The following is a 72089-nucleotide window of genomic DNA, read 5'->3' on the forward strand; positions in this document are numbered from 1 at the left end:
CGCGGCGGTTGGGAAAGGCGCAAGGCGCCCTGTTCAAAACACCAGCCTCCGCTCCGCCCCGCCCCCCAGGTTAAACACCGCCCCCTTTCCAGCCCGAAGCCCCGCCCAGCCTCGCCATTCCCCCCCCACTACCCCTTCACACAAAGAGCTGGAGTGGCAGAGGGGCACTGTGGGTGAGTCCGACCGGGGTGGAGTTAGGGCGGAATGGGCTGAGTGACATCGAGAGGATCAGAGTGTAGGAGGGGAAAGATTGGGCCACAGGAAGGGGGTGAGGGGCAGCGTCGCTCAAACTGGAGAGAGCCGGAGGCTCTCAAGCCCGCGCGCCGGGCCCAGCTGGGAAGGAGGCGGGGGGGGGGGCAGCCGGCTTTGCGCTTACGCAGTAAGCCTAACTGGAAGGGCGCGGAGTGCGCGTGCGCAATACATCCCATGTAGAGGGCGTGATCAGGGTAGCGCCTGCGCACTGCAGCCCATGCCGCGAGGTTGGCACTTCCGGCGAGGAAGAGGCGGAGGAGCGCCGCCGTGCTGCCAACTGGTGGAACTGCAGCCAGAGTGACTGATTTATTTATTACAAAGGAAAATGTTTACATTTTACTCACATTGAAATTTAAAGACATTGCAAAACATTTCAGATTCATCGTAACACGTGAGTGCAGTGTTATTCACAAATTCTTCAGTGATAGAGATGGACTCTGAGGTCCTTAAGTACAGTAATGAGAACTTTGCAACCATAGCTGGAGTACTGTGTGCAGTTTTGGTCGCCGCACTTACACAAGGATATTTTGGCCTTGGAGGGAGTGCAGAGGAGGTTTACTAGGCTGATACCGGAGTTGAGGGGGTTGAGCTATGAGGAGAGGCTGAATAAACTAGGCTTGTACTCGTTAGAGTTTAGAAGAATGAGGGGAGATCTCATTGAGACGTATAAGATGATGAATGGGATGGATAGGATAGAGGTGGAGAGACTCTTCCTGCTCAGAAAGGACAGTAGGACTAGGGGGCACAGCCTCAAGATAAAGGGGGGGCGGTTTAGAACGGAGTTGAGGAGGAACTTCTTCACTCAAAGGGTGGTGAATCTCTGGAATTCTCTGCCCGTTGAAGTGGTGGAGGCTGCCTCGCTAAATATTTTGAAGACGTGGGTTGATGGGTTTTTGATAAGAGAGGGGATTAAGGGTTATGGGGAGAGGGCGGGAAAGTGGAACTGAGCCACGACAGATCAGCCATGATCTTATTGAATGGCGGGGCAGGCTCGAAGGGCTAGATGGCCTACTCCTGCTCCTATTTCTTATGTTCTTATGTTCTTATTTCCAAAGATGTGTTGGTTCGGCCTCTTTTAGGGCAAACCAAATAAACCAACTCAAATTAACTCAGGGATAAAGTAAAAGGGGCAGCTCCCCAAATGGAGGGGGAACAGCCCGAACAAAACAGAAGTACAAAGGAAACTTAAAACATCAAATCAAAATGTGATTGTCGGAATCTATAATACACCCCAGCCCCTGTGGTGCCCAATGGGCACGGAAAGCATCAACTGTGCCTGTGGACTCCGCATGTTCCCTCTCCAGGGACTCCTGGCCACAAACATAGACGCGGTAGAAGGGCAGACAGTCAGATTGGACAACCCCCTCGATCGCCCGCTGCCTGGACCTGTTAATGGCGTGTTTCGCCAGGTCCAGGAGCAGGTTCACGAGGAGGTCGCCATTCTGACCCTCCCCTCTCTGCACTGGGTGTCCGTAGATCAGGAGCGTGGGGCTGAAGTGCAATCAAAACATCAAAAAAAGGTTTGTCAGGAAAACAAAAAGGAAGTGTAGTCTAAAGCACAGAACGTATACATGGTCCACGGACTCCACAAGGCCACAGAAGGGGAATCTTGGGAGCCCTTGAGACCACAAAACCTATGGTTGTACAGAACTGCTGCGTGCAGCACCCTCTACCCCAGGTCCCCAAGATAATTGTGGGAGATCCCTTTGTAGAGGGACCCCAACTGGGGACCTCCACTGCCCGGCAGCAACAAGGCCCGCCAAGGTGTATCTGGGCATCGAGGAACTCCAGTACCCCACGCTGCTCTTTTTCTGCCAGGCCCTACGCGGCCTGTGAGCAGGCCCGGACTGGACGAGAAGCACCAGGTCCGGCCAACAGTCAAGAGCTAGCCGGACGCTGAGACAGCGACCAGAGTGGTCTTGCAGAAAGGCCCTGAGTTCCCCAGAGGGGATGAGGGGTGATTCGGTGGGGGACATGAGAGAGTCCCCCGCTTTGCTGCGGGCAGATTCCAAAAAACATTCCCATACCCAGCTTACCTCCTCAGGGCAGTCGCCCTCTGACTCTGAATCCCCCGCTACAGGGCATACAGCGGGCGGCATGGAGCCGCCAACTAGCCCCAACTCCCCCCGCGATCCCACCCCCAGGATCGGCAGAGGAGGGGTCCCCCGCCTGGGCTCTTTTTCCCCTGGGCTGTGGGTCCGAGGGCGACGGTAGCTCAGTCTCCCACTCCGCCCCAGACACCTGGGCACCCCACAATTCTGGAGAATCTTCTGGCTCATAGTCGGGGATGCCCCACATCAAAAGTCGGGACAAAGAGGCCCTCCTTGCCACCGTCACCCAAGGACCCAAACATCGGGGTGCCGCCGCAGTCCTCCTGCAGGCAGAAGAGGAACTACTCCGGGGTGCTGAATTGCACTGGGTGGAACGGAGCTACGGGGGCCCCGCTCTGACTTGGCCCCAGGTACCCCACCTGGAGACCGCGGGCAGCACATGTTTTTGCTTGTCTGATTTTTTTCTTGCCCACATTTTGGGGGTAAGGCATAAAGACAGGTGGGGGTGGGGCAGCGGATGGTATCAACAAGGAGAGGGGCATAGGCGACATCACCGCTAATGAAGGAGATTGTCATCGACTTCAGGAAACATAGTGGAGAACATGCCCCTGTCTACATCAACAGCAAGAAAAGAGAAATGATCACGAGCTACAAGTTTTTAGGTGTATGGATCACAACAGCCTGTCCTGGTTCCTCCATGCTGACACTATAGTTAAGAAATCCCACCAAAACCTCTCTCAGAAGACTAAGGAAATTTGGCATGTCCGCTACAACTTTCAGCAACTTTTACAGATGCCCCATAGAAAGCATTCTTTCTGGTTGTATCACAGCTTGGTATGGGCTCCTGCTCTGCCCAAGACCACAAGGAACTACAAAGGGTTGTGAATGTAGCCCAATCCCATCACACAAACCAGCCTCCCATCCATTGACTCTGTCTACACTTCCCGCTGCCTCGGGGAAAAGCAGCCGGTATAATCAAGGACCCCCCGCACCCCGGACATTCTCTCTTCCACCTTCTTCCATCGGGTAAAAGATGCAAAAGTCTGAGGTCACATACCGACCGACTCAAGAACAGCTTCTTCCCTGCTTTTGAATGGACCTACCTCGCATTAAGCTGATCTTTTACTACACCTTAGCTATGACTGTAACACTACATTCTGCACTCTCTAGTTCTCTATGAATGGTATTCTTTGTATAGCAGGCAAGAAACAAGACTTTTCATGATATGCTAATACATGTGACAATAATAAATCAAATCAAAACAATTGTATCTCAATAGCAATGGAGAACACCGGCTGCAGACAAAACTGGACCTTCAGTTTCCACTCTCTGTTTACTTTGGAAGGGAAACTGTTTATCAAGAATGGAAAATGCTGGAAAAATACAACAGGTCTGACAACATCTGTGAATCATAGAATCCCTACAGTGCAGAAGGAGGTCATTCAGCCCATCGAGCCTGCACCGACAGCAATCCCACCCAGGCCCTATTCCAGTAACCCAACATATTTACCCTGCTAGTCCCCCTGATATGACGTGGTGATTTATCATGGTCGATCCACCAAACCCACAGATAGGTTGAGGGAGCTGGGACTCTTTTCCCTGGAGAGACAAATGTTGAGAGGCGACCTGACAGAGGTTTATAAGATGTTGAGAGGAATAGATAGGGTGGATTCTCAGAGGCTATTTCCCAGGGCTGGAATGGTCGCTACGAGAGGACACAGGTTTAAGGTGCTGGGGAGCAGGTACAGAGGAGATGTTAGGGGTAAGTTTTTCACTCAGAGGGTGGTGAGTGAGTGGAATCGGCTGCTGTAGGTGGTGGTGGAGGCGAACTCGCTGGGGTCTTTTAAAAGACTTCTGGATGAGTATATGGGATCGAATGGGATTGGGGGTTATGGATAGGTCTGTGGCTTAGTAGATATACAAGTGATCGGCGCAACTAGTGGGCCAAAGGGCCTGTTTGTGCTGTAGTGTTCTATGTTCTATGTTCTATCTTTGGACTGTGGGACGAAATCAGAGCATCCGGAGAAAACCCACGCAGACATGGGGAGAACATGCAAGCTCCACTCAAACAGAAGAGAGAATCAAAGCAACATTTTGACTCTGACAAAGGGTTATCCAAACTCAAACAGTCAGCCTTTTTCTCTCTCCACAGATGCTGTCAGACCTGCTGAGATTTTCCAGCATTTCCTGTTTTGGTTTCAGATTCCAGCATCCGCAGTATTTTGCTTTTATCTTACTGTTTATCAAAGATGACAACTTTTAAAGCTTAAAGTTTATTTATTAGTCACAAGTAGGTTTACATTAACACTGCAGTGAAGTTACCTTTGTTTAAAAAGTCACTTATTACAAACGAGTCGCCAGAGGCAGAAGTAGAAAGGGATATAATTTTGTCTTTTAAAAGCATTTAGACAATAACATGGATACAATGGGTATAGAGGGATATGGGCCAAATGTGAGCTCATTGGTAAAAACTGAGAGGTGTGGACACGTTGCATCAAACAGCCTGTTTCCATGCTGTGAATATCTATAAATCTACTTTTGGCTGCACCGTAACCCCACACAACCACGGCTTTGTGGCTTTGTATGACACTGGGAGTCACTGTGCACAGTTCCGGTCTCAGTATCACACTGGGAGTCACTGTGCACAGTTCCGGTCTCCGTATCGCACTGGGAGTTACTGTGCACAGTTCCGGTCTCCGTATCACACTGGGAGTCACTGTGCACAGTTCCGGTCTCTCTATCACACTGGGAGTCACTGTGCACAGTTCCGGTCTCCGTATCACACTGGGAGTCACTGTGCACAGTTCCGGTCTCTGTATCGCACTGGGAGTCACTGTGCACAGTTCCGGTCTCAGTATCACACTGGGAGTCACTGTGCACAGTTCCGGTCTCAGTATCACACTGGGAGTCACTGTGCACAGTTCCGGTCTCCGTATCGCACTGGGAGTCACCGTGCACAGTTCCGGTCTCCGTATCACACTGGGAGTCACTGTGCACAGTTCCGGTCTCAGTATCACACTGGGAGTCACCGTGCACAGTTCCGGTCTCCGGATCGCACTGGGAGTCACTGTGCACAGTTCCGGTCTCCGTATCACACTGGGAGTCTCTGTGCACAGTTCCGGTCTCCGTATCACACTGGGAGTCACTGTGCACAGTTCCGGTCTCTGTATCACACTGGGAGTCACTGTGCACAGTTCCGGTCTCTGTATCACACTGGGAGTCACTGTGCACAGTTCCGGTCTCTGTATCACACTGGGAGTCACTGTGCACAGTTCCGGTCTCCGTATCACACTGGGAGTCACTGTGCACAGTTCCGGTCTCCGTATCACACTGGGAGTCACTGTGCACAGTTCCGGTCTCCGTATCGCACTGGGAGTCACTGTGCACAGTTCCGGTCTCAGTATCACACTGGGAGTCACTGTGCACAGTTCCGGTCTCCGTATCACACTGGGAGTCACTGTGCACAGTTCCGGTCTCCGTATCACACTGGGAGTCACTGTGCACAGTTCCGGTCTCCGTATCACACTGGGAGTCACTGTGCACAGTTCCGGTCTCTGTATCACACTGGGAGTCACCGTGCACAGTTCCAGTCTCCGTATCACACTGGGAGTCACTGTGCATGGTTCCGGTCTCCGTATCACACTGGGAATCACTGTGCACAGTTCCTGTCTCCGTATCACACTGGGAGTCACTGTGCACAGTTCCGGTCTCCGTATCACACTGGGAGTCACCGTGCACAGTTCCGGTCTCCGTATCGCACTGGGAGTCACTGTGCACAGTTCCGGTCTCTGTATCACACTGGGAGTCACCGTGCACAGTTCCGGTCTCTGTATCACACTGGGAGTCACTGTGCACAGTTCCGGTCTCCGTATCACACTGGGAGTCACTGTGCACAGTTCCGGTCTCTGTATCACACTGGGAGTCACTGTGCACAGTTCCGGTCTCCGTATCACACTGGGAGTCACTGTGCACAGTTCCGGTCTCTGTATCACACTGGGAGTCACTGTGCACAGTTCCGGTCTCCGTATCGCACTGGGAGTCACTGTGCACAGTTCCGGTCTCCGTATCGCACTGGGAGTCACTGTGCACAGTTCCGGTCTCAGTATCACACTGGGAGTCACTGTGCACAGTTCCGGTCTCCGTATCACACTGGGAGTCACTGTGCACAGTTCCGGTCTCTGTATCGCACTGGGAGTCACTGTGCACAGTTCCGGTCTCTGTATCACACTGGGAGTCACTGTGCACAGTTCCAGTCTCCGTATCACACTGGGAGTCACTGTGCATGGTTCCGGTCTCCGTATCACACTGGGAATCACTGTGCACAGTTCCTGTCTCCGTATCACACTGGGAGTCACTGTGCACAGTTCCGGTCTCCGTATCACACTGGGAGTCACCGTGCACAGTTCCGGTCTCCGTATCGCACTGGGAGTCACCGTGCACAGTTCCGGTCTCCGTATCACACTGGGAGTCACCGTGCACAGTTCCAGTCCCCGTATCACACTGGGAGTCACCGTGCACAGTTCCAGTCCCCGTATCACACTGGGAGTCACTGTGCACAGTTCCGGTCTCCGTATCACACTGGGAGTCACTGTGCACAGTTCCGGTCTCCGTATCACACTGGGAGTCACCGTGCACAGTTCCGGTCTCCGTATCGCACTGGGAGTCACCGTGCACAGTTCCGGTCTCCGTATCACACTGGGAGTCACCGTGCACAGTTCCAGTCCCCGTATCACACTGGGAGTCACCGTGCACAGTTCCAGTCCCCGTATCACACTGGGAGTCACTGTGCACAGTTCCGGTCTCCGTATCACACTGGGAGTCACTGTGCACAGTTCCGGTCTCCGTATCGCACTGGGAGTCACTGTGCACAGTTCCGGTCTCCGTATCGCACTGGGAGTCACTGTACACAGTTCCGGTCTCCGTATCACACTGGGAGTCACTGTGCACAGTTCCGGTCTCCGTATCGCACTGGGAGTCACTGTGCACAGTTCCGGTCTCCGTATCGCACTGGGAGTCACTGTGCACAGTTCCGGTCTCCGTATCACACTGGGAGTCACCGTGCACAGTTCCGGTCTCCGTATCGCACTGGGAGTCACCGTGCACAGTTCCGGTCTCCGTATCACACTGGGAGTCACCGTGCACAGTTCCAGTCCCCGTATCACACTGGGAGTCACCGTGCACAGTTCCAGTCCCCGTATCACACTGGGAGTCACTGTGCACAGTTCCGGTCTCCGTATCACACTGGGAGTCACTGTGCACAGTTCCGGTCTCCGTATCGCACTGGGAGTCACTGTGCACAGTTCCGGTCTCCGTATCGCACTGGGAGTCACTGTACACAGTTCCGGTCTCCGTATCACACTGGGAGTCACTGTGCACAGTTCCGGTCTCCGTATCGCACTGGGAGTCACTGTGCACAGTTCCGGTCTCCGTATCGCACTGGGAGTCACTGTGCACAGTTCCGGTCTCCGTATCGCACTGGGAGTTACTGTGCACAGTTCCGGTCTCCGTATCACACTGGGAATCACTGTGCACAGTTCCAGTCTCCGTATCACACTGGGAGTCACCGTGCACAGTTCCGGTCTCTGTATCACACTGGGAGTCACTGTGCACAGTTCCGGTCTCCGTATCACACTGGGAGTCACAGTGCACAGTTCCGGTCTCTGTATCACACTGGGAGTCACTGTGCACAGTTCCGGTCTCCGTATCACACTGGGAGTCACTGTGCACAGTTCCGGTCTCTGTATCACACTGGGTATCACTGTGCACAGTTCCAGTCTCCGTATCGCACTGGGAGTCACTGTGCACAGTTCCAGTCTCCGTATCACACTGGGAGTCACTGTGCACAGTTCCGGTCTCCGTATCACACTGGGAGTCACTGTGCACAGTTCCGGTCTCCGTATCACACTGGGAGTCACTGTGCACAGTTCCAGTCTCTCTATCACACTGGGAGTCACTGTGCACAGTTCCGGAGGAGGATGTGGAGGGGAAGTGGAGGGCAGGGTGAAGGGGGATGTGGATCAGGGTGTGGGGGTGGAGCGGAGTGTGGGGGTGGAGGGGGATGTGGAGCGGAGTGTGGGGGTGGGGGTGGAGGGGGACGTGGAGCTGGGTGCGGGGGGTGGAGGGGGACGTGGAGCAGGGTGCGGGGGGTGGAGGGGGACGTGGAGCAGGGTGCGGGGGTGGAGGGGGACGTGGAGCAGGGTGCGGGGGTGGAGGGGGACGTGGAGCAGGGTGCGGGGGTGGAGGGGGACGTGGAGCTGGGTGCGGGGGGTGGAGGGGGACGTGGAGCTGGGTGCGGGGGGTGGAGGGGGACGTGGAGCAGGGTGCGGGGGTGGAGGGGGACGTGGATCAGGGTGCGGGGGTGGAGGGGGACGTGGAGCAGGGTGCGGGGGTGGAGGGGGACGTGGATCAGGGTGCGGGGGGTGGAGGGGGACGTGGAGCTGGGTGCGGGGGTGGAGGGGGACGTGGAGCAGGGTGCGGGGGGTGGAGGGGGACGTGGATCAGGGTGCGGGGGGTGGAGGGGGACGTGGAGCTGGGTGCGGGGGGTGGAGGGGGACGTGGAGCAGGGTGCGGGGGGTGGAGGGGGACGTGGAACGGTGGGAGGGTGTGAGGAGGCCATTCTAGCATTAGCACTGGCAGAGAGCTGGCCTGTTGGTCTGCTATAAGGTGCACTGCTGAGGTCTCACCAGTTGTACATCTGTTAGGGTTAATCCCCAGGCTGGTTACTGAGTAGGAGTGAAGGTAGGAATTGAAATGGGTCTGCTGTTTTCTGTGTGTTTCCTGTATCGCCGTCACGTTGACACACTTGCTATTTTGACCATTTGTTTCCTTTTGCCTGTTGCAGTCGGTGTGAAGTTGGAGAGTGAGAGAGCCCAGTATGTCGTCCAAGGGTCTGAGTCAGGAACTGAGTTCCTTCGGAGTAAGAGCCTTTTGTTTTCTCTTCAGTTTCTTCAGATACACCCGCTACGTCTCGGTATGTTTCACCTCCCACCCCCTGCAGTTTAAACCCTTCAAAGATCTCCTCATCCCAACTTCCTCACAAGACACAAACCACAAATGGATCAGAATCACATGGCCTCAATCCTGCTCTCCCATCACTCACCGTCCTTCACTGATAACTCTCTGCACGCTGGGTTAAAAACACATTGCTTGTTTAGAGATTATCTTCTCCCCGCCTGACATCTGGGGGCAGCCATACGTTACATCTCGAGTTACGTACCCTCTGCCATAGCTCAGTCCATCACGTAAACCAGCCTTTCATCCATGCTAAATTGCCCCCTTAGTGCCCAGGAGACCAGAGAGGGTAAATTCATGGGGTCATGGGGATAGGACCTGGCTGGGATTGTGGTTGGTGCAGACTCGATGGGCTGAATGTCCTCCTTTTGCACTGTCAGGATTCTATGATCCATTGACTCTGTCTACACTTCCCGCCGCCTCGGGAAAAGCAGCAGCATAATTAAGGACCCCCCACGCACCCCAGACATTCTCTCTTCCACCTTCTTCCATCGGGAAAAAGATGCAAAAGTCTGAGGTCCCGTACCAACCGACTCAAAAACGGCTTCTTCCCTGCTGCTGTCAGACTTTTAATGGACCTACCTCGCATTAAGTTGATCTTTCTCTACACCCTCGCTGTGACTGTAACACTACATTCTGCACTCTCTCCTTTCCTTCTCCCCTCTGTACTCTATGAACAGTATGCTTTGTCTGTATAGTGCACAAGAAACAATACTTTTCACTGTATCCCAAAGCATGTGACAATAATAAATCAAATCAAATAGACACTTTCTCCACTTAGTCCCACACCATCACCTCTGATACCCCTGAAGCGGGAAGTGTAAACAGAGTTAATGGACTATAGAATCTTTACAGTGCAGAAGGAGGCCATTTGGCCCATCGAGTCTGCACTGACCACAATCCCACCCAGGCCCTATCCCCATAACTCCATGTATTTACCCTGCTAATCCCTCTGACACTAAGGGGCAATTTAGCATGGATGGGAGGCTGGTTTGTGTGATGGACTGGGCTGTGGCGGAGCGGAGACTACTTCCTACTGACCTGTTACTCCTCAGTGACATTCTCCCAAACACAATGTCAGCTCTGATTGCATCCAGTTCCCTCTCGGCGTCCCCACTCCTGACAGCAGCCACAGTCTCTAGATTGTCAAACATGCGTGTCTAATATCCAGCATGTGACGAGGAGAAATTTCATCCAGTTATGCATTGGGAAGAGCAGAGTCCCATCACAAATGCCCTCCCTCTTCACTACAGTCTTATGCTGACAATTACTTGTGGTTGAGCCAGGCTGTTTACAACCTTGGTGTCAAACCTGAGTCTAAGAAGCTATTCCGACTGCATACTCATATCTTCATTAAGACCATTGATGTCCAGCTCCAGAACATCACCAAACTCCACTCCAATTCTGATGTAGTCTTCCCACCTCCCACTTCCTACCCTCTGTAAATCAGAGCCCATCTCTTTCATGACCTTGTCTTACCTTTCATCCATTCAGCAGCATGGTGGCACAGTGGTTAGCATATTCCTCATGGTGCAAGGGACCTGGGTTTGATCCTTGGGTGGAGTTCTGTGTCTGCATGCGTTTCCTCCCACACTGCAAAGATGTGCAGCTTAGGTGGATTGACCATGCCAAACTTTCCATTAATGTCCAAAGATGTGCAGGTTAGGTGGATTGGCCATGCTAAATTGTCCCTTAGTGTCCAAAGATGTGTAGGTTAGGGGGATTGGCCATGCTAAATTGTCCCTTAGTGTCCAAAGATGTGTAGGTTAGATGGATTGGCCATGCTAAATTGCCTCTTAGTGTCCAAAGATGTGTAGGTTAGGGTGGATTGGCCATGCTAAATTGTCCCTTAGTGTCCCAAAGATGTGTAGGTTAGGGGGATTGGCCATGCTAAATTGTCCCTTAGTGTCCAAAGATGTGTAGGTTAGGGGGATTGGCCATGCTAAATTGTCCCTTAGTGTCCAAAGATGTGTAGGTTAGGGGGATTGGCCATGCTAAATTGTCCCTTAGTGTCCAAAGATGTGTAGGTTAGGGGGATTGGCCATGCTAAATTGTCCCTTAGTGTCCAAAGATGTGTAGGTTAGGGGGATTGGCCATGCTAAATTGTCCCTTAGTTCCAAAGATGTGTAGATTAGGGGGATAAATATGTGGTGTTATGGGTATGGGAGCTGGGCAAGATGCTCCATCAGAGGATTGGCGCAGACTCGATGGGTCAGTGACACCCACATCCCACAAGTGAATTAGAGTAATCTCTGTCTCGCAAAATGTACCCTTCACTAGGAAAATAATGTCTTTCCACAGGAAAATATGTCTCTATCTTCCAAAATATTGAGCATCTATTGATATAATTCTGAAAGCTTCATGGCCATGAGTTCCTTATTTCACTGTAATGCTTGATGGTATATTTGTTCAAATCAACTCAGTTGTCAGTGTAGAAGTGAAAGCGATGTTTTTCACTGTGGCTAGTTTGAGTGGTAACTGTTTATACTTCCTTCCATCGCAGGTCACACAGATAATGCTGGGAATTATCCAGGTGACATTTGGCATTCCCTTCTATTTTGCTGCAAGGAATTCCTTTGGATCGAATATCGCCATGCCCTTTTGGACAGGAATAACGGTTTGTTCATAGTTTTGCACTCAGTGACACTCTGAAGGGAGAATTCTCAAATCCTATCTCCTTGGCCATCAGTATGCATCAGATTCTCCAGTGTACTGTCCCTCAGAGTGGGGGCGCCTGTGTGGGGGGGGTGGGGTAGAATTAATAATGCCCAACAAAGGCATGGCGGAGTCTTTGGACAAATATTTTGTAGCTGTGCTCACAGCTGGAAGACTAAACGCAACAAGACCCATGAGATCGGCCTTTTGGAGTTTAAGCTGCCTGATTGACTGACCACCCAAAGGGTCTCACTGGCACATAAATATATGTCAGGTCCACTGGTACTCCTGATGTGACTGTGTCCCTGAAGCAGTCTTAAGACTGGAATAGAGTTTGTAAATAAAAGGAATCTGGTGCAGGGACAGTGGCCTCAGAGCAGTTACTCCACTGGCGACAAGGATGGGATCCCGGAGGTACTGGTCTCTGGCAATGGGACATCTTTTGCCAACCAGGAGTTCAGCTTCGTGAAGTCGAATGGGATTCAATGTATTAGGACGGCGCCATACCACCCATCACTGAACGGCAAAGAGAGAGAGGCCCAGACTTTGAAAGCTGGTTTAAAGAAAGAGCCGGCAGCCTCAGTGGACACCGAGCTCTCTCAGGACACCCTTCCCGTGCCACTAGGGGAATAGCACCCCTCATGGGCAGCCAACACTGCACTCGATTGAGATTGACCTTCCCGTCCCTGGGGCAGGGAGGGGGTTGGAGGAGGGCGGAGGAGGAGAAAGGTGGAAAGGCAGCAAGAAGCCCAATGTAGAGGCCACGACAACAGCAGCTGCGAGGGCCAATTGGAGGCTGGTGTAAGAGTATTGGTAAAGAATGTCGCCAAGGGTCCTTCTTGGCTACCAGCAACAGTTGTCTCTAGGACGGGGTTGATATCCTACAAAATGTACATGACATCCAAAAAAACATCTGGACCAGACTCAGGCCCTGAAATCATGGGGCCCAACTATGCCCAGCAGCTGAGAACCAAGGAGTATCCTACCTCTCCCGCTCTATCACACATAGTTAGTATTTCATAGCCTGAGACGGACACTGCGAATGAAGACATGGCTATTCCTCTGCCACGTGAGGATTGGAGCAAACCAGAACTCTGACACTCACAGCGTGACAGACAGGTGCCTGTTCAATGCTTGTTAGGCTAACTGGCCTAAAGCTTTCTGATTCCACTCCTGTTTCAGGGAGACAGTCAGATCCGGAGTGCCCTGATAGTCCTCAGTCGAGACAGGTTAGACTCCTGATTGAGCAGGCAATCATTACCTCTTAGAGTATGAGCTCCCTGATTGAGATAATGATTGCTTGCTCAGGAGGTCTCACCTCTCTCTCTCTGTCTCTCTCTTAGCGTGTCAGGGCAACTGGCACTCTGTATCTCACGGTGTTTCTGAAGCATTCTTAGTAGCGGAATCACATTTGTAAATAAAGGAAATTTGGTGAAGGGACACCAGCCTCTGAGGAGCTAATTCACATCCCAAGAATTGATGAAAAGCGAGGGGCAAAAGCTGCCACAATCACTGGGGTGAAAATACTGCCACAAATACGGCACCTGTGTTCGAGTACGGAGGCAGACAGTTATAGGCCAGTTAGCCTGACATCTATCTTAGAGAAAATGCTGGAATCCATTGTTAAAGGGTATTTTGAAAGACATAATATAATCAGACAGAGTCAGCATGGTTTTGTGAAAGAGAAATCACCTTTGACAGATTTATTAGAGTTCTTTGACAGTGTGACAAGCAGGGTGGATAAAGGGAAACCAGTTGATATAATATATTGAGATTTCCAAGAGGTGCTACATAAAAGATTCTGGTGGTGTGGGTGATATATTAGGCTGGATAAAGATGTGGCTGGCTGAGAAACAACGGAGAGTGGGGATAAATGGGGCATTTTCGAGTTAGCAAACTATAACTGGGGAAGTGCCTCAACTAATGGCAGCCCCAGCTGAAAGAGCAGAATCCTTTCTGATAAAGGGCAGAATGTAAATGCTGTGGCGGGCAGCTTGTCCAGTGTGGGGAGAGAGTGCTGTAACTGTGAGAAGTCGATTAATCTCACACAAAGGTGTTTGGCTCAGAAAAGAAGCAAAACAAGGCTGTACAGATGGCCAGTGGAAAGATAGCGACAGAACATTGTGACAAATCCCCATACATGAAACAACACTGGGCCCCACAAGGCTGTGCCCTCAGATTCTTACTATACTCATTATACACCTATAACCATGCGGCCAAATCCCCCTCCAATTCAATTTTCCAGTTTGCTGACAACACCACAGTCATGGGTCAGATCTCAAACAATGATGAGACAGAGTACAGGAATGAGATAGAGAATCTGGTGAACTGGTGCAGCAACAGTAATCTCTCCCTCAATATCAATAAAACAAAGGAAGTGCAGAGGAGAACATGCGCCTGTCTACATCAATGGGACAAAGTAGAAATGATCGAGAGTTTCAAGTTTTTAGGTGTCCAGATCACCAGCAACCTGTCCTGGTCCCCCCGATGCCGACACTATCATTAAGAAAGCCCATCAACGTCTCTATTCTTTCAGGAGACTAAGGAAATTTAGTATCTCCACTATGACTCTCACCAATTTTTATAAATGCACTCAGGAAAGTATCCTTTCTGGATGTATCAGCTTGGTATGGGCTCCTGCTCTGCCCAAGACCGCAAGGAACTACAAAGAACATAAGAAATAGGAGCAGGAGTAGGCCATCTAGCCCTTCGAGCCTGCCTCGCCATTCAATAAGATCATGGCTGATCTGTCGTGGCTCAGTTCCACATTCCCACCCTCTCCCCATAACCCTTAATCCCCTCTCTTATCAAAAACCCATCAACCCGTGTCTTAAAAATATTTAGCGAGGCAGCCTCCACCACTTCAACAGGCAGAGAATTCCAGAGATTCACCACCCTTTGAGTGAAGAAGTTCCTCCTCAACTCCGTTCTAAACTGCCTCCCCTTTATCTTGAGGCTGTGCCCCCTAGTCCTACTGTCTTTTTTGAGCGGGAAGAGTCTTTCCACCTCTTCTATCCTATCCGTCCCATTCATCATCTTATACGTCTCAATGAGATCTCCCCTCATTCTTCTAAACTCTAACGAGTACAAGCCTAGTTTATTCAGCCTCTCCTCATAGCTCAACCCCCTCAACTCCGGTATCAGCCTAGTAAACCTCCTCTGCACTCCCTCCAAGGCCAAAATATCTTTGCGCAGGTGCGGCGCCCAAAACTGCACACAGTACTCCAGCTGCGGCCTCACCAATGCCCTATACAGCTGCAGCAAGACCTCCCTACTTTTATATTCAATCCCCCTCGCGATGAAGGCCAGCATCCCATTCGCCTTCCTGACCACCTGCTGCACCTGCAAGCTGGGTTTTTGCGACTCATGCACAAGGACCCCGAGGTCTGAAGCCCAATCCATCACACAAACCAGCCTCCCATCCATTGACTCTGTCTACACTTCCCACTGCCTCGGGGAAAAGCAGCCGGTATAATCAAGGACCCCCCCACACACCCCGGACATTCTCTCTTCCACCTTCTTCCATCGGGAAAAAGATACAAAAGTCTGAGGTCCCGTACCGACCGACTCAAGAACAGCTTCTTCCCTGCTGCTGTCAGACTTTTGAATGGACCTACCTTATATTAATTTGATCTTGCTTTACACCTCGCTGTGACTGTAACGCTACATTCTGCACCCTCTGCTTTCCTTCTATTCTATGAACGGTATGCTTTGTCTGTATAGTGCACAAAAACAATACTTTTCACTGTATCCCAATACATGTGACAATAATAAATCAAAGTGAAAAGAGAAGTTAAGTCATCATTCCTAAGGAGATGAGAGAGAGGTACTGAGGCACATCCATGCAAGCCATCAAGGAATTGAGTCGACTCTGAGGAAGGCAAGATAAGTATTTTACTGGCCAGACATAAGCAGTCAAACTAAAGGAGCACATTGGCCAGTGAATCACAAATGAAGCATGTCACAGGGCACTAATGATGCATGCCATCCCAGGTAGACCATGGATGCAGCTGGGAGTAGACCCATTTACTCCAGCTTGAACTGACTATCTTATCACACCCAACTACAGGGAGTTAGAGCAGCTAACTTCAAAGATAATAAGTTTGTAGAATGCCTGAAAGCACATTTCAGTTTTAAAAAAGTTTATTTATTAGTGTTACAAGTTGGCTGATGTAAACTCTGCAATGAAGTAACTGTGAAAAATCCCCTCAGCGCCACACTCCGGTGCCTGTTTGGGTACACTGAGGGAAAATTTAACACCTAACCAGCACATCTTTCGGACTCTTGGAGGAAACCGGAGCACCTGGAGGAAACCCACACAGACTCATGGAGAGCGTGCAGACTCCGCACAGACAGTGACCCAAGCTGGGAATCGAACCTGGGTCCCCAGTGCTGTGAGGCAGCAATGCTAACCACTGTGCTGCCAGGGACCTGGCTTGGGTCACTGTAACAATGCTGTATGATTTGTTACAGTATTCCAGACATTGCGACAAGTGACAATGGCCCTCAGTTCACAAGTGAGGAATCCAGCTGCATCACAGAAGATTGGAAAATCCAACACTACACGTCATCACCCCGCCATCCCCAATCGAATGGAGACAGTGGTGAAAATCACCAAAGGAATCATCAAACGATCCTGAAAATCTAACACGTGTATACATGGTAATCACCGAGTGGGGAAACACACCAGCTGAAGGAATGGAAAGTAATCCAGTACAAAGACTAGCGTCAGGAAGATAGGATCTCACCAGCTGCACAAGGACCAACATTCCCAGCGGTACATCAGTCCTCGCAACGGAAATGGAACAACAGTAGTTACTACATCAACAACAAGTGCCATGGGAGATGGAACATGACCCAAATTAACATGCATGCATACCGTTAGAAGACCGGCATGATTTATTGACTATGTACACGACACATGTGTATGCATAAACTAACTAAAATAGTTTGTTAATGCATGAGAACCATTGTATGGGGGATAACTTGGGTAACTCACAATTACACGTGATAGTGCTTGCAAATTTATTTGTCATGGAAAGGGGGGATATTGGATTGAACAAGAAGCACAGTTTCTCTTTGAGCTCAGAACGGTCTGTGAGAAATTGGTTTGATACAGAAAGTTGTTGTCAGCTAGGTGTAACCCCAGGTAACTGAGAATGCAACAATTTGAAGTATCATTGTGTGGCTAACAAATACTAACCTCTGCACTGGTCTCTTTTGCAGTACATCATTTCAGGAGCATTGTCAACTGAAATTAAAGATCTATCAAACTCATTCAAGGTTAGTTTTCAAGCCAGTGCTCCTATTGGTGTGTCAGTTAGGTAAGAAACAGAAATCACCAGGACAGGCTATGGCCTAGTGGTATTATCGCTAGACTATTAATCCAGAACCTTGACTAATCTTTTAGGGACCTGGGTTCGAATCCAGCCATGGCAGATGGTGGAACTTGAATTCAACAAAAAATATCTGAAATTAAGAATCTCCTGATGACCCAGTGTGGGAAAAACCCATCTGGTTCCCTTTAGGGAAGGAAATCTGCTGTCCTTACCCCAGTCTGGCCTACATGGGACTCCAGAGACACAGCAATGTGGGTGACTCTCAACTACCCTCCAAGGGGCAACTGGGGATGGGCAATAAATGCCCCCCAGCCAGCGACACACGTCCCAGGGATAAATAATAAAAAGTAACAGAGTAGGGGGCATAGAGGTGGATGAGAGGCCCAGATGAATGATCCAGAGACATGAGTTCGAATCCAACCAGGGCAGCTGGTGGAATTTAAATTCAATTAATTCCTAAACTCGGAATTAAGAGCTAGTTCCGGTAACAGTGATTGTGAAACTACCGTATTGCTGGAAATCCCACCAGATGTCCTTTAGGAATGGAAATCGGCCCTTATCTGGTCTGGCTACAATGCAACCCTGAAACCACCCAACAAAGCAGCAGCCGTACCAAATAAAACTGGATAGACTGCCTGGCATGGAGCCGGGCATTGGAAACCACAATGGCACACTCACAATCCCACACATTAGGAGCATTTCATCCCCTGAATCCAACTGCACCGTTTGATAAGTTCATGGCTGACCTGATTGTAGCCACAACTCTACTTTCCTGTCTGTCTCCCCAGCCCCCTAACCTTTAATTCTCTTGTCAGTCACAAATTCTCAATCACGGCACAGCAGCTAACACTGCTGCTTCACAGCACCAGGGACCGCGTTTCAATTCCAACCTCCGGTCATTGTCTGTGTAGAGTTTGCACATTCCGCACCCCCCCCCCCCCCCCCCCGCATGGGTTTCCTCCGGGTGCTCTGGTTTCCTCCCACAGTCCAAAGATGTGTAGGTTAGGTGGATTGGCCATGAGAAATAGCTCCTTTGGGCACTCTGAGAAATCTTATGATACGAGTATTACCGAGAGCAGTTTCAATTCCAGATTTATTAACCGACCTCAGATTCCACCAGGTTTCACAGTGGGATTTGAACCTGTTTCTCCAGAGCATGCACCCGGGTTTCTGGGTTATTAGTCCAGAGGCATTATTGTTAGCCCAGTACCTGCAGCTGACATTCCACTAAACGCACCATATATGAATGAAAGTTTATTTTTGAGTATGATGTATCAAGCTGTAACTTCAGCTTGTTTGTTTTACAGGTGAAGGTGGTGTTTGCATCAAATGTTTTCAGTGCCATTTTGGCAGGAGCAGGCATCATTATATACTCCATGTCTCTGTATTATCCATTGGTTAATTACGATTATTACCATGAAGTGCGCCGTCCAGTGAGTACCATTGTCCTGTCTGACTGCAGCCGTATCGTACGCACCTCATTTTATAGGACATCGGAACTAAGAGTAGAGCTCGGCCGTTTAGCCCTTTGAGCCTGTTCTGACATTCAATCAGTCTAAAACTAGAGGGCTTAGGTTTAGGATGAAAGGGGAGAGATACCAAAGGGTCCAGAGGGGCAGTTTTTTTCACAGAGGGCAGTGAGTCTCTGGAACAAGCTGCCAGAGGCAGCAGTAAAGGCAAGTACAATTTTGTCTTTCAAAAAGCATTTAGAAAGTTTAGAATCTTTCATAGAATCCCCACAGTGCAGAGGAGTCCACTCGGCCCATCGAATCTGCACCTACCACAATCCCACCCAGGCCCTATTCCCGTAACCTCACTCATGAGCCTGGGTGGGATTGTGGTTGGTGCAGTCTCGATACACCGAGTGGCCTCCCCCTGCACTGTTGGGATTGGATGATTCTGTAATTCTAACAGACGGACAGCATGAACGGTGGCCCGAGGGGTGGGGTGGGTTCTATTTCTCTTGGTTTTGTGATGTAAAGCAAGAGGTAAGATGCCGAGAAGGTGCAGAGGGAAGATGAGGAGCTGTTTAGAAGCAGATGGCAGCCGTTTTGAGATCTTGCATTTGAGGGTGGGGAGGGGAGGGAATGTGAGAAGCTAAAGGATTGGGGAGGATTGGGCGATAAAGCACTGAACCCAGCCAAAAGGACAGGAACATAAGGAGCGTGGGAGACTATCGAGGGAGTCCGTGTTTATCTTTACCTGTGTACGAGTGCCCTCAAGTGTCTGTCCCAGTAGCAGCAAACCAGATTCACATCATTTTTCTTTCACCCACAGTCGGCACTAGTGGCCTTTGTGATTCTGCTCCAACTGTACACAGTGGCAGAGTTAGTGATGGCCATCGTGTCTGCCATTATCATTGGCAGGAACCTGTTTCGATGCTGCAACCTCAACATGATATCGGTAAGAGTGTTAACCAGGGGGCAGTGCGGTGTAGCGATCACTGGGGAAGTGGGCAACGGGCTATATTTATTCCAAAATCCTTCCTGCCGTGTGCCAACTGTGCCAAAACTGCTTGGCATTCTCTTTATCAACAATGTCAACAGTAACACGTAGAGACATTGCTAGAGAGAAATGTGGGATGCAGATTTCAGCAGAAAATTATTGTTTAGTAAGAACATAAAAAAGACAAAGACAACACTGGGATTTATTTTTCAGGTACTGATTTTACAAAGCAGACAAGTTATATTAAACTTCTACAGAATACTGGTGACATGAAATCATGGGTTATGGTGCACAGTTCCCATCTCCTTATCACACTGGGAGTCACTGTGCACAGTTCCCATCTCCGTATCACACTGGGAGTCACTATGCACAGTTCCGGTCTCCGTATCACACTGGGAGTCACTGTGCACAGTTCCGGTCTCCATATCACACTGGGAGTCTCTGTGCACAGTTCCGGTCTCTGTATCGCACTGGGAGTCACTGTGCACAGTTCCGGTCTCCATATCGCACTGGGAATCACTGTGCACAGTTCCGGTCTCCGTATCACACTGGGAATCACTGTGCACAGTTCCAGTCTCCGTATCACACTGGGAATCACTGTGCACGGTTCCGGTCTCCGTATCACACTGGGAGTCACCGTGCACGGTTCTGGTCTCCGTATCGCACTGGGACTCACTGTGCACAGTTCCCGTCTCCGTATCACACTGGGAGTCACTGTGCACAGTTCCCATCTCCGTATCACACTGGGAGTCACTGTGCACAGTTCCGGTCCCCGTATCACACTGGGAGTCACTGTGCACAGTTCCGGTCTCCGTATCGCACTGGGAATCACTGTGCACAGTTCCGGTCTCCGTATCACACTGGGAGTCACTGTGCACAGTTCCCATCTCCGTATCACACTGGGAGTCACTGTGCACAGTTCCCATCTCCGTATCACACTGGGAGTCACTATGCACAGTTCCGGTCTCCGTATCACACTGGGAGTCACTGTGCACAGTTCCGGTCTCCGTATCACACTGGGAGTCTCTGTGCACAGTTCCGGTCTCTGTATCGCACTGGGAGTCACTGTGCACAGTTCTGGTCTCCGTATCGCACTGGGACTCACTGTGCACAGTTCCCGTCTCCGTATCACACTGGGAGTCACTGTGCACAGTTCCCATCTCCGTATCACACTGGGAGTCACTGTGCACAGTTCCGGTCCCCGTATCACACTGGGAGTCACTGTGCACAGTTCCGGTCTCCGTATCGCACTGGGAATCACTGTGCACAGTTCCGGTCTCCGTATCACACTGGGAGTCACTGTGCACAGTTCCCATCTCCGTATCACACTGGGAGTCACTGTGCACAGTTCCCATCTCCGTATCACACTGGGAGTCACTATGCACAGTTCCGGTCTCAGTATCACACTGGGAGTCACTGTGCACAGTTCCGGTCTCCGTATCGCACTGGGAGTCACTGTGCACAGTTCCGGTCTCCGTATCGCACTGGGAGTCACCGTGCATAGTTCCGGTCTCTGTATCACACTGGGAGTCACTGTGCACAGTTCCGGTCTCTGTATCACACTGGGAGTCACTGTGCACAGTTCCGGTCTCCGTATCACACTGGGAGTCACCGTGCACAGTTCCGGTCTCCGTGTCGCACTGGGAGTCACCGTGCACAGTTCCCATCTCCGTATCGCACTGGGAGTCACCGTGCACAGTTCCCATCTCCGTATCACACTGGGAGTCACCGTGCACAGTTCCGGTCTCCGTATCACACTGGGTGTCACTGTGCACAGTTCCAGTCTCCATATCACACTGGGAGTCACTGTGCACAGTTCCGGTCTCCGTATCACACTGGGAGTCACTGTGCACAGTTCCAGTCTCCATATCGCACTGGGAGTCACTGTGCACAGTTCCGGTCTCCGTATCACACTGGGAGTCACTGTGCACAGTTCCGGTCTCCGTATCGCACTGGGAGTCACTGTGCACACTTCCGGTCTCCGTATCACACTGGGAGTCACTGTGCACAGTTCCGGTCTCCGTATCACACTGGGTGTCACTGTGCACAGTTCCCATCTCCGTATCGCACTGGGAGTCACTATGCACAGTTCCGGTCTCCGTATCACACTGGGAGTCACTGTGCACAGTTCCCATCTCCGTATCACACTGGGAGTCACCGTGCACGGTTCCAGTCTCCGTATCACACTGGGAATCACTGTGCACAGTTCCGGTCTCCGTATCACACTGGGAGTCACCGTGCACAGTTCCGGTCTCCGTATCGCACTGGGAGTCACTGTGCACAGTTCCGGTCTCCGTATCGCACTGGGAGTCACTGTGCACAGTTCCGGTCTCCGTATTGCACTGGGAGTCACTGTGCACAGTTCCGGTCTCCGTATCACACTGGGAGTCACTGTGCACAGTTCCGGTCTCCGTATCACACTGGGAGTCACTGTGCACAGTTCCGGTCTCCATATCACACTGGGAGTCACTGTGCACAGTTCCGGTCTCCGTATTGCACTGGGAGTCACTGTGCACAGTTCCGGTCTCCGTATCACACTGGGAGTCACTGTGCACAGTTCCGGTCTCCGTATCACACTGGGAGTCACTGTGCACAGTTCCGGTCTCTGTATCACACTGGGAGTCACTGTGCACAGTTCCGGTCTCCGTATCACACTGGGAGTCACTGTGCACAGTTCCGGTCTCCGTATCACACTGGGAGTCACTGTGCACAGTTCCAGTCTCCATATCACACTGGGAGTCACTGTGCACAGTTCCGGTCTCCGTATCACACTGGGAGTCACTGTGCACAGTTCCGGTCTCCGTATCGCACTGGGAGTCACTGTGCACAGTTCCAGTCTCCATATCACACTGGGAGTCACTGTGCACAGTTCCGGTCTCCATATCACACTGGGAGTCACTGTGCACAGTTCCAGTCTCCATATCACACTGGGAGTCACTGTGCACAGTTCCGGTCTCCGTATCACACTGGGAATCACCGTGCACAGTTCCGGTCTCCGTATCACACTGGGAGTCACCGTGCACAGTTCCGGTCTCCGGATCACACTGGGAGTCACCGTGCACAGTTCCGGTCTCCGTATCACACTGGGAGTCACCGTGCACAGTTCCGGTCTCCGTATCGCACTGGGAGTCACCGTGCACAGTTCCAGTCTCTGTATCACACTGGGAGTCACTGTGCACAGTTCCGGTCTCCGTATCACACTGGGAGTCACCGTGCACAGTTCCGGTCTCCGTATCACACTGGGAGTCACCGTGCACAGTTCCGGTCTCCGTATCACACTGGGAGTCACTGTGCACAGTTCCGGTCTCAGTATCACACTGGGAGTCACTGTGCTGGAGGAGGTTACAGAGATAGGGAGGGGTGTAGGGGCTGGAAGAGGTTACAGAGATAGGGAGGGGGGTGGGGCTGGAGGAGGTTACAGAGATAGGGAGGGGGTGTAGGGGCTGGAGAAGGTTACAGAGATAGGGAGGGGGTGTAGGGGCTGGAGGAGGTTACAGAGATAGGGAGGGAGTGTAGGGCCTGGAGGAGGTTACAGAGATAGGGAGGGGTGTTGGGGCTGGAGGAGGTTACAGAGATAGGGAGGGGTGTAGGGGCTAGAGGAGGTTACAGAGATAGGGAGGGGTGTAGGGGCTGGAGGAGGTTACAGAGATAGGGAGGGGTGTTGGGGCTGGAGGAGGTTACAGAGATAGGGAGGGGTGTAGGGGCTGGAGGAGGTTACAGAGATAGGGAGGGGTGTAGGGGCTGGAGGAGGTGACAGAGATAGGGAGGGGTGTAGGGGCTGGAGGAGGTTACAGAGATAGGGAGGGGTGTCGTGGGCTGGAGGAGGTTACAGAGATAGGGAGGGGGTGTAGGGGCTGGAGGAGGTTACAGAGATAGGGAGGGGTGTAGGGGGCTGGAGGAGGTTACAGAGATAGGGAGGGGTGTCGTGGGCTGGAGGAGGTTACAGAGATAGAGAGGGGTGTCGTGGGCTGGAGGAGGTTACAGAGATAGGGAGGGGGTGTAGGGGCTGGACGAGGTTACGGAGATAGGGAGGGGGAGTCGGGACTGGAGGAGGTTACAGAGATCGGGAGGGGTGTAGGGGCTGGAGGATGTTACAGAGATCGGGAGGGGTGTAGGGGCTGGAGGAGGTTACAGAGATAGGGAGGGGTGTAGGGACTGGAGGAGGTTACAGAGATACGGAGGGGGTGTAGGGGCTGGAGGAGGTTACAGAGATAGGGAGGGGGTGTAGGGGCTGGAGGAGGTTACAGAGATAGGGAAGGGTAGAGGGGCTGGAGGAGGTTGAGTTTGCTTTAGAGTCAGGGTATTTGTGTTGTGTGTTACCCCATGTCCCACACACTCATTGATGTTTTGTTCCCTGTCTTGCAGCCACAGTGACAGTACATATCCATGGGGTGACACTGGCAGTGTGAGGATTGCCTTTTACTGGGAAGAGAGGGGGTAAAGAAGACCTGAACACCCTGATGTCTGGGCTGATCTTCAGCTAACTGAGCTGCCCAGTATGTCAGCCTGTACCTTCACAGGAATGTGTATTGGTGTAAATGTGTTTGTTAGAGAGCCCTGGAGACCGGGGCTGGTAGTCTGTACATTTCTTCAATATTAAACATTGCACAATGAGGGAGAGACGGCAAATGCTTCTTATTGTTTCAACAAACCCTCTGGGAACAAGGAGCCTGACCGCCCACCCCTCCCTATCTCTGTAACCCCTTCCAGCCCCTACACCCCCTCCCTATCTCTGTAACCCCTTCCAGCCCCTACACCCCTCCCTATCTCTGTAACCTCCTCCAGCCCCTACACCCCTCCCTATCTCTGTAACCTCCTCCAGCCCCTACACCCCCTCCCTATCTCTGTAACCTCCTCCAGCCCCTATACCCCTCCCTATCTCTGTAACTTCCTCCAGCCCCTATACCCCTCCCTATCTCTGTAACCCCTTCCAGCCCCTACACCCCTCCCTATCTCTGTAACCTCCTCCAGCCCCTATACCCCTCCCTATCTCTGTAACCCCCTCCAGCCCCTACACCCCTCCCTATCTCTGTAACCGCCTCCAGCCCTTTTACCCCTCCCTATCTCTGTAACGTCCTGCAGTCCCTACACCCCTCCCTATCTCTGTAACCTCCTTCAGCCCCTACACCCATCCCTATCTCTGTAACCTCCTCCAGCGCCTAGACCCCCTCCCTATCTTGTAACCTCCTTCAGCTCCTACACCCCCTCCCTATCTTGTAACCTCCTCCAGCCCCTACACCCCCTCCTTATCTCTGTAACATTCTCCAGCCCCTACACCCCCTCCCTATCTCTGTAACCTCCTCCAGCCCCTACACCCCCTCCCTATCTCTGTAACCTCCTCCAGCCCCCTACACCCCCTCCCTATCTCTGTAACCTCCTCCAGCCGCTACACCCCCTCCCTATCTCTGTAACCTCCTGCAGCCCCTACACCCCCTCCCTATCTCTGTAACCTCCTCCAGCGCCTGCACCCCCTCCCTATCTCTGTAACCTCCTCCAGCCCCTACACCCCCTCCCTATCTCTGTAACATTCTCCAGCCCCTACACCCCCTCCCTATCTCTGTAACCTCCTCCAGCCCCCCTACACCCCTCCCTATCTCTGTAACCTCCTCCAGCCCCCTACACTCCCTCCCTATCTCTGTAACCTCCTCCAGCCCCCTACACCCCCTCCCTATCTCTGTAACCTCCTCCAGCCCCCACATCCTTCTGTACCTGTTTAAGCTCCTCCAGGAACTCTGCACTCCTCTGAATCTGGCTTCCCTTCACATTCACAATATCCATCTCTTCCTCATTGGCAGCCTGGCCCTCAGCCATCCAGAACCTCAGATTGGGAATTCTCCCTTAATCTTTCCAACTCCCTCTGTCTCACTGAATTACAATGGTGCCTCAGCCAATGTCTTGAAACAACTGTTCATTTTTCTCCATGATACTAACTCTCGCTCCATCGTCCTGCAAATTCATCTGTCCACATACCTGTGCAGTTCTCAATCACATCCTGTGGTGTTTGAAGGGATTCCCCTCATCACCCACTCGATATGTTGCCAGCAAAAGCAGTTTCTCTGTACTCACTCTGCTCATGCATCTGTAAATGTCCTCACCATGTTCAGGGTTATGGGTTTTAAACAAAACGACATGGTTTGCACACATGGATTCAGAATAACACACAATAGTTTTATTCAAAGAACAAAGAACAGTACAGCACAGGAACAGGCCCTTCGGCCCTCCAAGCTTGTGCCGATTATGATGCCTAACTAAACAACAGACCTTCTGCCCTTACTCGGTCCATATCTCTCTATTCCCTCCCTATTCACAAACCCATCCAGATGCCTGTTAAATGTGCATGCTTCCACACACCTCCTGTGGCAGCGCGTTCCAGACACTCAGTACTCTCTGCATGAAAAATTTCCCCCCGCACATCTCCCTTCAACTTTCCCATCTCACCTTGAACCTGTGCCCCCTTGTAATTGACACTTACACCCTGGGGAAAACCCTGTGACTATCCACCCTATCTCTGCCTCATCATTTTGTAGACCTCTGTCCCCTCAGCCTCTGTCTTTCCAGTGAAAACAATCCTAGTTTATTCAACCTCTCCATAGCCAAGGGGCCAGGCAACATCCAGAGAAACAGATCCTGAACAAAACATTCCCTGTGCAGAATTCAAACTGGAACTAAAAGCTCTGAAACACTCCAATGACATCAGCATCAAATTATGACACACAAAGCAATCATACAACCACTTCAATATATAACAGGAGCTTATGTTGAACACCTTGTTTTATTCATTTGTGGAATGTGGGTGTTGCTGTCTGGCCAGTATTTACTGCCCATCCCTAGTTGCCCTTGAGAAGGTGGTGGTGAGCTGCCTTCTTGAATCGCTGCAGTCCACGTTCTGTGGGTTAACCCACAATGCCGTTAGGGAGGAAATTCCAGGATTTTGACCCAGCGACTGCAAAGGAAGGGCAACATATTTCTAAGTCAGGAGGGTGAGTGGTTTGGAGGGGAACTCGCAGATGGTGGTGTTCCCATTTATCTGCTGCCCTTGTCCTTCTACATGGAAGTGGTGGTGGGTTTGGAAGGTGCTGTCGAAGGATCTTTGGTGAGTTGCTGCTGTGCATCTTGTAGATTTTACTCACTGTTGCTACTGAGAGTCAGTGCTGGAAGGATTGAATGTTTATCAATGTGTTGCCAATGAAGTGGGCTGCTTTGTGCTGGATGGTGCCAAGCTTCTTGAGTGTTATTGGGAGCCACACCCATACAGGCAACTGGGGAGTATTCCATCACACTCCTAACTTGTGCAGTGCAGATGGTGGACAGGCTTTGGAGAGTCAGGAGGTGAGTTACCCCTCTGCTATATCTCACCTTTGTTGTCAGGAGAAGAATCCTGGACCCAGGTTCTCGCTGATTTGTAGAGTGCATTGGAATTACATTTGGATTTGCCCAGTCTTGCCCCATGCATTTGAGAGGAAGGTGGATAAATGCCCCAGGAGAGGGTAACAGGAGGATACGTTGGTGGGGTGAAATGAAGGGAGGGGGGATGAGAGGAGAACAGAAAGGCCACTGCCAAGCATACGGCCCAATTATTTGCTTCAATCCATCAACTGTGCAAAATGCCAATTGCCACCGCTGCACACAGAAGGGGGCAAACAGAGTGAGAGTGAAGCTGCTGCAGGATGAATGGTTCTTGTTGTGTGGATGGATGAATGGGGTGAATTTGAGAACCTGAAGTTAAGATTTGAAGAGGATCTCTAGTCTTCCTGAACAAAGTGAACTGAGGAGTCTTTGGGACAGAGAGGGACTCAGCCTGCTGCTGTTTCCCCTCCCGGCCGCTAGAGGGCACCCAGTGTCAGCTCTAGTCCACAACCAGGGGCTGGGCTGCTGCTCGGAACATCCAGGGCCCAGACGGTGGGGGGCGGGGTCATACTGACGTCAGCTGTCCGCCATATTAGAGTGACGTCAGCGTTGCCGCCATGTTGGTGAGGTCGCTCACCAGCCGTGCTGGAGTGACATGGGCGGAACCGCCACCACCTCACCGTTTATTTTATTAAATTGGAGAAAGGAGCAGACATTACTCTCACCACCGGGAGGAGAATTTAAAAACACGAAGGAAAGAATAGTTGTTTATTATATACTGAATAATAGTATATAATGCTTTGTTACATAAGTATGCCGGCGGCAGAGCGCATGAGCAGCGTGGTCTCCCAGAGAGCATTGCGCGGACCAACCGTCAACTGAAACAAAAATCTAATCGCTGAAATCGAATAAAAACCCAAAAAGCGGCGGCTCAGAATGGAGAGTATGTCAGTAATAAAATACAGCGTTTAAATCAAGAGTAAAATGCTGCCCCTGACAGGCGCCTTTACCTTCACTGACGTTGTCTCCCATGGCGACAAAACATGGCCGCCGCCCGTCTCCCCTGGCAACGCAAGATGGCCGCCGAGCTGTTTGAGGAGCTGGGCGCGCATGCTCAGTGTTGACATTGACCTGTTGAATGGAGCAATAATCCCGGAGTCGATGGAGAGAAGCTGTAATGGCGGCTTGTGCTCCTCACCCCTCTCCAGTCTCATCACTGCCAGACTACATTGTCAGAGCAGCACCTTGATCCCCAGATATCAAATTCCCGCCCTACCCCCACAACACTTGACCAAATGGATTAGGGGTGGACCCAGGCCGGGAGCGGGGAGGGATTTCTAATTCATTTTGATGCAGGGGCTTCAGACTCAGTTTCACTTCAATATTTCACTCCTTCTTCCGCTTGGTACATATTGAAACCCAGTACAACCTCCCCAGAGATAGGGCCTTAGCATGGAAAATTTACAGCACAGAAAGAGGCCATTCAGCCCATCGTATCAGTGTCAGCTTGGAGAATAACATTCAACCAAGCATTGTAATGCCACCCAAATGAGGAAAACATACACAGCCTATCCAATCATTCCTCAAACTGCAACTTTAATATTCTAGAGCCATAAAGGACGCCTTAAGGATGGTGTGTAAGGACACCTGCTGCCTCAAAGAGCTGTGAGGCTTTGAGTGACACTACCTTCAATCCTCACTGCTGTCCATTGTGTCATCCACAAAGGCGTCACGGAGTGGCCACTGGAACGGCCCGAGTGTGACTTTGGCAGCAAACCCTGCCAGGCTTTACCCAGCTGCTGGGGGACATTGTAGGTGAAGGTGGCACCATTGCCAAATGTGACCAACCAACAAGTACAATAATGCAGAGAGGCAGAGAGTGTGGAAATGTTCACCTCTTTATTCACAAAACAGTGGAATAGTTATTGACTTGTTCACATAAATCCCAGTGATGCCCAGCCAGAAATTATATGAAAACAATGATACAGCAAGGTTTAATATTGTATCAAAGTACGTGTTTTCCAATGACTCCCAATGTAACGGAGAGTTTCAAACTCATACCACACCGGATGTAATTAAGGGGGCACCAGGCCATGCTAAAGAGTTGGTTTAATGAACACCGATATACATTTGTTTCAAGTGGGGCACACCTGAATAATCTTAAGGCAGAGTGAGGATTACATCAGATTAAAACAATGTGACAAATTGGGTCTTTCAATCTCATCACTCTCTGATCACTTCTCTCTCCAACCTAACCTCCCTACCTGTGAATAGTGGGACGTCGGAATGACGATACGCACGGTGTATATACAGTGTGCATACTCCATACAGAGTCACACACACCCAACAAAAATATATCCCCAAGAGACACACAGACATGCAAAGAGGCACACAGCCAAATACACACACACACACACACACACACACACACACAGTCGCACTCAACATAGGCACTGAGGCAGATAGACATGCACAGACACACATAGACAGGTTATAGATGCACAAAGGCAGCTGCAAACACAGACAGACACACTGATGAACAAATGCATTTACACAGGTACATACTTGAACGGTATGCACTAACAAAACCATACACACAGACAAACTCATAGAGACAATAACACACAGAAATACAGAAAGGCAAGGGCCCAGACAGGCACACACAAAACTGCACAGACACAAGATAAATGCAAAAAAAAAGACACACACACACACTCACACTCACATATGGGCTCACACAGATGCGCACAAACTGACTCCTGCAAGTACATATAGACGTCCAAAAAGAGTAAAAGTGTGAAGTGATCCTAAATCTATATAACACACCCCTGGTTCCAGCTGGTGTATTGTGTCCATTTCTGTCCACCACACTTCGGAAAGGCTGTGAACAATTTCTTCAATGTAGAGATTTACTCTGACCTCAGCTACTTTCTGTGGGAGTGAATTCCACACATTCACCACCCTCTGGGTGGAGAAATTCTTCTGGACCTCAGTCCTAAAAGGTTTACCCCTTATCGTCAAACTCTGACCCCTAGTTCTGGACTCCCCCCACCATCGGGGAACATTCTTTCTGAATCTCCCCTGTCTAACCCTAGAATTTTATAAGTTTCTATCAGATCCCCTCTCACTCTTCTAAACTCCAGTGAATATAATCCTAACTGACTCAGTCCCTCCTCATATGACAGAGCTGCCATCCCAGGAATCAGCCTGGTAAACCTTCGCTGTGCTCCCTCTATAGCAAGGAACATCCTTCCTCAGATAAGGAGACCAAAACTACACACAATGCTCCAGGTGTGGCCTCACCAAGGCCCTGTACAATTGCAGTAAAACATCCCTATCCCTATACCCAAATCCTCTCGCTGTGAACATACCATTTTCCTTTTTTACTGCCTGCTGCTCCTGTGTGCTTACTCTCAGTGACTGATACACGAGGACTCCAAGGTCTCACTGAGTATCCGCCTCTCTCAATTTACACCCATTCAGATAATAATCTGTCTTCCTATTATTGCTCCCAAAGTGGATAACCTCACATTTATCCACATTATTCTGCATCTGTCTTCCAGATACACACACACTCAGCCTGAAAATAAATCATGCTGAAGCATCTCTGTGTCCTCTTCACAGCTCATCCTCCCATCCAACTGTGTATCATCTGCAAATTTGGTGATAATACATTCAGTTCCCTCTTCCAAATCGTTAATATATAATGTGAACAGTTGGAGTCCTGGTACAGAGCTTACCAAAGCATCAAATTCAGATCTGATAGGCTGCTGTTATTCAACTGCCTAGTTTAAACTGATTGGGCAAACTTGAAAAACAGCCTGTTGTCTTGGCAACACTGCTGCCGAGACTCACAATATAATATTTGAGTCTGTGTACTCTATATGCATCTGCAATTTCCCTTTTTTAAACTTTGAGTACAGAAAAAAAACTACCTTCTTAACAGACCATGCAATTTTACAACACTTAGCATTCTACATTTTATTATAATTTTGCAACTACTAACTTCACAACAGTTCACTGTGCAGATGACAGGAACTTGGTTGCATGCTGAAATGTGACCAAGAGTGGGTAGAACTTCAAAAGGATTGAACCCAATTGGTGAACAGACGTGGCACAGTACCACAGTAGTTAGCACTGCTGCCTCACAGCACCAGGGACCCAGGTTCGATTCCTGTCTTGGGTCACTGACTGTCCAGAGTCTGCATGTTCTATCCATGTATGCCTGGGATTCCTCCGGGTGCTCCTGTCTCCTCCCACGGTCCAAAAAGCATCTAGTTAGGTGCACTAACCATGCTAAATTCTCCCTTAGTGAACCTGAATAGTGTGGCAACTTGGGGATTTTCATAGTAACTTCATTGCAGTGTTAATATAAGCCAACTTTTGACCAATCAATTTACTTGAATGTGCAAATATCACACGGACAGCAACCTAAATGGAGAATTCACCCTGGTGCTGCAAGACAGATGTGCTAACCAATGTGCCATCATAGCATGAAGGGCATGTAAAGAGAATATAAAATAATGTGTGCAATGTTAAATTGGTACTGGCACAGACAGACCTTTTGTGTTTATTTGCACAAGTCACTAAACATAGGGCAGGTTATGGGAGTGGTACATGAAGCTGACAGTATCCCAGTTTGATTCATAGGGACACAGAGATTATGGCCAAGGAATTAATGTGCAACTTGCATCAGGCACTAGTTCAAAAGTTATGACATCCACTGCCATCAGGTCTGGGCACCACACCATGTGAAGGATATACAAACATTGCAGTGAGTTTAGAAAATATTCACGAAAATGGTCACAGGGGTGAGCAACGACGGTTATGAAGACATATTAGAGAAATAGGGTTAGGTTTGCTTCGAGAATGGAAAGTGGAGAGAGGTAGAATAGAGTGTTCAAGACCATGAGTGATCTGGTCATAGAAGGCAGGGGTAAAAGAGATTCCAGTCTGGAAGAATCAAGACCAAAACATCACCAAATCAAAATAAAATCAAAATACTGTGGTTGCTCGAATCGGAAACCAAAACAGAAAATGCTGGAAAATCTCAGCCGGTCTGACAGCATCTGTGGAGAGAGAGCAGAGCTAATGTTTCGAGTCTGGGTGACCCTTCGTCAGAATTGAATCAATGGAGTTGAAAAGGAAGCAGAAGAGACATGGTAAAAATATTTCCACGCACATCACATGCCCCTCCATTATTCACTGTAGTAGTTTTGAAAAAAATTTTTTTTGCTGTTTTTTTTCCCCTTGTTTTTCAAACAAACTCACCTGGCCTTTTTTCCCTCCAGCCCTTTTTGATATTAAGCCCTAATAGCTCACTCTGCTTCATAAAAACATAAGAACATAAGAAATAGGAGCAGGAGTAGGCCATCCAGCCCTTCGAGCCTGCCCCGCCATTCAATAAGATCATGGCTTCCCACTCACTCAGCTGCCCGCTGTCTACACCAGGCCTCCTTTTAAACCTGGCGCTGATTTAAAGCTGGCTGGCCCACAACTCCTACTAACCACTCCCTCAGAATTCTTAAAGCAGTAAATACAATAAATAAATGCTTTAAACAGTTCTACAAAGAACAAAGTGCTTTAAACTTATTTTAAACAGGTTTTTAACAGGTAAAATCTTAGCTCTCTCTCTGCTCCTTCACTCGTCTGCAGCAGGCCATAGGCAAAGAGAGGGGGAAAAGGAACGTAGTTGTAATTGGGGATAGTGGGGTGAAGGGTATTGACACTGTCCTTTGTCACAGTGACAAAGTGCACAGAAGGGTGTGTTGTCTGCCTGGTGCTCGGGTCCGGGATGTCACATCTGGGCTGCAGAGGAACCTGGAGTGGGAGGGTGAGAATCTGGTCGTTGTTGTACATGTGGGTGCCGACGACGTAGGCAAAATGCAAACTGAGGATCTGGGGAGGGAGTATGAAAAGCTGGGAATGGAATTAAAAAGTAGAACCGACAAGGTGGTTATCTCTGGGCTACTGCCTGAACCGAGTGCAGACGGGCGTAGGGTTGATAGGATTAAGGAAGTGAATGGGTGGCTCAGGGATTGGTGTGGGAGGAATGGGTTTGAATTTATGGGGCATTGGCATCAGTATTGGGGTAGGTGGGACCTGTTTGGGCGGGATGGGGTTGGTCTGAACCGTGCTGGGACCAGAGTGCTGGCGAATCGAGTAAAGAGGACTGTAGACAGGGCTTTAAACTAATTAGGGGGGGGGAGGCCACAGCTGGAGTACTGTGTGCATTTTTGGGCGCCGCACCTGCGCAAGGATATTTTGGCCTTGGAGGGAGTGCAGAGGAGGTTTACTAGGCTGATACCGGAGTTGAGGGGGTTGAGCTATGAGGAGAGGCTGAATAAACTGGGCTTGTACTCATTAGAGTTTAGAAGAATGAGGGGAGATCTCATTGAGACGTATAAGATGATGAATGGGATGGATAGGATAGAGGTGGAGAGACTCTTCCCGCTCAGAAAGGACAGTAGGACTAGGGGGCACAGCCTCAAGATAAAGGGGGGGCGGTTTAGAACGGAGTTGAGGAGGAACTTCTTCACTCAAAGGGTGGTGAATCTCTGGAATTCTCTGCCCATTGAAGTGGTGGAGGCTGCCTCGCTAAATATTTTTAAGAAGCGGGTTGATGGGTTCTTGATGAGAGGGGATTAAGGGTTATGGGGAGAGGGCGGGAAAGTGGAACTGAGCCACGACAGATCAGCCATGATCTTATTGAATGGCGGGGCAGGCTCGAAGGGCTAGATGGCCTACTCCTGCTCCTATTTCTTATGTTCTTATGTTCTTATGTACAGGTAAGGGAAGAGGCCGAGGATGTCCCAATAATAGAGGGAGTAGGGGGCGTGAGTATGGTTGGTGGCGTTCTGGCAAATAGGGTCCAGGTGAAGGCTGGGATGAAAGCACTTTATCTGAATGCACGAAGCATTCAGAATAAAGTGGATGAGCTGGTGGCGCAGATCGACACAAATGGATACGATCTGGTGGCCATTACAGAGACGTGGCTGCAAGGTGACAGGGACTGGGAGCTGAATGTACAGGGCTATCAAGTGTTTAGGAAGGATAGGCGGGAGGGAAAAGGGGGGCGCGTAGCTCTGCTGATTAAGGATAGCATCACGGTGGTAGTAAGGGATGATATTGGAGCCAAGGAGCAGAGGGTGGAATCGTTGTGGGTAGAGATTAGGAACAGCAAAGGGAGGAAGACGCTGGTGAGTGTCGTCTATAGGCCCCCGAATAATGATCTGGAGGTGGGGCGGGCTGTTAACGCGCAAATAAGTGCGGCGTGCAGGAATGGGACGGCCGTAGTTATGGGGGATTTCAATCTGCATATTGATTGGTCGACCCATGTTGGACGCGGGGGGCTCGAGGAAGAGTTCTTGGAATGCTGCCGGGATAGTTTCCACGAACAGTGTGTGTTGGAGCCGATGAGGGAGCGAGCTATCTTGGATCTGGTGCTATGTAATGAGGCGGGTAGAATTAGGGACCTTGTGGTGAAGGATCCTCTTGGGGAGAGTGATCATTGTATGGTGGAGTTTCTGGTGCAGATGGAGGAGGAGAAAGTGGGTTCCCGGACACGCGTCCTCTGTTTGAATAGAGGGGAGTACGGTAGGATGAGAGAAGAATTGGCGAATGTGGACTGGGGGAGCGCGTTGGAAGGTAGGTCTGCTGAGGAGCAGTGGAGGATCTTTAAGGAGATCTTTCTTGGTGCTCAGTGGAAATTTATTCCGATGGTCAAAAAGGATAGTAGGAAGAGAGGTAATAAGCCGTGGATAACGAAGGAGGTGAAGGAAAGTGTTAAATTAAAAGCGGAGGAATTTAGAGTAGCTAAGAGTAGTGGGCGAGAAGAGGATTGGGAGAGGTTTAAATGTCAACAAAGATTGACAAAGAAGTTGATAAAGAAGGGTAGGAGAAACTATGAAGCTGGGCTAGCACTTAATATAAAAAAGGATAGCAAGAGATATTATAAATATATAAAAAGGAAGAGGCTGGCTAGGGTGAATGTTGGTCCTTTAGAGGATGAGAAAGGGGACCTAGTGGTAGGGGATGAGGATATGGCTAAGGTATTGAATAACTTTTTTGTTTCTGTCTTCACGGAGGAGGACGTGAATAATTTGCCGGGTGTTAGCGATGGAAAGGTGGTAGGACTGGAGGGTCTTAATGACATTACTGTTACTAGAGAGGCGGTGCTCGACAGACTGGAGGGGCTGATTGTGGACAAGTCCCCAGGACCGGATGGAATGCATCCGAGGGTTCTGAAAGAAATGGCGGAGGTGATAGTGGTCCAGACGTCGCTGGATTCCGGGGAAGTGCCGGAAGATTGGAAAATGGCTAATGTTACGCCGTTGTTTAAGAAGGGTGCCAGGCAAAAGGCGGGGAATTATAGAAACAAAAAGAAACAAAGAACAACCCAGCACGGGAAACAGGCCCTTCGGCCCAACGAGCCCGCGCCGCCACATCGCCCTACACCTATTCTACCCTGCATGTCTACGAATGGGACCCTACTCAGTCAGATTCAGGGAAGAAATAGTGTCAATTTGGTGGAAACCAATTAGCCTAAGAGCACATCTTTGGGGTGTGGGAGGAAACCGGAGCGCCCGGAGGAAACCCACGCAACCACAGGGAGAATGCGCAAACTCCCACAGACACAGGCCCAAATCCATGTATCTGCACAGCTAGCAGTGCTAGTCACCGAGCTGTTGTGGCGCCCGTCTATCGGTCCAGGATCAAGCACACACACCGACATGAAGTACTAGGCCACTCCTGGACTTCCAAGAGCAGCCCACGCACAACCCGCCGTGTGCATGCCCCTCGCTTGACACGAGGTGGACCTCCACCTGTGGAATAAAGACAAAACATATTAGTTATACAGCCTGCCCTTCCGGTGTCTCCCGAGGTTTAACCCTATTTAATAGCCCCTACCATATCCCTCCATTCCCGTTTCACTCATATGCCTATCTAACTGCATCTTAAACGAGTCCAACGTTCCTGCCTCCACCACCCTACTCGGTAGCGCATTCCAGACCCCCACAACTCTCTGTGTAAAGAACCTTCCTCTTACCTCCAAATTATACCTCCCCCCCCCCTCACCCTTAAGTGATGACCTCTTGTGTTCGTACCCAGTCTAGGGAGCAGTCTCTCACTATTAACTCTATCTATTCCCTTCAGTATCTTATATACCTCTATCATGTCCCCTCTCAATCTCCGTCTTTCCAAGGAGAATAGCCCCAGTCTCCTCAGTCTCTCCTCGTAACCCAGTCCCCCCATGCCAGGCAACATCCTGGTAAACCTCCTCTGCACCCTTTCCAGAGACTCCACGTCCTTCCGGTAATAAGGTGACCAGAACTGGACGCAGTACTCCAAATGCGGTCTAACCAACGTTCTGTATAACTGAAGCATTAGACGGCAGCTTCTATACTCTAAGCCCCTTCCTATAAAGGCTAACATCCCATAAGCCTTCCTAACAACGTTCTCCACTTGTGACACAACCTTCATGGATTTGTGAACCTGCACTCCCAGGTCTCTCTGTATGTCTATACTCCTAATCGGCCTACCTTTTATCACATAGCTCCTCTCTGCATTATTCCTTCCAAAATGCATCACCTCGCATTTGTCAGGATTAAATGCCATCTGCCACCTATCTGCCCACTGCACCAACCTATCTATATCCTGTTGTATCACCTGACAATCCAGTTCTGTACCCGCCAACCCTGCCATCTTGGTGTCATCAGCAAACTTGCTGATCACACCACCTACTCCCTCTTCTAAGTCATTTATGTAGACTACAAAGAGGAGAGGTCCCAGTACCGAGCCCTGCGGCACACCACTGGTCACTGGCCTCCAGCCCGACAAGGTCCCCTCCACAACTATCCTCTGTCTCCTATTTCCCAACCAGTTCTCAATCCACCTAACTACCTGGCCTCGTATCCCATGCGCCTTAACCTTTTCTACCAGCCTACCGTGAGGGACTTTGTCAAACGCCTTACTGAAATCCATATAGATGACATCAACGGCTCTCCCATCGTCAACCGTTTTTGTCACCTCCTCAAAGAATTCCACCAGATTCGTAAGGCAAGACCTCCCTCTAACAAAGCCATGTTGCGTATCCCTAATCAGATCGCAACGCTCCAAATGCTCATACATCCTACCCCTAAGTATTTTTTCCATTAACTTCCCTACCACCGACGTCAAACTCACCGGCCTATAATTCCCAGGGTTATCCCTACTACCCTTTTTAAACAGCGGTACCACATTTGCTACCCTCCAGTCTTCTGGGACCTCACCTGTGTCCAAAGAAGAGACAAAGATGTGCGCCAGAGGCCCAGCAATTTCATCTTTCGCCTCCCTAAGCAGCCTGGGATAAATACCATCAGGCCCCGGAGCTTTATCCGTCCTTACGCTACCTAAAAGCCCTAGCACTTCCTCTCTCGTAATAACTATATCCTGCAACTGAACCTCCGCTCCCTCCAAGAGACCGCACGATTCCGAACCCCTCTCCTTCGTGAATACCGACGCAAAGTATTCATTCAGGAGCTCCCCCATTCCCTCCGACTCAATACACAACTCTCCACTCTTGTCCCTAAGAGGACCAATTTTCCCTCTAACTACTCTCTTGCCTCTAATATGGGAATAAAATGCCTTAGGATTATCCTTAATCCTAACGGCCAAAGCCATCTCATGCCCTCTCTTCGCCCTTCTAATTCCCCTTTTTAGCTCCCTCCTACTCTCTCTATATTCCTCCAGCGCACACTCCGTACCCATTTGTTTGGACCTATCATACGCCTCCCTCTTCTTCCTGACCAAGTCTTCAATATCCCCCGTAATCCACGGCTCTCTAATCCTACCTTTCCCATCCTTTCGCTTAACCGGTTATAGGCTGGTTAGTTTAACGTCTGTGGTGGGTAAAATGTTAGAATCTGTCATTAAGGAGGAAATTGCAAGGCATCTTGAAGGGAATTGCTTGATAGAGCAGACGCAGCACGGTTTCATTAAAGGGAAGTCGTGTCTGACAAATTTACTGGAGTTCTATGAGGATGTGTCTAGGGCGGTGGATAGAGGAGAGCCGGTGGATGTGGTCTTTCTAGATTTTCAGAAGGCGTTTGACAAAGTACCTCACAAGAGGTTATTGCAGAAGGTCGAGGGACATGGAGTTGGGGGTAGGGTGTTAGTGTGGATAGAGGATTGGTTGTCAAATAGGAGGCAGAGAGTGGGGGTCAACGGGTGCTATTTGGATTGGCGGATGGTGACTAGTGGAGTGCCCCAGGGGTCGGTGCTGGGGCCTCAGCTATTTACCATTTATATAGATGATCTGAAGGAGGGAACCGAGTGTATGGTGTCGAAATTTGCTGATGACACCAAGATAGGGGGAAAGGCAAATTGTGCGGAGGGTGTGGAGAGTCTGCAGAAGGATCTAGATAGGCTGGGCGAATGGGCCAGGAAATGGCAAATGGAATTTAATGTTGGCAAGTGTGAGGTGGTCCACTTTGGTAGGAAGAATGGTAGGAAGGACTATTACTTACGTTGCGAAAAACTGCAGCAGGCGACGGTGCAGAGGGACCTCGGGGTCCTTGTGCATGAGTCGCAAAAACCCAGCTTGCAGGTGCAGCAGGTGGTCAGGAAGGCGAATGGGATGCTGGCCTTCATAGCGAGGGGGATTGAATATAAAAGTAGGGAGGTCTTGCTGCGGCTGTATAGGGCATTGGTGAGGCCGCAGCTGGAGTACTGTGTGCAGTTTTGGGCGCTGCACCTGCGCAAAGATATTTTGGCCTTGGAGGGAGTGCAGAGGAGGTTTACTAGGCTGATACCAGAGTTGAGGGGGTTGAGCTATGAGGAGAGGCTGAATAAACTAGGCTTGTACTCGTTAGAGTTTAGAAGAATGAGGGGAGATCTCATTGAGACGTATAAGATGATGAATGGGATGGATAGGATAGAGGTGGAGAGACTGTTCCCGCTCAAAAAAGACAGTAGGACTAGGGGGCACAGCCTCAAGATAAAGGGGGGGGCGGTTTAGAACGGAGTTGAGGAGGAACTTCTTCACTCAAAGGGTGGTGAATCTCTGGAATTCTCTGCCCGTTGAAGTGGTGGAGGCTGCCTCGCTAAATATTTTTAAGACGTGGGTTGATGGGTTTTTGATAAGAGAGGGGATTAAGGGTTATGGGGAGAGGGCGGGAATGTGGAACTGAGCCACGACAGATCAGCCATGATCTTATTGAATGGCGGGGCAGGTTCGAAGGGCTGGATGGGCTACTCCTGCTCCTATTTCTTATGTTCTTATTAAGTTGGGGTGGACAATTAGTTCTTAGATTGAGGAATAGAGGGCTGGGGGAATTTGCACAGAGAAAGAATTGAGGTGGTCATAGATCAGCCATGGTGGTATCGAATATGGCGGTGGAGTAGAAGGTTCTGTCCTCCCACTGCCTGCATATTTTTGCGTATTTAGGTTTATTTGTATAAAAATGGAGTAACAAAATGTCAGCAGGAGCGCGGTGCTGTAGAAACTCGAATCTAAGGGATTTTACCCCAGCTCTTTACTTTATCATTTGAGTTTCAGAAGTGAAGCCCCGTGCTTTGTATGAAGTTGTATATTCTTGTCACATTTTTCTCGGGAATATTTGGGGAACTTGCAGTGGTGAACCAAATGCAGAATGCAACACAGATGTATGGAAAATGATTTGTCATTTAATGTGTAGGTAAAAACTATGGTTGAAATTAAATTTGATGTCACATGTAGGCTTACATTAACACTGCAATGAAGTTAGCCACTGGTTCGGGCACATTGACTCTGTATTCACAGTTGATTCTTTTTTTTTTGAAACTGATTTGATTTATTACACATATTGGGAAACAGTGAAAAGTATTTTTTCTCGCACACTATGCAAGCAAAGAATACCATACAGAGAGAAGGTCCAAAGATGTGCAGGTTAGGTTGATTGACTATGCTAAGTGTCAGGAAACTCGGAGGGTAAATTTAGGGGATTACAGGAATAGGACCTGTGTCGGACTGTTGTTGGTGCAGGCTCGATAGGCCAAATGGCCTCCTTCTACACGGTATCTTCTATGACAAGAAAAGGAGAGGGTGTAGAATGAAATGTTACTGTCATAGCTAAGGTGTAGAGAAAGATCAACTTAATGAGAGATAGGTCTGTTCGAAAGTCTGATGGCAGCAGGTAAGAAGCTGTTCTTGAGTCGGTTAGTACATGTTCTCAGACTATTACATCTTTTTCCCAATGGAAGAAGATGGAAGAGAGAATGTCCGGGGTGTGTGGGATCCTTGACAGTTGTCTTAATGTCGATTTTTCAGACATTGTTTATTAAGCATCACTCTGCATCCCGAGTCCATATCAATGGCATTAATTCTTAGTAACATGGTCTCAGTGCAAATATTTGGGGAACATCACCTTTCCCCCATCAGAAATCTGATTTAAAAACTTTTCGACATTTTTAAAATCATTTTTCTCTTCTTTCTAGTTCTGCTGCTTCTCCCCAAACTCCACTCACTCCGAGGTTAGTCATGAGTCTGCTTTATTGTAACTTACAGAAGTTCTTGGAGTCATAGAGTCATGGAGATACAAAACACGGAGACAGACCTTCAGCCCAACTCCTCCATGCCAACAGGTTCCTGAAATGGAACTAGTCCCATTTGCCAGTATACTTTCCCACCCACGTACCTGTCCAAATGTCTTTTAAATGTTCTAATAGTAAGTTTGCCCAATCAGTTTAAACTAGGCATTTGAATAACAGCAGCCAAACAGGTTTGAATGTGTTGTTTTGGTAACCTGTAAACCAATCCTATTGTGGGGATGATGCTATGTAATTGGGTATAGAGATCAGGAGCACTGGCAAACTGGAGGAGAAGAGCACCTGTCACCTGCCGAATGACAGCTTAGTTCAGCTCTCAGAGAGACAGAGAAACTGGCTGGCTCTCATAGCTGCATTTATGTCTTAAAAGAAAGCCTCATCTCAATAGCGAAGATAGCAACAGAAGCCAGATATACCAGAAAGAAGAAAGAAGACAGAAGGCTCCAGAAGATGATAAACCTGCTTGTATTTTGAGAGTGACTAAAAATTATTTATTTTGCTAATAAGTGGAAATTGTATAAGCAGCATTTCTTTCAGATTAGTCTTTTATTGGATGGTTAATAGTTTAGTTAACCTGTTCATTGTCAGTTGGATAAATGAAGTGTTACTTGTTGATTTTACACAGAGATTTTCAGGTAGTTATTTTGATTTAACCATGAAAAGTTGCCAATTGTAATATTTCTCACACATTTTTTAACATACTGTAAAGGGAGGAACCCCTCTTTGAGTGGTTAAATATTAGTTCTCAGAGAGGGGATCAAACTCCCTTTCATAACAATCCACTCAAGATTGTGTTGACAAGTGGTGACTAATATTAGTGCGACTCACTCACCATCCTGCCTTGGAAATATATCGGGAGTTCCTTCACTGTTACTGGGGTCGAAATTGTGGAATTCCTTCCCCAACAGCTCATGGATAATAGACAGTAGAGAGCTTGACTGTGGCGTGGTCTGCTGTCTATGTACAGACAAGGGCTCCATCAGGCCGGAGAACAGTCTACATCACTCTCAGGGGATTTCCAGAAGCATATTTGGTAAACCTGGCCCTTTTTTACGCAGTTGTGTTTTATTTTCATGGAAATCAGCCAACAAGATCAGCTAACAAGGTGACATTTCACTGAAGAAGCTATTATTTATAAATACTAATCTGTCAAATTTCATTAACCAAGGAATTCTATTAATTGGACCATAGTTGTGAACTAGTGATTAAACAAAGGTGGACATCGATTAAATTACAATTGAACATGTGACAATTTATAATAGTGCCAAACGATTCCATTTTCATATACTGTACGATATTTATAGATGCATATAGAATCTGCAGAAATCATTTCAGACATTTCCAAATTTTGATTTGACCAAAACACGATGGGCTGACAGGATCTCCCTCAACAATGCAATTGATTGTTTACAATCTGAGCAAGATTGGTAAATAAGAAGCAATGTCCTCAACATTGGTTCTTCTGGATCTGTGTGCTGGTGCAGAGCGCTGTGTCATCACCAGCAACACTGACATCTCTGATCTTATAATGGAAGGAAGGTCATTGATCAACTTAGTGCAGGGTAGATACATTCAAACATCTGACAGCAGCAGGGAAGAAGCTGTTCTTGAGTCGGTTGGTACATGACCTCAGATTTTTGCAATTTTTTCTCAATGGAAGAAGGTGGAAGAGAGAATGTCCGGGGTGCGTGGGGGTCCTTGATTATGCCGGCTGCTTTTCCCGAGGCAGTGGGAAGTGTAGACAGAGTCAATGGATGGGAGGCTGGTTTGTGCGATGGATTGAGCTAGAATTCTGTGCTAATTTATCTGTGCTTCCATTATGATTTATTAATATCTTCAAGTTCCAATAAAAATATATCAGCTGAAGGATTCCCTCTCCTTTTAAAAATTCATCCCTGGGACACGGGTGTCACTGCCTGGGCCAGCATTTATTGTCCATCTCTAGTTGCCCGAGGGCAGTTGAGAGTCACACACATTGCTGTGGCTCTGGACTCACACGTTGGCCAGACTAGGTAAGGATGGCAGATTTCCTTCCCTAAAGAATATCAGTGAACCACAGTGAGTTTTTTTGGACAATTGACACTGGTTTGGTGGTTATCAGGAGATTTTAATTCCACACTTTTTTTGTTGAATTCAAATTCCACCATCTGCCATGGCGTGATTGGAGTAGTGGTTTAGTTAAAGTTTATTTATTAGTGTGACAGGGAGGCTTACATTAACATTGCAATGAAGCTACTGCGAAAATTTCCTAGTCGTCAGACTCCAGTGCCTGTTCAGATACACTGAGGGAGAATTAAGCCCAGCCAATGCACCCTAACCAGCAGGTCTTTCGGAGTGTGGGAGGAAACCGGAGCACCCAGAGGAAACCCACTCAGACATGGGAAGAACGTGCAAACCCCACACAGACAGCGACCCTAGCTGGGAATGGAACCCGGGTCCGACGTGCTGTGAGGCAGCAGTGCTGACACAATGCCACCCTGCCACCCCAGGAGGAGTTCCATTTTCACCAATGATTCAATAATCGAGGTGAGTGTTTTGGGAGAAAGTGTATTTGATTTGATTTATATTCATGTTCTGAGATAGATTGGGATTTTCCTTTGTTTTTCCAGCTTTTGGCTCGGGACAATTACTGGACTTATTGTCAATTCCAAGTGCGTTTCTGAGGGAAGAGTGCCTGATGCTTAATTCAATTGATGGCACAACGGTTAACACTGCTGCCTCACAGTGAGCCCAGTTCAATTCTGGCCTCAGGTCACTGTCTATGTGAAGCTTGCACATTCTCCCCGTGTCTGCATGGGTTTCCTCCAGGTGTTCGGGTTTCCTCCCACACTCCAAATATGTGCTGGTAATGTTGATTGGCCATGCTAAATTGCCCCTCAGTCTCAGGGAGATTAGCAGGGTGATTAGGTGGGGTTATGGAGATAGTGCGTGGGTGGGATTATTGTCAGCGCACAGTCGATGGGCCAAATGGTCTCCTTCTGCACTGTCCAGATTCTAAGATGATTGATAAAAGTTATCCCTGTAAAAGCAAGAGAGACAGCCAGCTTGTTAAAATGTTTACACATCCGTCCATCCATCCCTCCATCCAACCATGCAGCCACCCATCCATTACTCCTTCCATCCATCCCTCCATCCACCCATTCATCCATCCATCCATTTATCTATCCATCCCTCCATTCATCCATCCATCCATCCATCCATTCATTCACTCATCCATTCATTAATTCATCCCTCTATCCACCCATCCATCCGTCCATCCATTTATCTATCCATCCCTCCATTCATTCATTCATCCATCCATCCATTCATTCATTCATTCATTCATCCACCTATCCATCCATTCATTCATTCGTTCATCCATCCATCCATCCATCCATTTATCTATCCATCCCTCCATTCATTCATCCATCCATCCATTCATTCATTCATTCATTCATCCATCCATCCATTCATTCACTCATCCATTCATTAATTCATCCCTCTATCCACCCATCCATCCATCCATCCATTTATCTATCCATCCCTCCATGCATTCATCCATCCATCCATCCCTCCAAACACTCATTCATTCATTCATCCATCCATTCATTCATTCATCCATCCATCCATTCATTCATTCATCCATCCATCCCTCCCTCCCTCCATCCATCCATCCATCCATTCATTCGTCCATCCATCCATGACTCCATCAAACAATGAAGTGAACTATTGAGAGGTCAGTTTGGTTCTCGTTGAGTTAATAACCTGACTTTGCTCAAATTCTATCTTTACAGACTAATTCCAACAGAAATCAAATGCTTCCTGAATAATTTCTTGTCCTTGTCTCTTTCTTCTCTTGCAGTTAATTTATTGGGAATTGTGATCCTGTCTCGGGGGTACTGCGGCCTCTCCGCCTGCACCACTCGCTATCTCTTAGCCATGGCATTGGCGGATCTCCTTGTCGTCATCACAGACGTTATCTTAGCCAAGATCTATTATTATTATTTTCCAACAACTTCACTGGACATCACTCCTGCATGTAGTTTCCGCTTTACATTGATTGCTGTAGTCACAGACTGCTCTGTCTGGTTCACCGTCACTTCTTCCTTGGATCAATGTGTGGCCATTTGTTCCCAGAAACTGAAGAGAAAATATTGCACGGGGAAAACTGCGACAGTGATTATCGCATCAACTTGCATTGCTGCCATTTTGCAAAACATCCCTTTGTACTTTGCGTAAAAACCTGGGGAATTTTTCCTCTCTACACCATATTTTTGTTACTTTAAGCAAAGTTATTACACTGATCCAAGGTGGCTGGGGTTTCAATGGTTCAACAAGTTTCTCACACCATTGTTACCATTCTTTTTAATTCTGTTGATCAACGCTCTGACAGTCAGGCACATTTTAGTGGCCAGTCGAGTCCGCATGGGACTGAGGGGTCAGAGTAAAGGAGAGAATCACAGTGACCCAGAGATGGAGAGCAGAAGAAAGTCTGTGATTTTACTCTTCGTCATATCCGGCAGCTTCATTTTCCTATGGTTGCTGAATGTCATAGCTTTCTTATATTCTACCATCATAGGATCGATTCTACCATCATAGGATCGAACGTGACTGCCTTCATGTTGGACAAAGTCGGAAATGCTCTGCTGCTTTTTAACTGCTGCACAAACACTTTTATTTATGCAGGGACACAGGCTAAGTTCAGGGAGAAGTTCAAGAATGCAATGAGGAACCTGTTAACTTAACCTGTTGAATTCATGAACGAACAAGATGACTATCAGAAAACCTTTGGGGCAAGTGGCCCCTGAGGGGCAAGTTTTCTACACAGGGAATGGTAGGTGTCCAGAACGCGTTGCCAGGGGTGTTGGTGGACGCTGATAATGATGGGAGATTTTTAGATAAGCACATGAATATGCAAGGAATATAAGGATATTGACCAACGATAGAAGGGATTAGATGTAAGCCGCATGTTTCCAGTCTCTCAATAGCCTCAAACCAATGAGGGACCTCTGATCAGTGACTGGCCAATCAGGGAACTCTTTCCTGTGACTGAGGTTCGCCTCAGCCAATCAAGCACACTTTCCCTCTGTCATGTTCTATCAGCCAATCAGAAGCCAAAAGCTGTGGCCGACCCTGGTCCAATGGAAGTTGACTAACAAAGTCCCGGCTGTCCAATTGGAGCCGGACGATATTAGAGTGACAGCAGCCTTATCCAATCAATGAGCTCCGCCAGCCCAGTCATTGTCAGAAACACAGATGTCATGGCAGGAGGCGGGGCAACCATGCTTCAATCGAAACTTCACTGAAATGTACAACTGCAGATTTAAAACTGCATTCGGAGAGTGGGACAGGAAAAGAGTCAGGAGGATATCAAAATCCGATCACTTTAAGAATCAGTGACACAGTGGTTAGCATTGCTGTCCCAAAGTGCTAGGGATCTGGGTTCAATTCCCACCTGTATGTGTGGAGTCTCCACATTCTCCCCGTGTCTGCATGGGTTTCCTCTGGGTGCTCCGGTTTACACCCACAGTCCGAAGGATGTGCTGGTTAGGTACATAAACCACGCTAAATGCTCCCTAACTGTACCTGGACAGGTGCTGGAGTGTGGCAACTCGGAGATTTTCACAGTGACCTCATTGCAGTGTTAACGTAAGCCTACTTGTGACAAATAAATAAACTTTAAAGCATAAGAAGTCCATTGGTCTAAATGTGTCTATCAGTTTTTTTGAGTGTCCTGTTTGCTCAGTGTCATTATCCTGCCTGTTCTCCTGCACAGTCTTCCTGTGTCTAATTCCCTTGTGAATTCTCCAGTCTCAACTGCATTCAGCACCTTCCAGTCCCTGACCACACCTTATGGAACAAGAGTGCTCCTCATACCGGTTTGCCCCTTTTACCAATGAGGTTAAATGGACCGTCCCATTCTCTCTCCTCTTGCAAATGACAGCTCGTTCTCTTTGTTACTGATATTCGGGGTGGATGTAAACAGCACTAATATCTCCTACCACCCATCCAGAATCATCAAATTGTCCTCACTGCCTCCTGCCCTCTACACTGACACACACTCACAAACTTACTCATAGACAAACACACACACACACACACACCGACACACACACACCGACAGAGACACACCGACACACACTCACAAACTCACTCATAGACAAACACACACACACACACCGACACACACTCACAAACTTACTCATAGACAAACACACACACACACACACACCGACACACACTCACAAACTCACTCATAGACAAACACACACACACACACACACACACCGACACACACTCACAAACTCACTCATAGACAAACACACACACACACACCGACACACACTCACAAACTTACTCATAGACAAACACACACACACACACACACCGACACACACTCACAAACTCACTCATAGACAAACACACACACACACACACACACCGACACACACTCACAAACTCACTCATAGACAAACACACACACACACACACACACCGACACACACTCACAAACTCACTCATAGACAAACACACACACACACACCGACACACACTCACAAACTCACTCATAGACAAACACACACACACACACCGACACACACTCACAAACTCACTCATAGACAAACACACACACACACACACACACCGACACACACACACCGACAGAGACACACCGACACACACTCACAAACTCACTCATAGACAAACACACACACACACACACCGACACACACTCACAAACTCACTCATAGACAAACACACACACACACACACCGACACACACTCACAAACTCACTCATAGACAAACACACACACACACACCGACACACACTCACAAACTCACTCATAGACAAACACACACACACACACACCGACACACACTCACAAACTCACTCATAGACAAACACACACACACACACACACACACCGACACACACTCACAAACTCACTCATAGACAAACACACACACACACACCGACACACACTCACAAACTCACTCATAGACAAACACACACACACACACACCGACACACACTCACAAACTCACTCATAGACAAACACACACACACACACACACACACCGACACACACTCACAAACTCACTCATAGACAAACACACACACACACACACCGACACACACTCACAAACTCACTCATAGACAAACACACACACACACACCGACACACTCACAAACTCACTCATAGACAAACACACACACACACACACACACCGACACACACACACAAACTCACTCATAGACAAACACACACACACACACACACACCGACACACACACACCGACAGAGACACACCGACACACACTCACAAACTCACTCATAGACAAACACACACACACACACACGCACACACACACCGACACACACACACCGACAGAGACACACCGACACACACTCACAAACTCACTCATAGACAAACACAGACGCACACACCGACACACACTCACAAACTCACTCATAGACAAACACACACACACACACCGACACACACTCACAAACTCACTCATAGACAAACACAGACGCACACACCGACACACACTCACAAACTCACTCATAGACAAACACACACACACACACCGACACACACTCACAAACTCACTCATAGACAAACACACACACACACACACCGACACACACTCACAAACTCACTCATAGACAAACACACACACACACACACACCGACACACACTCACAAACTCACTCATAGACAAACACACACACACACACACACCGACACACACACACCGACAGAGACACACCGACACACACTCACAAACTCACTCATAGACAAACACACACACACACACACGCACACACACACCGACACACACTCACAAACTCACTCATAGACAAACACACACACACACACACCGACACACACACACCGACAGAGACACACCGACACACACTCACAAACTCACTCATAGACAAACACACACACACACACCGACACACACACACCGACACACACTCACAAACTCACTCATAGACAAACACAGACGCACACACCGACACACACTCACAAACTCACTCATAGACAAACACACACACACACACCGACACACACTCACAAACTCACTCATAGACAAACACACACACACACACCGACACACACTCACAAACTCACTCATAGACAAACACACACACACACACACGCACCACCGACACACACTCACAAACTCACTCATAGACAAACACACACACACACACACACCGACACACACACACCGACAGAGACACACCGACACACACTCACAAACTCACTCATAGACAAACACACACACACACACACGCACACACACACCGACACACACTCACAAACTCACTCATAGACAAACACAGACGCACACACCGACACACACTCACAAACTCACTCATAGACAAACACACACACACACACACGCACACACACACCGACACACACTCACAAACTCACTCATAGACAAACACACACACACACACACGCACACACACACCGACACACACTCACAAACTCACTCATAGACAAACACACACACACACACACCGACAGAGACACACCGACACACACTCACAAACTCACTCATAGACAAACACACACACACACACCGACACACACTCACAAACTCACTCATAGACAAACACACACACACACACACACACACACACACCGACACACTCACAAACTCACTCATAGACAAACACACACACACACACACACCGACACACACTCACAAACTCACTCATAGACAAACACACACACACACACACACACCGACACACACTCACAAACTCACTCATAGACAAACACACACACACACACACACCGACACACACACACCGACAGAGACACACCGACACACACTCACAAACTCACTCATAGACAAACACACACACACACACCGACATACACTCACAAACTCACTCATAGACAAACACACACACACACACCGACACACACTCACAAACTCACTCATAGACAAACACACACAGACACACACACCGACACACACTCACAAACTCACTCATAGACAAACACACACACACACACACACCGACACACACTCACAAACTCACTCATAGACAAACACAGACACACACACCGACACACACTCACAAACTCACTCATAGACAAACACACACACACACACCGACACACACTCACTCATAGACAAACACAGACACACACACACCGACAGACACACAAACACACACACACACCACACCAATACACACACACACAAACACGCACACCACACCAACACACATACCCATATGCACATACTCACAAAGTCACCCAGTATCTCACACACACAAGCACTCACACACTCACATTCACACACACTCAAACTCACAAACACAGACATATGCACCCAAACACTTACATGCCCACTCTCACACAGACACACACACTCACATACATTCACACAGACACACACACACACTCACACACATGCAAATAGTCTTACACACATACACATATACTCACACGCACACTCACACAATCATACACACACACACATTCATACACTCACAGACTCATGCACATGCACTCACATGCCCACAGACACACACAAACTCACACACACGCATATACACACACTCATACATGCACACACAATCACACACTCATTCATTCACTCTCACACTCCACACAGAACACACACACACAAAAACACTCACATACACAAACACGCACACACACACACTCACAGTCCCTCTCTCACACACACACTCTCTCAATCATACAACGATCATACACACACAAATGCAGACAGTTACACACAACCATGCTCACACACGCACACACAAATATACCCATACACCAACGCACACATAGAGAGCTGAGAATTTGATTGGCTCATTAATAAGGTACATGGGACACTTGGATTTTATCAGTCATCGTATAAAAGAAGATTGGGTCACTGAAAAAAAGATTGTCTAAAGAATGGGAATAAGATAAAAGTGAATGTGTGTGTCTCTATTTGTGTTAAGAAAATGTTAAGAACCACCATTAATTTTTTTACTTTAAATTTTGCCTAATGTGTCTTCCGATGGTTCGAGAGTATAAAATAAGTGGACTGCTGCCTAGCAAGATGGGCCTATGGATAAGTGAAGGAGTTAGTTCAGCTGGGACTTGGAACACGCATTTGGAAGAGGTCTTGAGACACTGTGATGCCAGGCAGGACATTGTAAAGGGACAGAAAGCAAGCCCAAACTAAACAGCAAAGTCTCATAAACACGAGGAATGGGGTAACAGGGTGTTCCAGACAGAACACGAGGCCAAGAGGCAAGGAACAGGACCAGTTCAGTTAGGTTTAGCTGCAGATCCAAATTCAAAAGGCAAAGCTACAGAAAAGCAGGAAGAAAGCGCAGTGGGCTGGTGTGAAACCAGAGATCAAATCAGACCAGTAAGGTTTTGACTCCTCACCCCAGGCCTGCAAAGCAATGATATATTGTTGACCTGGCCGGCTATCTGAGAGATTGTGTGAAATGAAGTCTGAATGCAGCTGGCGATCTCAGCAGAAGGAACCTGGAAGGAAAGTTTGAAACAGTGGAGGTGGATCCTTGGTGAAGACAAAAAGCATCATTTGGGAAAAGATTCCAAGGTGTGTTCTCTGAGGGTGGAGATTAGAAATTCTTGTGTGAGTTATTGGCTGACAGTGTGACAAATATCTGTGCACTACTGATGCAAAATTTGTAGAAGTTGCTTGGTTGACATATGTCACTTGTTTGAAAGGGCAGGGCATCCAATTTGGTTGTCTATTGCATTACAGAGACTGTGAACGTTAGAGTATAAGATTGATTTTGTCATTTGGATTATTCTAACAAATTGTTATACACCTGTAACTTTTTTGCGTGGAATTGGTGATGCACTGTAGCCCAAAGTATCTTGTTTAATAAACACTCTGTTCTTCTATTCAAAATTGGACAGCTGACACTGGTGACTCAATAATGGCAAACAGATATCAGATTTATCAAAAATGAAAGTTGAAATCATGAGATTTGACATGTCCAACAACTGAGATCTTGCAAGCTCCTTTGTCCTAGCAGACAAGTGTACGCCAATTGCACAACTGGACTTATGAAATAGACTTGCTCTTTGCTATCACTCACTCTCTATAATCATGCTATGTGCAGCACAAGGGGGGAGTCGTTACTGTCTCTTCAGACAGATATTCTTTTCATTAAATCACGGAATGAGGGTGTCAATGTTTGTGTTGGCATATTGCCAACACAAACCTATTGCCCCTGAACTGAGTGGCCTGCTGGGGAGTTTAAGAGTCAAGCAAATACTATGCCAAATGTAGGCCACATAATGATGGCAGTGGATCAGATGATTTTTACAATTAAAATCAGATGATTTTAGAATCGACAATAGTGTTATAGTTATCCTTCCAGCTGTACAGTGAATTCAGATTTCACCATCCACCACGGTGGGATTTGGACATAGAATCATAGAACTCTACAGTGCAGAAAGAGGCCCTCCGGCCCATTGAGTCTGCACCGAACACAATCCCACCCAGGCCCTTCCCCCATGTCCCTACATATTATACCCACTAATCCCTCTAACCTACGCATCCCTGGACACTAAGGGGCAATTTCTTAGCATGGCCAATCAATCTAACCCGCACATCTTTGGACTGTGGAAGGAAACCAGAGTACCCGGAGGAAACCCACACAGATAGTGACCTAATCCGGGAATCGAACCCAGGACCCTGGAGCTGTGAATCAGCAGTGCTAACCACTGTGCTACCATGCCGCCCATTTGTGCCCAGAATGTCACCCTGGATCCCTGTACTACTAATCCAGTAGCAATGCCACTATACCACTACACTATCAGCTTCCCTAGTTAGAAGAAGCATCCTGTATATAAATATATTAAAGTTAATTTATTAGTCACATGTAGGCTTACATTCACACTGCAATGAAGTTACTCTGAAAATCCCCTAGTTGCCACACTCCAGCATCTGTTTGGCTATACTGTGGAAGAGTTTAGCATGGCCAATTCACCGAACCTGCATGTTTGGACTGTGGGAGAAAACCGGAGCACCCAGAAGACACGGGGAGAATGTGCAAACTCCGCACAGGCAATGACCCAAGCCAGGAAGTAAACATGGGTTCCTGGCACTGTGAGGCAGAAGTGCCAACCACTGTGCCATCTTGCCGCACTGTGTTGAACAGAGAACTGGAATGTGTCTACACTTTCCCTGTGAACATACAATACCCTCTGCTTTACAGACATACCAAGGGAACAGTGCATCAGGGATGAGTCACCTCATCTGACAAGACCAAAACTGTTTGTGTTGTCGCCCTGAAACTGTGATCGGGCCGACCTGGATTTGAATTTACACCTGTGATCAGTAATCATTTATCTATCTGAAAATGAAGAACCAGTAACCCAGCCTCCAGTGCTCAGGCTCCCGGGGGAGGCTGAGTGCTGGTGGGATGCAGGGTTGGAGCAAGAGGACAATTGCAGGTAACTTGATGGTTCTCAAGTCCCTCTGGGAGACCAATCATTTTTAAATTGTTTTTCTTGGTTCTCATCTGCCCAGAGGTGGGAAGGAATTCACTGAATCCAACTTCTCAAGTCCCCTTAGAATTTGATAAGCTTCAATGAGATGTTCTCAACTCCAAATATCCAAATTCTTCTCCAGATAAAATCACCGCCACAGGAATCAGCTGAGTGCAGTTCACTCTTAAATAAGAAGAAAACTGTGCACACTTTCCTAAGGGTGTTCTCAACATGGTCCCTTTTATACACAACCAATCAACTCTCAGCTGCAATTCAATTTCCCTCAGTACTAAGCATACATGTCCCCCTTCCTCAGTCTCAGAAACAGTGTTACAAACCCTGTCAGAGGTTTCAGTTCAAATGTCACTGTGGGAGAGATGGTCAGAGGAGGGGTTAGAACCATGTTTTGCTTAGAACTCCCTTTGGGTGGGCCTGAAACTGGGCATGGTGTGAAATCTTTAATGGTCTGAACATGGAGAATGATCCCAAAGCAGAATGGATCTGACCCTAGTAATGGTCCAAACCTACACAGGTATTGAACTGTTGGATGTTCAGAACTTGTGGAGGTCCTTGGTGTCCCTCAACATTGTACGTTTCTGCAACTTGTGATGCTCAGGACGCTGGGCATGTATAATCTGGGTGTCATTCCCAAGCTGGAGAGGGCCAACCTGATGAGAATCATAGAATCCCTACAGTGTAGATGGAGGCCACTGGGCCCAGTGAATCTGCATCAACAACAATCCCACCCCACATATTTACCCTGCTAGTACAGCTGACACTAAGGGGTAATTTAGCATGGCTACTCAACCTAACCCGCACATCTTCAGACATGAAGCGGCAACTTAGGTTGACCAATCACAGTGGTTCACACTGCTGCCTCACAGCAGCAGGGATCAGGGTTTGATTCTCGGTTTGGGTCACTGTCTGTGTTGAGTTTGCACATTCTCCCCCTGTGAGTGTGGGTTTCCTGTGAGTGCTCCAGTTCCACCCCCCTCTCCCCTCCCCACAGTCCAAAAGATGTGCTGGTTAGGGTGCATTGGCCATGCTAAATTCTCCCTCAGTGTACCCGAACAGGTGCCGGAGTGTGGCAACTAGGGAATTTGCACTGTAACTTCATTGCAATGTTAATGTCAGCCTATTTGTGACATTAATTTTTAAAAAACTGTAAACTTCATCTAATGGACACTAAGGGACAATTTAGCATGACCAAACTAGAAAGAGTGCAGAAAATAATTTACTAGGATGCTACCAGGACTTGATGGATTGAGTTATAAGGAGAGGCTGGATAGACTGGGACTTTTTTCTCTGGAGCGTAGTAGGCTGAGGTGTGGTCTTATAGAGGTCTATAAAATAATGAGGGGCACAGATCAGCTAGATAGTCAATATCTTTCCCCAAAGTTAGGGGAGTCTGAAACTAGAGGGCATAGGTTTACGGTGAGAGGGGAGAGATACAAAAATGTCCAGAGGGGCATTTTTTTTCACACAGAGGATGATGAGTGTCTGGAACAAGCTGCCAGAGGTAATAGTAGAGGTGGGTACAATTTTGTCTTTTAAAAAGCATTTAGACAGTTACATGGGTAAGATGGATATAGAGGGATATGGGCCAAACACAAGTAATTGGGACTAGCTTTGGGGTTTAAAAAAAAGAGAAGCACAGACAAATTGGGCCAAAGGGCCTGTTTCCATGTTGTAACCTCAATGACTCTATGACTTATGGTCAAACTATGACCCCTAGTTTTGGACTCTCCCCACCATGGGGAACATTCTTTCTGAATCTACCCTGTCTAACCCTGTGTGAATTTTATAAGTTTCTATCAGATCCCCTCTCACTCTTCTAAACTCCAGTGAATATAATCCTAACCCACTCAGTCTCTCCTCATATGACAGAGCTGCCATCCCAGGAATCAGCCTGGTAAACCTTCACTGTGCTCCCTCTATAGCAAGGAACATCCTTCCTCAGACAAGGAGACCAAACCTGCACACAATACTCCAGGAGTGGCCTCACCAACACCCTGTACAATTGACATTGTCTACACTTTGCAAGAATCTCAGAAATAAATATCAGAACTTGGACTGCACTCGATGTCATTAGTTCATTATTGTTATCTGAATTGTACAATTGAGTCTCTGATGTAACTGTCTTTTTATCACAATAGGGAATTAACTCTCTGTTAATTTGTTTCTTGACTTGCAAGAGAATTACACTTGAATATGAGGCAAGCTCAATATTCCCGAGGCAATTCCATGATGTATAAATGAACGACACTAGCAATGTAACACTTCGGATTTGAACAGAAATTCCCTGCAGTAGGGAGGAACAGTTCACTTTACCCTCACCATGCATCGACCCCTCAACCATACGCTGAAAATATATTACACCATTCTGGCTATTGTTGGTGTTCCTGGTAAGTGGCTTGAACCTTTGAATTGTGGAAATTCATGTCTGGTTCCAACTTGTGACTAATAATCACTCAACTGCCGCTGACAACCCACCCATGATATAATCTTAAATTAAAAATTTAACAGAAAAGTCCTGGATAAACTGCCAGCATCTGTGGAGAGAGAGAGAAAAAGAAACAGAGTTAATGTGACAAGTCTAAATGATCCTTCTGAATTGATTTGATTTATTATTGTCACATGTATTGGGATACAGTGAAAAGTATTGTTTCTTGCACGCTGTACAAAGCATACCGTTCATAGAGTACAGAGGGGAGAAGGAAAGGAGAGGGTGCAGAATGTAGTGTTACAGTCACAGCGAGGGTGTAGAGAAAGGTCAACTTAATATGAAATAGGTCCACTCAAAAGTCTGGCGGCAGCAGGGAAGAAGCTGTTCTTGAGTCAGTTGGTATGCCATCTCAGACCTTCGCATCTTTTTCACGGTGGAAGAAGGCGGAAGAGAGAATGTCCAGGGTGCGTGGGGTCCTCAATTATGCTGGCTGCTTTTCCCAAGGCAGCAGGAAGTGTAAACGGAATCAATGGATGGTGGGGGGGATGCTTTGCGTGATGGAATAGGCTACATTCACAACACCTTTGTAGTTTTTCTTGTGGTTTTGGTCAGAGCAGGAGCCATACAAGGCTGGGATACATCCAGAAAGACTGCTTTCTATGGTACATCTGTAAAAATTGGTGAGAGTCGTAGCAGACATGCCAAATTTCCTTAGTCTTCTGAGAAAGTCTTCTGAATGCAATTACTGTCACTAGAGAGGTAGTGCTTGATCGACTAGCGGGACTGATGGTGGGCAAGTCCCCAGGGCCAGATGGAATGCATCCCAGGGTTCTGAAGGAAATGGCAGAGGTGATAGTGGATGCCTTAGTGGTTATTTACCAAACTTCACTGGATTCCGGGGAAGTGCCGGAAGATTGGAAAATGGCTAATGTTACGCCACTGTTTAAAAAAGGTAGCAGGCAAAAGGCAGGGAATTATAGGCCGGTTAGTTTAACGTCTGTTGTTGAAAAATGCTTGAATCCGTCATCACAGAAGAAATAGTCAGGCACCTAGAGAAGAATTGTTTGATCGAGCAGACGCAGCATGGATTCGTTAGGGGGAAGTCATGTTTGATGAATTTATTGGAATTCTATGAGGATGTGACTAGTGCGGTAGACAGAGGGGAACTGGTGGATGTAGTATTTCTCAATTTTCAAAAGGTGTTTGATAAGGTGCCTCACAAAAGGTTGCTTCAGAAGGATAGGGGGCATGGAGTTGGGGGTAGGGTGTTAGCGTGGATAGAGGATTGGTTGTCTAATAGGAGGCAGAGAGTCGGTATCAATGGGTACTATTCTGATTGGCGGTTGGTAACTAGTGGGGTGCCGCAGGGATCAGTGCTGGGGCCTCAGCTATTTACCATTTATATAGATGATCTGGAGGAGGGGGGCTGAGTGTAGGGTGATGAAATTTGCTGATAACACAAAGATAAGTGGAAAAGCAAATTGTGCAGAGGGATCTAGATAGGCTGAGTGAGTGGACGAGGACCTGGCAGATGGAGTACAATGTTAGCAAGTGTGAGGTTATCCACTTTTGCAGGAATAATAGTAGGAGGGATTACTATTTAAAGGGCGAAAAGCTGCAGCATGCTACGGTGCAGAGGGACCTGGGGGTCCTTGTGCATGAGTCACAAAAACCCAGTCTGCAGGTGCAGCAGGTGATCAAGAAGGCGAATGGGATGCTGGCCTTTATAGCGAGGGGGATAGAATATAAAAGCAGGGAGGTCTTGCTGCAACTGTACAGGGCATTGGTGAGGCTGCAGATGGAGTACTGTGTGTAGTTTTGGTCGCCGCACTTGCGCAAGGATATTTTGGCCTTGGAGGGAGTGCAGAGGAGGTTCACTAGGCTGATACCGGAGATGAGTGGGTTGGACTATGAAGAGAGACTAAATAGACTGTCTGTACTCGTTGGAGTTTAGAAGGATGAGAGGGGATCTTATAGAGACGTATAAGATAATGAAAGGGACCGATAGGGTAGAGGTAGAGAGATTCTTCCTGCTTAGAAAGGACAACAGGACTAGAGGGCACAGCCTCAAGATAAAGGGGGGGTGCAGTTTAGAACAGAGTTGAGGAGGAACTTCTTCACTCAAAGGGTGGTGAATCTCTGGAATTCTCTGCCTGTTGAAGTGGTGGAGGCTGCCTCGCTAAATATTTTTAAGACACAGGTTGATGGGTTTTTGGTGGACAAGGGAATTAAGGGTTATGGGGAGAAAGCGGGAAAGTGGAACTGATCCACTTCAGATCAGCCATGATCTTATTGAATGGCGGGGCAGGCTCGAAGGGCTAGATGGCCTACTCCTGCTCCTATTTCTTATGTTCGTATGAAAGTAAAGCTGTTGGTGGGCTTTCTTAACTATAGCATTGGCGGGGGGGAGCCAGGACAGATCTGAACACCTAAAAACAGAAACTTGCCAATTTTTGATAGGTTTTTAACACTGCTATGCAGTTGGTCAAATATGACAGGCCTTTTTGAACAAGCGCTGTTTTATTTAATATTGTATTACATGTTTCCAGTAGTTTTTGCCCTAGTTCTAATTGGATTATTTTTCTTACCACTGACGGTATGTCCACTTGTCCATAGTTGGTTGGTCTTTACCTATCTCTGATTTCAAATATAGTTATGGCTTGTTATAATCCAGGTCAGGTGTTTTCAAAAGTCCGTGTAGACCAGAAGTTTTGCATTTTGATTTTGGCATTAGGATGAGCATAAAATCTTTCACTCCAGGTATGATTCAAGTGATCCCCAAGGAAGCTTTTATGAAACATTGTTTATTTAAGAACACAGTTAATATGTGAGGCAGCAGCGCTAACCGCTGTATCACTGGGCCAAATTTGGGCTATTAATTTGAAGGGTTGTGTAGATTGAAAAGCTGTAAGATTTTTGTGCTCTTAAATTCATTCCAGATTTACAAGGATGTTAACAGTTTTCAGTTACGAGGCTGCAACTTCTTTCCCTGGAGCGTGGGAGGATGAGGGGTGGCCTTATAGAGGTTTATAAAATCATAGGTGCTATTATATTATGCGGCACAATAGCACTGGTGCCTCGCAGATCTGGGTTCCATTCCCAGCTGGGGTCACTGCCTGTGCAGAGTTTGCACATTCTCCCCGTGACTGCGTGGGTTTTCTCCGGGTGCTCCGGTTTCCTCGCACAGTCCGAAAGATGTGTCTGCTTAGTGCTTTGGCTATGCTAAATATCCCTCAGTGTACCCAACAGGTGCCAGAGTGTGGCGACTAGGAGTTTTTCCACAGTAACTTCATTGCAGTGTTAATGTAAGCCTACTTGTGACACTAATAAATAAACTTTAAACTTAAAAAAAAGGCTTTAAGGTGAATAGCCAAGGTCTTTTCCCCAGGGTAGTGGTGTCCAAAACTAAAGAGTGTAGTTTAAAGGTAAGCGGGGAAAGGGAACTGAGGGCAACTTTTTTCCACAGAGGGTAGAGTGTGTATATGGGATGAGCTGCCAGAGGAGGCGGTGGAGATGGGTATAATTGCAACATTTAACAGACATTTGGGCAGGTACATGGGTGGGAAAAGTTTACAGGGATACGGACCAAACGCAGGCAAATGGGACTAATTCAGTTTAGGGAAACTGGTCAGCATGGAGGAGTTGGGCTGAAGGGTCTCTGAGCCAGATATCTCTACGACTCTACAAAATCTTTGCCTTAATACTTTGCTCAGACATTGAAAATATTGTGCCAGTAATTTCCAGTCTCTTTCTCTCCACAGTTAATTTAGTGGCGATAGTGATCCTATCCCGGAAAAAGTGCGGTCTATCTCCCTGCACCACTCGCTACCTGGTGGCCATGGCAACGGCGGACCTTCTGGTTATTATCTTTGAAGTGATACTGAGGCAGATCAATTACTTTTATTTTCCAGTCACTTTCCTGTACCTTACTCCAGTGTGCAGTATTTATAATGTTCTGATTTGCACGTCCACGCAATGCTCTGTCTGGTTTACCGTTACTTTCTCCTTCGATCGTTTTGTGGCCATATGTTGCCAGAAGCTGAAAGCAAATTACTGCACCGAGAAAACTTCACTCATAGTTTTAGCAACAGCCAGCATTCTGCTCTGTATGAAAAACATCCCATTCTACTTTATATACGAACCCGGCCAGATAATCGACAACGTGCCATGGCTTTGTAACATGAAGCTGAGCTATTTCACTGAGACTGGCTGGATAGTATTTAATTGGTTTGATACAGTTTTAACACCATTGTTCCCATTTACCTTCATTCTGTTACTCAATGCTCTGACAGTCAGACACATCTTGATGGCCAATCGAGTCCGTAAGGGATTGAAGTGTCAGAACCGCAGTGACTCAGAGATAGAAAGCAGAAAGAAGTCTGTGATTTTGCTCTTCACCATATCCTGCAGCTTCATACTTCTGTGGCTGATGTACCTTGTACATTTCTTGTATTATAGCATTTCAGGAAGAAATCCCGATGATTACAATCTTTCTGAATATATATTTCAACAAGTTGCAAACATGCTGCTCAATTTAAGTTGCTGCACAAACACGTCTATTTATGGGGTAACTCAGTCTAAGTTCAGAGAGCAAGTCAAGTGCACAGTAATGTACCCGGTCACATCTCTGATACAACTGATTAATAAACAAAATAAATGACAACAACTCCCAGATTTACCAGTCCAGAAATTGATTGTTTCTCTCCAGGCTCACAATGGAGTCATGGCCAAGAGCAGTACAGAAACATAGCAACTTGAAGCAGGAATCAGCCATTCAATGCTTCCAGCCTGCTGTGCCATTCATTTTGATCATGCTGATCATCAAATTCAATATCCTGATCCCACCTTCCCCCCACCCCCCATATCACGCAATCCCTTTAGCCCCAAAAGCTATATTTAATTTCTTCTTGAAATAACACCAACATTTTGGCCTCAACTACTTTCTATGGGAGTGAATTCCACATATTCACCACTCTCTGGGTGAAGGTTTACCCCTTATCCTCAAATTCTGACCCCTAGTTCTGGACTGCCCCCACCATCGGGGAACATTCTTTCTGAATCTACCCTGTCTAACCCTTAGAATTTTATAAGTTTCTATCAGATCCCCTCTCACTCTTCTAAATGCCAATGAATATAATCCTAACTGATTTAGTCTCTGTTGTGACAGACCTGCCATCCCAGGAATCAGCCTGGTAAACCTTCAATGTGCTCACAGAATCATAGAAGAATCATAGAAACCCAATAGTACAGAAACAGGCCATTCGGCCCATCGAGTCTGCACCGAACACAATCCCACCCAGGCCCTACCCCCATATCCCTACATATTATACCCACTAATCTCTCTAACCTACGCATCCCTGGACACTAAGGGGCAATTTCTTAGCATGGCCAATCAACCTAACCCACACATCTTTGGACTGTGGGAGGAAGCCAGAGCACCTGGAGGAAACACACGCAGACACGAGGAGAATGTGCAAACCCCACACAGACAGTGACCTAAGCTGGCTATCGTGCTCCCTCTATAGCAAGGACGTCCACCAAAACCGCACACAATACAGGTATGCCCTGTACAATTGTAGCAAAACATCCCTGTCCCTATACTCAAATCCTCTCGGTATGAAGACCAATATACCATTTGACTTCTTTACTGCCTGCTGTACCTGCTGTTAAGACCCTGACTAGAAACTCCACGGTGTTTGATGAAGTTAGCCCAGACCCTATATTTTACATTTGATTTTGGCATTAGGGTGAACATGATGTGTTCCACTCCAGGTATGATTAAAATGACCCACTAGGAAGCTTTTATCAAACTAAGTTTATTTAAGAAGACAGAGTATAACAAAAAAGAATTACATAATTTTTACCAATTGCAAGACTTAAACATGACACAGTATAAATCTTAACAGCTAGCTATCTCTGCTGTTCCAAGTTAAAGTAATATCCCACAGACATACACCGCTCTTCAGACTGAGCACAAAAAGCAAGTTCGCTCACGCGTTGCTACATCTTCAGCTTTGTAGCACCTATGGGCAGAAATCCAGGCTAGCTGTTTGCAGAGAAAACACCCAAACTTCAGAGGTGAACTTAATCTTGGGCAGTTTACAAATACAAACAGCCACACAGAGAATAGAAACTCCAACTCCCAGGAAGGGAAAGAAAAGCACTGTTGCTTCTCTTCACTTCAAGTTACCACTGAACTACGAAGCACAAAAGGTGGACTTTTCCGTGGAGCATAGCTGTTCCCTGGCCATGTAACATGCCCTGTCAATCAGCCCCAAACAAGCTCCACTCAGCAATCCAACAGGGCGAATAAAACCGCAGAACACTGCAGCTCAAAACCAACAAGAGGTCAATTACACTGATTCACTAAAAAAGGCTACCAATCTTTTTTGGCAAACCAAGTAAACCAATTCAAATCAATGAGGGGATAAATTAAAAGGGGCAGCTCCCAAGGGAGGGGGGTGGTGGGGACCACCCAAAACAAAAGATAAAGTGGAAAGGAAACTTAAAACATCAAATCAAAAGGAGCCAATCATGCACTCCAGTCTCTGCGGTGCCCAGCGGGCATGGAAGGCATTAACGGTGCCCTTGTGCATCGCATTCTCCCTCTCCAGGGAGAATATAGCAGCAGTAGAGGGGCAGAAAGTCAAGTCGGATGACCCCCTTGGTCGCCCCCTGCCTGGAATTGTAGCTGGTTTGCTTTGCCATGCCCAGGAGCAGGTCTTCCTCCTTCCCCAACCTCCACCCCTCCACACCAGGTGTCCATAGATCAGGAGCATGGGACTGAAGTGCAAACAAAGCATTAACTAAAGGTTTTTGAGGAACTAGAAAGGGTGTGTAGTCTATATCAGTGAACGTAGACATGGTCCATGGACTCCACAAAGTTGCAAAAGGGGAAAATCGCTTGGGAACCCATGAACCAATTTAACCTTCTGTTGTACGTAACTACGTTATGCACTATCCTCCACACCAGGTTACAGACAACACGACGCCAACAAAAACACATTGATGAAGGGAGAGCAGTAGATGTGGTATATATGGACTTCAGCAAGGCGTTCGATAAGGTCCCCCATGCAAGACTTCTTGAGAAAGTGAGAGGGCATGGGTTCCAAGGGGTTGTTGCCTTGTGGATCCAGAACTGGCTTGCCCGCAGGAGGCAGAGAGTGGTCGTGGATAGGTCTTTTTCAGCATCGATGTCGATCTGTTCTGGAACCCTTGCTGTTTGTAATTTTCATAAATGACCTGGATGAGGAAGTGAGGGATGGGTTGGTAAGTTTGCCGACGACACGAAGGTTGGTGGTGTTGTGGATAGTTTGGAGGAATGTCAGAAGTTGCAGCGTGACATAGATAGGATGCAAGACTGGGCAGAGAAGTGGCAGATGGACTTCAACACGGATAAATGTGTAGTGGTACATTTTGGCAGGTCCAATGGGATGAAGGAGTATAATATCAAGGGTAAGACTCTTAGCAGTGTACAGTATCAGAAGGACCTTGGGGTCCGGGTCCATAGGACTCTTAAATCAGCCTAGCAGGCAGAGGATGTGGTCAAGAAGGCGTATGGTGTACTGGCCTTCATCAATCGAGGGATTGAGTTTAGGAGTCGGGAGATAACGCTGCAACTTTATAAGACCCTAGTCAGACCCCACTTGGAGTACTGTGTGCAGTTCTGGTCGCCTCATTACAGGAGGGATGTGGAAGCCATTGAAAGGGTGCAAAGGAGATTCACAAGGATGTTGCCTGGATTGGGTGGCATGCCTTATGAAGATAGGTTGAGGGAGCTCGGTCTTTTTTCCTTGGAGAGACGAAGGATGAGAGGTGACCTGATAGAGGTGTATAAGATGTTGAGAGGTGGATTCTCAGAGGCTTTTTCCCAGGGCTGAAATGGTCGCCACAAGAGGACACAGGTTTAAGGTGCTGGGGAGTAGGTACAGAGGAGATGTCAGGGGTAAGTTTTACACTCAGAGGGTAGTGGGTGAGTGGAATCGGCTGCTGTTGGTGGTGGTGGAGGCAAAGTTGATGGGGTCTTTTAAAAGACTTCTGGATGAGTACATGGGACTTAATAGGATTGAGGGTTATAGGTAAGCCTAGTAGGTAGTGATGTGATCGGTGCAACTTGTGGGCCGAAGGGCCTGTTTGTGCTGTAGTTTTTCTATGCTCTAAACTGCCAAGGATTGCAGAAACATCCTGCAGAGAAACGAGATTAAAATACATTTCTGAAAAGCACAATAACATCACATTCTCTGTCTCTCTCTTTCATTTACACACTCTGCACCACAAATCATAGAAGGTCAGATAAGGATATTGAGCGGTGTAATGTGACCCCAGGTGAGGGAACAGAGTTTAGTTTGGCACTCAGGAGCCTCGGCGCCTCTACTGAGCAGCCACTCGAACGGACCGAATCTCTCACCAGTCCAAGGCTAACTAGTGTTAGCAATACTTCCCGTTTCTCATCTTCTAACATTCCATGAAATTTTCCAAACAAATGCAACTCAACAAAATAACAAGCTCCGAAAACTTCATCCTTGAAAATTACTTGGTTATCACAACATTCCGCCACTCTCAGAAGTAAACAGAATTCTCGCAAAACTTCTCCCACCCCACAGGTTTCATAAGAACATAAGAAATAGGAGCAGGAGTAGGCCAACTAGCCCTTTGAGCCTGCCCCGCCATTCAATAAGATCATGGCTGATCTGTCGTGGCTCAGTTCGGTTCATGGAGTATGCACTAACAACACCTCATCAGGCCCTAATCCCATATCCCCACATGTTTGCCCTGCTAATCTCCCTGACACTAAGGGGCAATTTAGCATGGCCAATTCACCTAACCTACACATCTTTCGACACTAAAGGGCAATTTACCGTCCAATCCACCTAACCTGAACAGCTTGGGACACCGAGGGACAATTATCATGGCCAACCCACCTAATCCACACATCTTTGGACTGTGGGAAGAAACTGGAGCATCTGGAGGAAACCCACGCAGACACGGGGGAAAACATGTAATCTGTCACTCAAGGCTGGAATCAAACCCAGATCCCTGGGACTGAGAGGCAGCAGCGCTAACCACTGTGGTACCATGCCACCCTTTTGGACCAATGCTCACCTTGTCATCTGCCACTTGTCTCCATATAATCTTATATTTTTTCTTTTAATCTAATATAATCTTAAGCTTTCCAGCTAACTATGGATGATTGATCTGTCCCTTAGACTTTTTCTTAGTCATTGCAATGTATATTGACAAGCTACAGGAAGACTTCGGGATTTACTTTCATGTTAGCTGCCAGTCTGCATTCATATTTCACATTTGTTTCTCTGATATGCTTTACCACCTCTCTTCTGGAACTCTCGCTCTGTCCCCACGAAGCTTTCAGTCCCAAGTCCCCCCGGAAGTCTGTCTCAGTCCTTCCAACCACTTTCAAGTTTGGGTCTCAGCATGTTTTCAGGAATATACGGTGGCACAGTGGTTAGCACTGCTGCCTCACAGTGCTAGGGACCTGGGATTGATCTGACCTCAGGAGACTGTCTATGCAGTTTGCACATTCTCCCCATGTTTGTGTGGGATTTTCTTCAGGTGCTCTGGTTTCCTTCCACAGTCCAAAGGTGTGCAAGTTAAAAGGATTGGGCATGCTAAATTGCACCTTAGTGTCCAAAGATGTGTAGGTTAGGGTGGATTGGCCATGCTAAATTGCCCCTTACTGTCCAAAGATGTGTAGGTTAGGGGTATTGGCTATGCTAAATTGTCCCTTCTTCACTCAAAGGGTGGTGAATCTCTGGAATTCTCTGCCCGTTGAAGTGGTGGAGGCTACCTCGCTAAATATTTTTAAGACGCGGGTTGATGGGTTTTTGATGAGAGAGGGGATTAAGGGTTATGGGGAGAGGGCGGGAATGTGGAACTGAGACACGACAGATCAGCCATGATCTTATTGAATGGCAGGGCAGGCTCGAAGGGCTGGATGGCCTACTCCTGCTCCTATTTCTTATGTTCTTATGTTCTTAGTGTCCAAAGATGTGCAGGTTAGGGTGGATTGGCCATGCTAAATTGTCCCTTAGTGTCCAAAGGTGTGCAGGTTAGGTGGATTGGCCATGCTAAATTGTCCCTTAGTGTCCAAAGGTGTGCAGGTTAGGGGGATTGGCCATGCTAAATTGTCCCTTAGTGTCCAAAGATGTGTAGGTTAGGGTGGATTGGCCATGCTAAATTGTCCCTTAGTGTCCAAAGATGTGTAGGTTAGGGTGGATTGGCCATGCTAAATTGTCCCTTAGTGTCCAAAGATGTGTAGGTTAGGTGGATTGGCCATGCTAAATTGTCCCTTAGTGTCCAAAGATGTGTAGGTTAGGGTGGATTGGCCATGCTAAATTGTCCCTTAGTGTCCCAAAGATGTGTAGGTTAGGGGGATTGGCCATGCTAAATTGTCCCTTAGTGTCCAAAGATGTGTAGGTTAGGGTGGATTGGCCATGCTAAATTCTCCCTTAGTGTCCAAAGATGTGTAGGTTAGGGTGGATTGGCCATGCTAAATTGTCCCTTAGTGTCCCAAAGATGTGTAGGTTAGGGTGGATTGGCCATGCTAAATTGTCCCTTAGTGTCCAAAGATGTGTAGGTTAGGGTGGATTGGCCATGCTAAATTGTCCCTTAGTGTCCAAAGATGTGTAGGTTAGGGTGGATTGGCCATGCTAAATTGTCCCTTAGTGTCCAAAGATGTGTAGGTTAGGGTGGATTGGCCATGCTAAATTGTCCCTTAGTTCCAAAGATGTGTAGGTTAGGGTGGATTGGCCATGCTAAATTGTCCCTTAGTGTCCAAAGATGTGTAGGTTAGGGGGATTGGCCATGCTAAATTGTCCCTTAGTGTCCAAAGATGTGTAGGTTAGGGGGATTGGCCATGCTAAATTGTCCCTTAGTGTCCAAAGATGTGTAGGTTAGGGTGGATTGGCCATGCTAAATTGTCCCTTAGTGTCCAAAGATGTGTAGGTTAGGGTGGATTGGCCATGCTAAATTGTCCCTTAGTGTCCAAAGATGTGTAGGTTAGGGTGGATTGGCCATGCTAAATTGTCCCTTAGTGTCCAAAGATGTGTAGGTTAGGGTGGATTGGCCATGCTAAATTGTCCCCTTAGTGTCCAAAGATGTACAGGTTAAATGGATTGGCCATGCTAAATTGTCCCTTAGTGTCCAAAGATGTACAGGTTAGGGTGATTGACTATGAACATCCCCAACATTAGTTTATAAAGGAGTAATAATCAGATTCAATTGATCAGGATATCCCTTTAATAAACAGGCCTCCCATTGTCCACCCGGAAATGGACAAACTGCCTTTTGAACCCTGAACCTTCACCCGAAAGACGTTTGGTCACATGACGCCTGTTCAGCTGTCACTTACGCCACTTCCTCGCAGGCACATCACATCCGGTTAAACATCACTGCCCTCTGGGAATTGTAGTTCTCTTTTTCTGGTTACCCCGGCAACCGGACCAACAGAGGAGGCTTCAGCTCGGGCGGAGGGAAAATATTCGGGAAGACCTCGGCCGCTATTACAGGAGGGAGAAAAGGGAAAATCATCCCTAACCCGGGATGTTTCCGGGAGATTGAAGACTAATTTCCGAGAATTCACCTCCTAACCTCGGCAAGCGACAAATTCGATAACGGCGGCCATTAGGAGTTAATCACAAACACAGGGAATGGGGCCGCGAGAGGGGGAGGGGTTACAATGCAGACTGATGACGGACCTGTCTGTCTCAGCCAATGGGTTAACAGGCTGCAGATTATTATCCAATCATCGTTGTGCAGGAGATGATGGATAGGTCGGAGAGCGAATCAGACCACGGGCTAAACAGGGGGAACCGCCGTCCAAACAGAAAGGAGATTCGACTGAATGACAGCTCCGGCAACCAATAGCCGTGCAGATAACCTTCTCCAATTGGACAAGGTCAGCAGGATTGACAGGCAGAAGGGCCAATAGAACTTGCGTGGTGAAGGCGGCGGATGCACCGACCAATCAATACCGGGAAAGGTGATGATTGACTGCGGGACTGGCCAATGGAATTGGGGGCGTGGGAGGCGTTTTCGCTGTTCAATCGGGAAAACAACGTCCAATCCGCAGCCGTTTCAGATAATTGACAGCTGAACTGACCAGTAGCAAACGGGTTTTCACAGAGCAGCGCGGGGGAACGGAAATGATGGACAGGTCGTTTGGCTAATAGAAATGAAGCACCAGGAGCTATTGGCCAATCGGTGTGGCGACCTGAGGTGATGGATATTTGAATGAACCAATGGGAAAGCGGCTTTCCCACATTCCTGTTCACACCCGGTCCAATCACTCGAGGAACATTACTGATGGACAGGTGGCTAGGCCAATAGGAGATACATCCATATTAGGGCCCTCCCTCAGCACTGACCCACTGACACTGCGGCACTCCCTCAGCACCGACCCTCTGACAGTGCGGCACTCCCTCAGCACCGACCCTCTGACAGTGCGGCACTCCCTCAGCACTGACCCTCTGACAGTGCGGCACTCCCTCAGCACTGACTCTCTGACAGTGCGGCGCTCCCTCAGTACTGACCCTCTGACAGTGCGGCGCTCCCTCAGCACTGACCCTCTGACAGTGCAGCACTCCCTCAGTACTGACCCTCTGACAGTGCAGCACTCCCTCAGCACTGACCCTCTGACAGTGCGGCACTCCCTCAGCACTGACCCTCTGACAGTGCGACACTCCCTCAGCACTGACCCTCTGACAGTGCGGCACTCCCTCAGCACTGACCCTCTGACAGTGCGGCACTCCCTCAGTACTGACCCTCTGACAGTGCGGCACTCCCTCAGCACTGACCCTCTGACAGTGCGACACTCCCTCAGCACTGACCCTCTGACAGTGCGGCACTCCCTCAGCACTGACCCTCTGACAGTGCAGCACTCCCTCAGTACTGACCCTCTGACAGTGCGGCGCTCCCTCAGTACTGACCCTCTGACAGTGCGGCGCTCCCTCAGCACTGACCCTTTGACAGTGCAGCACTCCCTCAGCACTGACCCTCTGACAGTGCGGCACTCCCTCAGCACTGACCCTCTGACAGTGCGACACTCCCTCAGCACTGACCCTCTGACAGTGCGGCACTCCCTCAGCACTGACCCTCTGACAGTGCAGCACTCCCTCAGTACTGACCCTCTGACAGTGCGGCGCTCCCTCAGCACTGACCCTCTGACAGTGCGGCGCTCCCTCAGCACTGACCCTTTGACAGTGCGGCACTCCCTCAGCACTGACCCTCTGACAGTGCGGCACTCCCTCAGCACTGACCCTCTGACAGTGCGGCACTCCCTCAGCACTGACCCTCTGACAGTGCGGCACTCCCTCAGCACCGACCCTTTGCTGATGTCACAAAGATTGCTGGAGTTGCGGATAGTGATGAACATTGTCAGAGAATATAGCAGGATATAGATAGGCTGGAAAATTGGGCAGAGAAATGGCAGATGGAATTTAATCCAGATAAATGTGAAGTGATGCATTTCGGTAGATCTAGTGTGTGGGGGGGGCGGGGAGCTATCCAATAAATGGCAGAACCATGGAGTATAGACTCGCAGAGGGACCTGGGTGTGCAAGTCCACAGATCCTTAAAGGTGGCAGCACAGGTGGAGAGGGTGGTGAAGAAGGCATATGGCATGCTTGCCTTTATTGGATGGGGCATAGAGTATAAAAGTTGGCATATGATATTGCAGCGACATAGAATGTTGGTTAGGCCACTTTGGAATACTGTGTATAGTTCTGGTCGCCACACTAACAGAAGGATGTGGAGGCTTTGGAGGGAGTACAGAAAATGTTTACCAGGATGTTGCCTGGTATGGAGGGTTTTAGATATGAGGAGAGATTGGGCAAACTGGGGTTGTTCTCCCTGGAAAGACGGAGGATGAGGGGTGACATAATAAAGGTGTATAAAATTATGAAGGGCATAGATAGGGTGAACAGTGGGAAGCTTTTTCCCAGGTCGGAGGTGACGAACACAAGGGGTCACAAGTTCAAGATGAGGGGGGCAAGGTTCAACACAGATGTCAGGGGGACGTATTTTACACTGAGGGTGGTGGGGGCCTGGAATGCACTGACAAGCAAGGTGGTTGAGGCGGACACGCTGGGATCATTTAAGATTTATCTAGATAGCCACATGAACAGACTGGGAATAGAGGGATACAAATGAATGGTCTAGTTGGACGTATGAGCGGCGCAGTCTTGGAGGGCTGAAGGGCCTGTTCCTGTGCTGTACTGTTCTTTGTTCTTTGACCCTCTGACAGTGCGGCGCTCCCTCAGCACCGACCCTCTGACAGTGCGGCGCTCCCTCAGCACCGACCCTCTGACAGTGCGGCGCTCCCTCAGCACCGACCCTCTGACAGTGCGGCACTCCCTCAGCACTGACCCTCTGACAGTGCGGCACTTCCTCAGCACCGACCCTCTGACAGTGCGGCGCTCCCTCAGCACCGACCCTCTGACAGTGCGGCGCTCCCTCAGTACTGACCCTCTGACAGTGTGGCACTCCCTCAGTACTGACCCTCTGACAGTGCGGCGCTCCCTCACCACCGACCCTCTGACAGTGCGGCACTCCCTCACCACCGACCCTCTGACAGTGCGGCGCTCCCTCACCACCGACCCTCTGACAGTGCGGCACTCCCTCACCACCGACCCTCTGACAGTGCGGCACTCCCTCAGCACTGACCCTCTGACAGTGCGGCACTCCCTCAGCACTGACCCTCTGACAGTGCGGCACTCCCTCAGCACCGACCCTCTGACAGTGCGGCACTCCCTCAGCACTGACCCTCTGACAGTGCGGCACTCCCTCAGCACTGACCCTCTGACAGTGCGGCGCTCCCTCAGTAATGACCCTCTGACAGTGCAGCACTCCCTCACCACTGACCCTCTGACAGTGCGGCACTCCCTCAGCACCGACCCTCTGACAGTGCGGCGCTCCCTCAGCACCGACCCTCTGACAGTGCGGTGCTCCCTCAGCACTGACCCTCTGACAGTGCGGTGCTCCCTCAGCACCGACCCTCTCATGAGGGGTAAAACCCAGCACCTTTTTCCTGCCAGACTGTGACAGAAGCAATGTGCTGCTCTTGGGTTCAGGGATCCCAGCTCACTCTCCTGGAGGGTCTGGCGAGGGGCTGGAGGTTTTGAGTGTTCCTCATCCAGCCTGCTCTGCTCTCCTCATTCCACAGAGTGAGTTGCAATTGGCTGAGTCCTCCCTTGCTGTAGGTGTGGATGATTTTCATTAGGATTCTGCTTGCGTTTTCTCTCTCTCTCTCTCTCTCTCTCTGTGTCATCCCCCTCCTCTCCCCTCCCCTCTTCTCTCCTGCTGTCTCTCTCTCTCTCTCTCTCTCTCTGTCTCTTCCCCCTTTCTCTCTTTCTCTCTCTCTCTCCTAATTCAAATGGCTGCCAGCAAAACATTTGGTTTGAAACCAGTGAAATTTCAACTGGAACAAGCGAGCGAATGGTTCATGATTGGATCAGAGGTAAGATCTACAGGAGATTGAGAGTCCAGGCAGACAGAGAGAGAGAGAGAGAGACGGAGGGGAGGAAGGAGGGAAAGGCTCCTTCTCAACAACGCCAAGCAATTCAGTGGATTAACATCCAGCTTTTAAAATGAACATGACCAATGCAGGCATTAGGCTGGAGTTTCTGTTTATTCACTGTGCCGTTTCTGCCCTCTGTGTGTGTGTGTTTTTAAGTTGTAATTTAGAGTGTGGAATGAGGGAGTTCCAGAAATGGTGCTCGGGAGAATGTGGAGATCGCGGTGGGGGTACATTTACTCTGGCTGGGGGCTGGGCTGAACACTGCCTTTTCCAGATGTGTTGTATAACAAAGCCAGGACATTGTTCGGCTCTCTCTCTCTCTCTCTCTCTCTCTCTACCAGGATTAAATGTCCTCTGGAAGGTGACATGGTTCATAGCGAGCAAGGGGAAGTCGGGTGGAGGCAAACAACAATATTCATTTGCAGATTCTTGGCATTGTCCCCACTTCTTGGCATTTGCCTGAATCTTTTCCTGTCCTTCCCTCCTGCTGTGCAGTTGACAGTGTTCCATCTGCCAGCTCATTGCCTGACCTGTGTGTGAGTGCCTGTGTGTGTGTGTGTGTGTCTGTGTGCGTGTGACAGAGAGTGTGAGTGTGTGTCTGTGTGTCTGTGTGTGTGTGACAGAGAGAGTGTGTGTGTGTCCGTGTGTGTGTGACAGAGAGTGTGTGTGTGTGACAGAGAGATTGTGTGTGTGTGTCTGTGTGCATGTGACAGAGAGTGTGTGTGTGTGTCTGTGTGCATGTGACAGAGAGTGTGTGTGTGTCTGTGTGTGTGTGACAGAGAGTGTGAGTGTGTGTCTGTGTGTGTGTGACAGAGAGTGTGTGTGTGTGTCTGTGTGTGTGTGACAGAGAGAGTGTGTGTGTGTCCGTGTGTGTGTGACAGAGAGAGTGTGTGTGTGTCCGTGTGTGTGTGACAGAGAGAGTGTGTGTGTGTCCGTGTGTGTGTGACAGAGA

The 72089-nt window shown here is 48.3% G+C and overlaps 3 protein-coding genes across 4 annotated transcripts in view; all 3 read left to right on the top strand.

Moving 5' to 3' along the window:
- Window positions 1–9143: 9143 nt before the first annotated feature.
- LOC145351358 (membrane-spanning 4-domains subfamily A member 4A-like) lies at window positions 9144–18840 on the top strand. Its single transcript, XM_080200974.1, has 4 exons — window positions 9144–9219; window positions 11818–11931; window positions 17196–17252; window positions 18616–18840. Exons 1-4 carry the CDS (start codon window positions 9178–9180, stop codon window positions 18838–18840), a joined length of 438 nt encoding a protein of 145 aa, XP_080057100.1. The 5' UTR covers window positions 9144–9177.
- A 9370-nt stretch (window positions 18841–28210) lies between these two features.
- On the top strand, window positions 28211–60265 carry LOC145351359 (putative G-protein coupled receptor 139). The gene is made up of 3 exons (XM_080200975.1): window positions 28211–28274; window positions 44508–44684; window positions 59367–60265. The coding sequence occupies exons 1-3, from the start codon at window positions 28211–28213 to the stop codon at window positions 60263–60265; spliced, it is 1140 nt and encodes a 379-aa protein (XP_080057101.1).
- A 10597-nt stretch (window positions 60266–70862) lies between these two features.
- The window catches only part of LOC145351991 (SWI/SNF-related matrix-associated actin-dependent regulator of chromatin subfamily B member 1-like), a 41019-nt gene continuing 39792 nt past the window's right edge, over window positions 70863–72089 (top strand). The window contains exon 1 of one of the 2 annotated variants that reach the window (XM_080201846.1): window positions 70863–71077. In XM_080201846.1, the coding sequence (XP_080057972.1) occupies window positions 70994–71077 (84 nt within the window). In that variant the 5' untranslated portion in view covers window positions 70863–70993. The remainder of the gene's footprint in view (window positions 71078–72089) is intronic. The other variant, XM_080201845.1, reaches the window with a different exon arrangement.

Source organism: Carcharhinus amblyrhynchos, chromosome 13, assembly GCF_965287045.1.
Source record: "Carcharhinus amblyrhynchos chromosome 13, sCarAmb.v2.hapA, whole genome shotgun sequence".
Taxonomy (NCBI): domain Eukaryota; kingdom Metazoa; phylum Chordata; class Chondrichthyes; order Carcharhiniformes; family Carcharhinidae; genus Carcharhinus; species Carcharhinus amblyrhynchos.

Coding starts and splice junctions, on each gene's coding strand:
- LOC145351358 (XM_080200974.1), top strand. CDS start 9,178: ATGTCGTCCAAGGGTCTGAGTCAGGAACTGAGTTCCTTCGGA. Junction 9,220..11,817: donor AGGAACTGAGTTCCTTCGGA/GTAAGAGCCTTT, acceptor CTTCCATCGCAG/GTCACACAGATAATGCTGGG. Junction 11,932..17,195: donor CCTTTTGGACAGGAATAACG/GTTTGTTCATAG, acceptor TCTCTTTTGCAG/TACATCATTTCAGGAGCATT.
- LOC145351359 (XM_080200975.1), top strand. CDS start 28,211: ATGCTCAGTGTTGACATTGACCTGTTGAATGGAGCAATAATCCCGGAG. Junction 28,275..44,507: donor GGAGTCGATGGAGAGAAGCT/GTAATGGCGGCT, acceptor CTTCTCTTGCAG/TTAATTTATTGGGAATTGTG. Junction 44,685..59,366: donor ACTGGACATCACTCCTGCAT/GTAGTTTCCGCT, acceptor TTCTCTCCACAG/TTAATTTAGTGGCGATAGTG.